Here is a 72,089-nt window from a genome sequence, read left to right as displayed (position 1 = left end):
GTCATTCCCCGACATTAGCCCCCGAGCCTACGTGGGACTCGAATAGCAGTCGAGTCGCGGGGAGGGTCCTGAACGCGATGTTATTGATGTAGATGGTAATGGCGATGTCGATGTAAACCATGGCGTGGCGTGAATGAGAGGCGCGGAGCCACCAGGGCTGATCTCAACCATGCGTAAGGCGGCGAATGCGCACCCGGATGATGGCGGCGAGGCGCAGCCGACGAGGCGGCGAGGGCGCAGCCGGACGAGGCGGCGGGACGAGGCTGAGGCGCAGCCAGACGGTGCGGCGAAGGCGCAGCCGGTCGAGGTGGCGAAGGCGCAGCCGGACGAGGCGGCGAAGGCGCAGCCTTGAAGGCGCAGCTGGGCAAGGCGCGAAGGCGCAGCCGGACGAGGCGGCGAAGGCGCAGCCTGGACGAGGCGGCGAAGGCGCAGCCAGACGAGGCGACGAAGGCGCAGCCGGACGAGGCGCGAAGGCGCAGCCGACGAGGCGGCGAGGGCGCAGCCGACGAGGCGGCGGGACGAGGCTGGCGCAGCCAGGCGGTGCAGCGAAGGCGCAGCCGATGAGGCGACGGTCGCAGCCGGACAAGGCGCAGCCGGCCGAGGCGACGAAGGCGCAGCCGGACGAGACGACGAAGGCGCAGCCGGACGAGGCGCAGCCGGACGAGGCGCGCAAGGCGCAGCGACGAGGCGACGAAGGCACAGCCGGACGAGGCGCAGCCAGGACGAGGCGACGGTCGCAGCGGACAAGGCGCAGCGGACGAGGCGACGGTCGCAGCCGGACAAGGCGCAGCCGGACGAGACGACGAAGGCGCAGCCGACGAGGCGCAGCCGGACGAGGCGGCGAAGACGCAGCAGACGAGGCGACGGTCGCAATCAGACGATGGCCTCGAGGGCCCAGCCGACGAGGCGACGGCAAGTAGCAGCCGGACAAGGCGCAGCCGGACGAGACGGCGAAGGTGCAGCCAAACGATGAGGCGAAAACAGCCGGATAATGCGGCGAAGGCGCAGCCAGCCCGGACGAGGCGGCGGAGGCGCAGCCGACGAGGCGGCGAAGGCGCAGCCAGCCGGACGAGGCGGCGAAGGCGCAGCCAGGCGATAGGCGAAGCCAGCCGGACGATGCGGCGAAAAGCGCAACCAGCCGACGAGGCAGCGGAGGCGCAGCCGGACGAGGCGGCGCAGGCGCAGCCAGCCGACGAGGCGGCGAAGGCGCAGCCGGACGAGGCGGCGGAAGGCGCAGCCGGCGATGCGGCGATAAGCGCAGCCGGGCGACGCGGCAGCGAAAGCGCAGCCAGCCGACGAGGCGAAAACAGCGGACGATGCGGCGAAGGCGCAGCCAGCCGGACGAGGCGGCGGAGGCGCAGCCAGGACGAGGCGACGGTCGCAGCCAGCCGGACGAGGCGGCGAAGGCGCAGCCGGACGATGAGGCGAAGCCAGCCAGGCGATGCGGCGAAGGCGCAGCCAGCCGACGAGGCGGCGGAGGCGCAGCCAGGACGAGGCGGCGAAGGCGCAGCCAGCCGGACGAGGCGGCGAAGGCGCAGCCAGACGATGAGGCGAAGCCAGCCAGACGAGGCGACGACTCCGCAGCCAGCCAGACGAGGCGGCGAAGGCGCAGCCAGGCGATAGGCGAAAGCCAGCCAGGACGATGCGGCGAAAAGCAGCCAGCGACGAGGCGGCGGAGGCGCAGCCGGACGAGGCGGCGAAGGCGCAGCCAGCAGACGAGGCGGCGAAAGCGCAGCCAGGCGATGAGGCGAAGCCAGCCGGACGATGCGGCGAAGGCGCAGCCAGCCGGACGAGGCGGCGGAGGCGCAGCGGACGAGGCGGCGAAGGCGCAGCCAGCCGGACGAGGCGGCGAAGGCGCAGCCGGACGATGAGGCGAAGCCAGCCGGACGATGCGGCGAAAGGCGCAGCCAGCCGGACGAGGCGGCGAAAGCGCAGCAGACGAGGCGGCGGAGGCGCAGCCGGGCGATGCGGCGATGGCGCAGCCGGGCGATGCAGCGAAGGCGCAGCCAGCCGGACGAGGCAGCGAAGGCACGGCCGGACGATGAGGCGAAGCCAGCCGGACGATGCGGCGAAGGCGCAGCCAGCCGGACGAGGCGACGAAGGCGCAGCCGGACGAGGCGGCGGAGGTAGCCGGACGAGGCGGCGATGGCGCAGCCGGGCGAGGCGGCGGAGGCGCAGCCGGACGATGGCGGAAGTGGTCGCTGAGGACCGCCAGCTCAAAGGCTCTGGGCCACTGGCAAGGTGGACGCGGTGTCCGCCGGCTCGTGCTGAGGAGCACCCGAAAGTGGTCGCTGAGGACCGCCAGCTCGAAGGCTCTAGGCCGCTGGCAAGGTGGACGCGGTGTCCGCCGGCTCGTGCTGAAGAGCACCCGGAAGTGGTCGCTGAGGACCGCCAGCTCGAAGGCTCTAGGCCGCTGGCAAGGTGGACGCGGTGTCCGCCGGCTCGTGCTGAAGAGCACCCGGAAGTGGTCGCTGAGGACCGCCAGCTCGAAGGCTCTAGGCCGCTGGCAAGGTGGACGCGGTGTCCGCCGGCTCGTGCTGAAGAGCACGCGGAAGTGTTCGCAGAGGACCGCCGGCTCGAGGGCTCTAGGCCGCCGGCACGGTGGACGCGGTGTCCGCCGGCACGTGCTGAAGAGCACCCGGAAGTGGTCGCCGAGGACCGCCAGCTCGAGGGCTCTAGGCCGCCGGCACGGTGGACGCGGTGTCCGCCGGCTCGACCCGAAGAGCACCCGGAAGTGGTCGCTGAGGACCGCCAGCTCGGGGGCTCTAGGCCGCTGGCAAGGTGGACGCGGTGTCCGCCGGCTCGTGCTGAAGAGCACCCGGAAGTGGTCGCTGAGGACCGCCAGCTCGAGGGCTCTAGGCCGCTGGCAAGGTGGACGCGGTGTCCGCCGGCTCGTGCTGAAGAGCACCCGGAAGTGGTCGCTGAGGACCGCCAGCTCGAAGGCTCTAGGCCGCTGGCAAGGTGGACGCGGTGTCCGCCGGCTCGTGCTGAAGAGCACCCGGAAGTGGTCGCTGAGGACCGCCAGCTCGAGGGCTCTAGGCCGCTGGCAAGGTGGACGCGGTGTCCGCCGGCTCGTGCTGAAGAGCACCCGAAAGTGGTCGCTGAGGACCGCCAGCTTGAAGGCTCTAGGCCGCTGGCAAGGTGGACGCGGTGTCCACCGGCTCGATGGAGTCCATCGGAGATAGTCATATAAGAGACAAAGTTAGTCAGTAAAGACATATAATATATGTAGCCTTAGCAGTGCTAGCTTTATGTAGAGGGATGTTGGCTCGGTTTCGTCCGAGCCCCACAGAGTCATTTTCATGTCCCCCCCGCTCTTTGGCTTTTTCTCTTGCCAGCCATACAGCCGGATTGCGGTCTGTAGCTGGATCAAGAGTGGGCCGCAAAGTGGAGCGCACAGTACTTAGACTTTGAGGGGCGGACTCATTCGAGCTACATCGGCGAAGGCCGGGATGCCCAAGGTGATCTCTCTTTGGACGTTGTTCATGTGAGGCGACCTCCAGCTTTTGCTCTTGCTAGCCATGAAGCCGGGTTGCGGACAACAGCTGAGTCGAAGAGTGGGCCTTTGGTACCGTACACACTACTAAGCCGTCTGTGGGATAGAGCATCGTGGACCAGCCGGCGAGCCCCCGGGACGAGTTGAGTCGGTCCGGGGTTAAGCAGCGAAGTGCTGCGGAAGAGGGGGTAGCCCCCGAGTGTAACTCGGGTTACCCGGCTGAGCAGCGGTGCGGAGAGTTACTCAACGATACTTACATTTTGTTTTCGATGTAGGGTTGATTTCGATAGTGATGACGAGTTGTGGAAGCCGTAGAGGCGAGGGAGTGGCTGGTGGCCTCAGCCGGCTTGGTTCCGGCCGGCCAAGCCATCAAACGCGCTGCGGGTGGCGCTGAGGGGCGCAGCCGGCAGGCGAGTCGGTGCAAGCGCGACCGGAAGAGGGCGAAGGCGCGGCCGGTGGCGGTGAAGGCGCAGCCGGAAGAGGTGCGGAAGCGCAGCCGGTGTGAGAGGGGACAGCCCCCGAGTGTCTCTCGGGGTGGCCGATTCGCGCGCGCGGGGAGGTGTCGATGGCTGATGGCCTCAGCCGGCTTGACTCCAGCCGGCCAAGCTACCAAACGCGCTGCAGATGTACGAGTCGATGCAGATTCCGGCTGCTCAGGTTCAGCCGGACGGGCGACCAAACGCGCTCGGGCTGGTTCAGTCGGTGCAGGCTCCACTCATCCCATTCCCAGCCGGCCTGGACAGGCGGAACCGGTACGAGCGGAGTCGAGCGACCAACCAAACAGACCCAGCCCCAGCCGGGTTAAGGACAGCCCGCCCAGCCGGCACCGGCGCAGCCGGCTCGATCGATCGAACATCGAGCGGATTCAGTAGGCGGCATGTTTCAGCCGGACATAAGTATTTTCAGCCGGAGCATTTTTTTTTTTTTTTCAGCCGGCTAAGTATTTTCAGCCGGAGCTTTTTTTTTTTCAGCCGGCTAAGTATTTTCAGCCGGAGCTTTTTTTTTTTTTTTTTTTTTCAGCCGGCCGGACCACTTCTTTTCAGCCGGCCACTTATTTTCTTTTTCTGTTTTTTCTTTCCCATCTTTTTTCTTTCTTTTTCAGCCGACTGCTATTTGCCAGCCGACAGACTATTTTCTTGTTCTTTTTTCTTTTGCTCCAACCGGCATGCATATCAGCCGGCCCCATTTTTTTTTCTTCATTTTTCTTTTTCTTAGCCGGCAGCCGCACGCTCAGCTGGCCCCACTCGTTTTCCTTTTTCAGCCGGCCACATCATCAAGCGGCAGGGACATCAGCCAGCTTGGGCTTTTTCTTTTTCTTTCGCTGATACTCGCGCGCATGCAAGCTTTGCTGCTGCCAGGGGCGCGCGGCGCCGCCAGCTGATGTGCTGCTTCCAGTTGCGTTCGCCGCACGCACGCGCGTCGCGCGGGACGACGGAGATGGGCGCTGGAGCTGCTGCTTGGGCGCAGGTGACGCGCGCACGCGGCTCGCAGCTTGCTGCTGCCTTCCGCGAGGATGCCACCGCTGCTTCGCGTAGGCTCGCTGCTAGGTGCGGGCGAGAGCGCGTGGCCACGAGGGCGCGCGGAAGGGGATGGAGAAGAGGCGCAGCGTGCAGCCATGAACGATGGCCCGCCCGGCGGAGGCGCTGCTGCCGAGCTCTAAGCCCTCGGGCGTTCTTTGGAGACGTAGGGATGCGGCGGAGGCGAAGCCCGCGGCGGCGTCAACGGGGAAGGTGGCCGCGGCGTTGCCGGCGGCGATGGCGATGATGGTGAAGAAGCCCGCGGCAGCGAGGGCCGGGGCGGAGACGAAGCTCGCGGCGTTGAAGGCCGCGGTGGTGAGGACCTGCCCGAAGAAGGCGGCGATGCCGGCGGCGTTGAAGGCCGCGGCGGTGAAGCCGTGCCCGGAGAGGGCGGCGATGCCGGCGGCGTTGAAGGCCGCGGCGGTGACGATGATGAGGAAGGGTCCCGTCCGGACGAACTCCGGCCGGCGCCACTTCAGGCCCCACGGTGGGCGCCAAATGTCGTGGTATTGTCACGGCATATGCTACGGGGTAGCTAAAGAGAGGTGGTTCCTGTATGGGCGTCGACGGTATCCGGAGGCGGGATTGGTACACAGCACACGGTGATGTACCCAGGTTCAGGGCCCTCGCGGTGGAGGTAAAACCCCTACTCCTGCATGTCTGATGTATATGAGCACATATGAGTGATACAGAGTTGCTCCTTGAGCTGTTTGTCCTGAGGAGGAAGAAGCTACTGTGAGCTAAATGGGAGCCTGACCGGCTTGGAGAGAGCCTGGCCGACTGCTCGTATGTGAGCTGGGAGAGGGAGGCAGCGATGGCCCTCTTGAGAATCTGAGCCTGAAGGGCTCCCCCTGGTGTGCCTTATATAGTGGCACCCAGGGGACAAAGGATGGCCCGCACGCACTGTAGCTGAGTTGACTACGGGGTTCCATCAATCGTACACACGGTGGTACTATCGCACCACGGTGAGTCTAGCACATACGTAGAGCGAGCAGCACGATGCCTTGTCACCGATCGCTATCCTGGCAGGAGGATCCGATGCTGGTTGCCTTGGATCCTGTACGTGGCCTTGATCGATCTCCTGTGTGCATGGTTGAAGCTGGCTCGTACGTGGAAGCCGGCCATGCATACACATGAGCTATCACAAGCTGGCCACGTTCTTGGTCATCACGTGGAGGTGGGTGCATGCATGATATTGATTGGAGCCGGCCAGGTGAATGCATGGGAGCCGGCCATGCATGCTCCTGGAACGATCGAGCGATCGAGCCGGCCGGAGGCTGACCCGGCCGATCGACGGAGCAGGGAGGAGCCGGAAGCTGGCACAGGGAGCGGTCCACCCAGACATGGCCCAGCGCGTGGGAGGCCCTGTCGGCCAGGGGGAGCCGGGCGGCCCAGCTGGGGATATGGCCCAGCCGGCCAGGGGGAAGCCGGCCCCGGGCGGGCTAGGCGGAAGCCGGCCCAGGCGCAGGCGGAGCGGGCCGCGGGAGCCGGAAGTCGGCCCGGTACGCGGTTCCTCTTCTGTTTTCTTCTTTTCTTCATATCTTTTGCATCGTAGCATATTTTCCTGATCCGCGAAGTGCGGCGCGCTCGTAAACTCGAGGACTTTGCCATACCGGGGATCATTCCCCCGACAACATGATTTAATCCCTGCTTCCCTCTGCGAAGGGCCTGTCTTTTACTTTATGTTGAGTCAGTAAACCTATTTCCCTCCATCTCAAGCAAGCATTTGAGTAGTTGTGATCAAACCATTATATTGTGATTTACTTCATCATGTCTTTTACTTTTCCTTGTTTAGTACAAGTTTTATCTGAATAAATATAGCTTTGCAAGTTATCAATGATCATGAGGAGACTATTATGATTGAGTATGCAAGTTGTGCAATATAGATTTTAACATGAGAGCATTGCTCGATAGATAAGTATAACCTGTCAATTGTTCTCTGACCAAGAACGAAGTTTGCCATCACCAACTATGATTTCTTATGCACCTTTATTTGTGATATACCTTATACTTGTTTCAAGTTGAGTTATATGAGGAAGTTGTTTACTAGAATGTCTTGTGTGAATGAATATGATGCTTCTTGTCCGTATTTTATTATCGACTCTTCACTCCATAAACATGTGGTCCTGTTTACCGAGTTCAGTTTCGCTTGGGGACAAGCGAAGTCTAAGCTTGGGGGGAGTTGATACGTCCAAATTGCATCACTATTTTGTATCATAATTTGCTGTTATTCATTGATATATTTCATATTTGGACACAATACTTATGTTATTTCATCTATTTTGCATGTTTCATCATTATTGGAGGATCGAGCACCGGAGCCAGGATTCTCTTTGGAAAAAGCACCGTCAGAACGCAATATTTCGGAAGATCAACTGTGGAAGGAAATTATACCAAAAATCCTATTTTTCCAGATGACGAAGGAAGCCAGAAGGGGGAGCCGAGAGGAGCCAAGGTGGGCCCAGACCACAGGGCGGCGCGGCCCATGGCCTGGCCGCGCCACCTGGTGGTGAGGGGGCCCCACAGACCCTTTCGCCTCCTTTTCTTCGCGAAATCCTTCGTCCCGAAGACCTAAGCCACAGAGGGTACCTCACGAAGAGTTACAGCCGCCTCTGCGGGGCGGAGAACACCAGAGAGAAAAGAGCTCTCCGGCGGCTGAGATCCGCCAGGGAAATTCCCTCCCGGAGGGGGAAATCGACGCCATCGTCACCGTCATCGAGCTGGACATCATCTCCATCACCATCATCATCATCCCCACCATCATCACCGCCGTCTCCACCGCTGGACATCGTCACCGCCGTAGCAATTTGGGTTTGATCTTGATTGTTTGATAGGGGAAACTCTCCCGGTATTGATCTCTACTTGTTATTGATGCTATTGAGCGAAACCATTGAACCAAGGTTTATGTTCAGATTGTTATTCATCATCATATCACCTCTGATCATGTTCCATATGATGTCTCGTGAGTAGTTCGTTTAGTTCTTGAGGACATGGGTGAAGTCTAAATGCTAGTAGTGAACTATGGTTGAATAATATTCAATGTTATGATATTTAAGTTGTGGTGTTATTCTTCTAGTGGTGTCATGTGAACGTCGACTACATGACACTTCACCTTTATGGGCCTAGGGGAATGCATCTTGTACTCATTTGTCAATTGCGGGGTTGCCAGAGTGACAGAAACCTAAACCCCCGTTGGTATATCGATGCAAGAGGGATAGCAGGATCTCAGAGTTTAAGGCCGTGGTTAGATTTATTCTTAATTACTTTCTTGTAGTTGCGGATGCTTGCAAGGGGTATAATCACAAGTATGTATTAGTCCTAGGAAGGGCGGTACATTAGCATAGGTTCACCCACACAACACTTATCATAACAATGAAGATTAATTAGCCGTATGTAGCGAAAGCACTAGACTAAAATCCCGTGTGTCCTCGAGAACGTTTGGTCAATATAAGTAAACAACCCGGCTTGTCCTTTGTGCTAAAAAGGATTGGGCCACTCGCTGCAATTGTTACTCTCGCACTTTACTTACTCGTATTTATTCACCTGTTACATCAAAACCCCCTGAATACTTATCTGTGAGCCTTTATATGAATCCTTCATCGAAACTGCTTATCAACACCTTCTGCTCCTCGTTGGGATCGACATTCTTACTTATCGAAATACTACGATACACCCCCTATACTTGTGGGTCATCAGTGCTCATCCAGGGCCTGAAGCAACCCGGCAACGACATTGATGTGTACCTGAGGCCATTGGTTGAAGAACTTTTAGAGTTGTGGCGTGACGAAGGTGTACCTGTGTGGGATGAGCACGAACAAAAGGAATTTAACCTACGAGCGTTGTTATTTGTAACCATCAATGATTGGCCTGCTCTTGGTAACATTTCAGGGCAGTCAAACAAGGGATACAATGCATGCACACACTGTTTAGGTGAGACTGACAGTAATTATTTGGGAAACAAGAATGTGTACCTGGGGCATCGTCGATTTCTTCCAAAACAACATCACGTAAGAAAGAGAGGAAAGCATTTCGGAGGTGAGGCAGATAACCAAACGAAGCCTACCCGCCCTACTGGGGAAGTTATATATGATATGGTCAAGGATTTAAAAGTGATCTTTGGAAAGGGTCCCGGCGGACAATCTGTTCCGCATGATGTTGACGGACACGTACCCATGTGGAAGAAGAAGTCGATATTTTGGGAGCTACCCTACTGGAAATTCTTAGAGGTTCACTCTGCAATCGACGTGATGCACATGACGAAAAATCTTTGCGTGAACCTGCTAAACTTCTTGGGCGTGTATGGGAAGACAAAAGATACACCGGATGCACGGCAGGACCAGCAAAGTATCCACGAAGGAAACAACTTGAATCCAGAGAAGTATCAAGGTCCTGCCAGCTACACTCTTACCAAAGAGGAGAAGGAGATCTTTTTTGAAGTCCTGAGTAGCATCAAGGTCCCGTCTGGCTTCTCGTCGAATATAAAGGGAATAATAAACATGTCGGAGAAAAAGTTTCAAAACCTAAAGTCTCATGACTGCCACGTGATTATGACACAATTACTTTCGGTTGCATTGAGGGGGCTTCTGCCGGAAAATGTTCGAGTACCCATTGTGAAGCTATGTGCGTTCCTCAATGCAATTTCTCAGAAGGTGATCAATCCACTTACTCTACAAAATTTACAGAAGGATGTGGTCCAATGTCTAGTCAGCTTCGAGTTGGTGTTCCCACCATCCTTCTTCAATATTATGACACATCTCCTAGTTCACCTGGTCGAAGAGATTGGCGTTCTCGGTCCTGTATTTCTACACAACATGTTCCCCTTTGAGAGATTCATGGGAGTCTTAAAGAAGTACGTTCATAACCGTGCTAGGCCAGAAGGAAGCATCTCCAAGGGCTATGGAACAGAGGAGGTCATTGAGTTTTGTGTTGACTTTATTCCTGACCTTAAGCCGATCGGTGTTCCTGAATCGCGCTATGAGGGGAGACTGCGTGGAAAAGGCACGCTAGGAAAGAAATCAGCAACGTGTATGGACGGACATTCTTTCACTCAAGCACACTACACAGTTCTACATAATTCCATCTTGGTGGCTCCGTACAAAGAGGAACACAAGGAGATCTTACGCTCTAAATACCCGGAGCAACGTGAAGATTGGATTGATGGAGAACACATGAAGACTTTCGGCGGTTGGTTGCAAACACGTCTCATGAATGTCACCGATGACGAGCAGCTGTACTTGTTGGCCAAGCAACCATCTTCTACTATATCGACTTTTCAAGGGTACGAGATTAATGGGAACACATTTTACACTTTCGCCCAAGACAAAAAGAGCACCAACCAAAACAGTGGTGTCCGCTTTGATGCAGAAGATGGCAATGGGAACAAGGTCACATATTATGGGTACATAGAGGAGATATGGGAACTTGACTATGGACCTAATTTCAAGGTCCCTTTGTTCCGGTGCAAATGGTTCAACCTGAAAGACGGGGTACGTATAGACCGCGATGCGGAATGACTACAGTGGATTTCAAGAATCTAGGGTACGACACCGAACCATTCGTCCTAGCCAGTGAAGTGGCTCAGGTTTTTTATGTGAAGGATATGTCTAGCAAACCGAAAAAAAGAAAAGAAAGGCAGGAGGACACATCATACGATGAGCCAAAGCGGCACATAGTTCTTTCAGGAAAAAGAAACATCGTGGGAGTAGAGGACAAGACAGACATGTCAGAAGATTATAATAAGTTTGACGATATTCCACCCTTCAAGGTAAAAATTGACCCAAGCATCATCTTAAACAATGAAGATTGTCCATGGTTGCGTCGCAGTAAGAAGAAAGGGAAACGGACGAAGAAAACTCAGAAGACTAGCTAGCTACATATAGGGATCATAACTTGTGTATCTCAATATGGAAATCACTTTTGTGTAATGATGTTACTGTATGTAAGATATTAACAATGGAGATGGTTGGCTTGTTTTACTAGTTAAGTAGCTTTCACGGGCTTGCAGGGAAATTTTTCCGAGGCGGAACTTCCGAATATGCCATATATAGGGCATGTGCACCAAGGGCATATTCGAGAAGTTCCACCACGGGAGATTTCCCAACCCTTTCCGCAACATTGTTAGAGGAGATGGAGTCTTCCACGGGCTTGCAGGAAAAAATTTCCGAGGCGGAACTTCCGAAGATGCCATAGGGCGTGTGCACCAAGGGCATCTTTGACAAGTTCCGCCACGGGAGATTTCCCAACCCTTTCCCCAACATTGTTAGTGGAGATGGAGTCTTCCACGGGCTTGCAGGGAAAAATTTCCGAGGCGGAACTTCCGAAGATGCCATAGGGCGTGTGCACCAAGGGCATCTTCGACAAGTTCCGCCACGGGAGATTTCCCAACCCTTTCCTCCATCCATGGTGATGAAACTCTCCATCCATGTTGGCTTGTTGAGCTGCTTCCCATGGTGTATCGATGCTCCTTTTATAGGCAAAGCGTCCTTATCCTGCCGACAGCTTTAGTACCGGTTGCAGACACCAACCGGTACTAAAGGTTACCCACGCGTCCTTATCCCACCGACAGGGCGTCGTGCGCTACATACTTTATCTCATCGAGCAGGGCGTCCTTATCCTGCCGACAGCTTTAGTACCGGTTGCAGACACCAACCGGTACTAAAGGTTACCCACGCGTCCTTATCCCACCGACAGGGCGTCGTGCGCTACATACTTTATCTCATCGAGCAGTGCGTCCTTATCCTGCCGACAACTTTAGTACCGGTTGCACCCACCAACCGGTACTAAAGGTTACCCACGCGTCCTTATCCCACCGACAGGGCGTCGTGCGCTACATACTTTATCTCATCGAGCAGGGCGTCCTTATCCTGCCGACAGCTTTAGTACCGGTTGCAGACACCAACCGGTACTAAAGGTTACCCACGCGTCCTTATCCCACCGACAGGGCGTCGTGCGCTACATACTTTATCTCATCGAGCAGGGCGTCCTTATCCTGCCGACAGCTTTAGTACCGGTTGCACCCACCAACCGGTACTAAAGGTTTGCCTCTATCTTCCCGCCTATTTTCTTCCCGCGCTTTCCACCGGTTCCCGCCTCTGTCTTCCCGCCATTTTTTCACTATATATATGTAGGCTTGGCCACCATTTACATATCACATCTAGACTCATATCTGCAAACCTCATCATTCTCTCCCATGGCTTCCATCGCATCTCTAACCCCCCGGGAGGCGGAGGCGCTTTGCGCCTCAAACTACCCCTGCCCGCCGGGCTACCGCGTCCCGACCGGCTGGTTGCTAAGCGTCGGAGGCGTACCGGTCCCTCCAGTCCCTCTAGGTGTGGCGCGCGAGATGGCCATCACGAACCACTACTACTTCGAGCTCACGCCAGAGCAGCGAAGGAATCCCCAGTGGCATCCCGACTACAGCCCGACTTGGGAAAGCTTCTTCATCAATCGGCGTGAGAGGGCGCTTGCCAGGCATGAGGAGGGCGGCCCGCCTCCTCCGAACTTCAACGAGGCCGGCCGTCGGCTGTGGTGGCGCGGCCGGACTCTCCAGGGCGTCATGGCCTACCGTGGCCCCCGCCTGCGCTACCCTCAGTCCCAGCCCACGCGTGCTCACCCGCCGACGTTGGAGTACCGCGACCCCGATGCCAGCGACGATGATGACGGCGACTACGACGACTACAGTGGCGACTACTACAGGGCTAGGCACGAGTATGACTGAATGACTCCAACAGTAGAATTTGGCCATGTATCTTTAATTTTTAGTTAAGCTATGTACTTTTAATTTGAGTTCACTCGTAATAAAATTTCTTTCCCGCCTTTTTCCGTCGTACGTGGCGGGAAAGTTTCCCGCGCGGACGGCGTCGTGGCGGGAGTAAAGAATAGAAATAGATAATATATAGAAAAGAAATAGAAAAAAGGATATAGAAAAGAAATAGAAAAGAAATATAAAAAAGGATATAGAAAAGAAATAGAAAAGAAAACAAACGAAAAAAGAAAAAGAAATAGAAAACAAATAGAAAAGAAAAGAAATAGAAAAGAAAAAGAAAAGAAAAGAAACACAAAAGAAAAGAAAAAACAGAAAAGAAAGAAGAAACAGAAAAGAAAAAATAAATAGAAAAGAAATATAAAAGAAAAGAAATAGAAAAGAAAAGAAATAGAAAATGAAAAGAAAAGAAAAAAAATAGAAAATGAAAAGAAAAGAAATAGAAAATGAAAAGAAAAGAAAAGAAAAGAAAAGAAAAGAAAACAGTAAAAGAAAAAAGAAACAGCAAAAGAAAAGAAAACAGTAAAAGAAAAAAAAAACAAAAAAAAACCCTTTAGTACCGGTTGGTACCACCAACCGGTACGAAAGGTCTTTCGTACCGGTTGGTGTTACCAACCGGTACTAAAGGCCCGTCCGCCTCGTTTTAACTTAGCCGTCGCCGAAAAATCCCCAAATCGACGAAGCGGCGAAGCGGCACGAAGCCCGACGCCGCGCGACGCACCCACGCCGGCCGCCGACGCACCCACGCCGCCGCCGACGCAGCCCGCCGCCGCCGACGCAGGTACCTCCTCCTTCTTTCCCTCTCCCTACCGCTGCCCGGCCACTGCCCGCAAGGTGTTCGACGGATGTCGAGCGAGGCCCAGGCGCCCGGCGGAGTTTGCCGTTGCTCACCACCAACCGGAGCCGAGGGGGAATCGGCGGGCGCCGGCGGGATCAACAGGGAGGCCATGGCGCATGCGGCGACGTCCCCGGCGTGCGCACCGGACTTGGTCGACGGTGTCGTCCGCGAGGGCTGGCGGCGGCGGGGACGGGCGTGGAGGTGGTCGACGAGGGACGGCGCGGCCACGGAAGGAGCTCGGGCGCGGGCGTCCTTGACAGAGGCACGGACGTGCCGGAAGAGGTTGGCGGCCATAGGACACGGGCATCCGCGTCTTGGCCGGGAGCAGAGGTCGAGCGGGGGCGGCGCTGCGGCGCTGCTGGCGGCAAGCGCGGAGAGGTGGAGGCGAGCGTGGAGTGGCGGCGTCGGAGACGGAGGGGCATGGCGCGGGCGCTCGTCGCGGGGCTCATGGCGGCGCGCTGCTGCAGGGGGCCAAGGAGACGTGCGCGCTGCTGCAGGGAGGAGGGCGCCGCGCGGCCAGGTGACAGGGAAGCGGCGGCGCGGTCTGCGCGAGGAAGACGGCGAGCCGGAGCCGAGAGGAGAAGGAGGCCAGGGTGAGCTCCAGGTTCAGCTGGTCGCTGTAGTAGCTCATCGCCAGGTGGGTGGGCTGCGGCGGCCACAGCGACGACGACATGCCATGGGCCACAGCGACGGCAACATGCCATGGGCAGGACCTGGAGCTGCCCCCCCCTAGCCGGCCCTGGCGCTGTTGAGCAGCGCCATGAGCTGCGCGGTGGCGGCCTGCGGCGCGGAGGCCCAGGACATGGGTCCCCACGCCCATGCCGAGGCCGAGGGATGGCGCGGTGCCCACACCGAGCACGGACTTGCACGAGGAAGGCTGCGCCTTGGCGACGGGGGCTGGCATGGGGCGAGGCTTGCGGCAGCCGCCGCCGATGGGGACGTTGCGGAGGGCGCCGCCCTTGGTCCAGTAGCGGCGGCAGGTCTTGCAGAAGTGGCGCGGCTGGGTGAGGTTGTAGTTGTTGTAGTAGCAGAACTTGGTGTTGGAGGAGTTGCACCGGGGGCAGCGCAGTGGTGTTGTAGTTGATTTTTTTAGCAAATATATGATGTGTTTTTGCAAATATATGATGTGCTGTTGCAAATATATGATATTTGTCTCTGGTTATAAGTGCTGGTTATAGTTGCAGGGATTGAGTAGCGAGAGGAGGAGGGGGAACGCCGAGTAGTGTTAGGGTCGAGAAGAGCGAGAGGAGGAGGGGGAACGCCGAGTAGTGTTAGGGTCGAGAAGAGCGAGAGGAGGAGGGGGAACGCCGAGTAGTGTTAGGGTCGAGAAGAGCGAGAGGAGGAGGTGGAACGCCGAGTAGTGTTAGGGTCGAGAAGAGCGAGAGGAGGAGGGGGAACGCCGAGTAGTGTTAGGGTCGAGAAGAGCGAGAGGAGGAGGGGGAACGCCGAGTAGTGTTAGGGTCGAGAAGAGCGAGAGGAGGAGGGGGAACGCCGAGTAGTGTTAGGGTCGAGAAGAGCGAGAGGAGGAGCGGGAACGCCGAGTAGTGTTAGGGTCGAGAAGAGCGAGAGGAGGAGGGGGAACACCGAGTAGTGTTAGGGTCGAGAAGAGCGAGAGGAGGAGGGGGAACGCCGAGTAGTGTTAGGGTCGAGAAGAGCGAGAGGAGGAGGGGGAACGCCGAGTAGTGTTAGGGTCGAGAAGAGCGAGAGGAGGAGGGGGAACGCCGAGTCCGTGACCGTGGCGCCGCGACATCGAGTCAATTGTTATCCATCTAGCAATCTGTTATATGATCATTACATGATGAATGAAATATAATTGCTTTCTTCATTTTGCAGTGACATTGAGGTATGGAGGACGGCACCTTCGTCCGAGATGAGGAGGGGGAAGAAGCGGTGCAGAAATTGATCTATGAGAGTGCCCGTGGTCCGGAACCCGACGATGGAGATGACAACGAGTTCCAAGACTTTCTGAATGATTTTGGCGAGGGACTTGAGTCTGAACAAGTTAGAAAAGACAATGAAGTGTCCATCACAAACTCCGGCGAGGTGTATATCTATGTATCAATTAGTCTGTGTTCATCCCTAGATGCATTCATTTATTTGTATTGCACTTATTAACGAATAATTTTTTGTTTTACCCTTCTGGATCATCGAGCAAGTCTGTTAGAACAAAACGAGGCCCGACGCTGGTGCTAAAGGGCGAGAGCAGGTTAGCCCTCACGGCATTCAAGGATAATGGTGAACCAATGCATCCCAAGGAGTTTTGCCGCAAATTTACAAGTCAAGCCGGAGTTATTGTTAGGGACCATGTACCGATCAGCATTCAAGAGTGGCATAAGCCGAAGAACCCGGAGAGTGGTGCTAGTTATGTCAACGACACGCTGAAAAAATTTCTTTGGGACACGCTACTGACAAAGTTCAGCCTACCGGAAGACATGACGGAAGGCCAGAAGAATAAAGTCAAGGAATGGACATTGAAGAAGATGGCCATACAATTCCAGAGCTTCAAGAAAAATTTATGGGACAAATATAAGAATGAAGATCCAGTATTCGATGATAATCTAGTGAAGATAAAAGATGACTGGGCCGCATTTAAGTAGTATAAGAAATCGTCTACTTTTGTGTCCCGATCGAAGAAAAATACCGAAAATGCTTCAAAGAAGAAACTTCCGCATCATTTGGGGTCAGGTGGCTACAAGAGTGCCATTCCGAAGTGGACAGCGTTTGAGAATAAACTGATGGATGATGGAATCACTCCACAGACATGGGACTGGCCCGAACGGTCCAAGTTCTGGTTGTTCGCTCATGGGGCAGGGTTGGATCCAAAGACAGGGCTGATCGTTGCGAAGGGAAAATGGAAGGAAAAAATTGAGGCAATTGTACCGAAGCTTGTAGATGCAATTGAAAAGGTCAGAAAGGGAGAGTACATTCCCGATCGAGAGAATGACGAGCTGACACTCGCTCTGGGGAACCCTGAACATGTTGGACGGTTACGAGCTCGCCCAGGTCTCACCATGAAGGAAGCGTGGCCGGACAGCGCTGACACTTATAGAAGCCGTTCACGAAAGAAGAAGAAGGACGCCGACATTGTAACAGAATTGTTAACTAGGGTGGAGGCTCTTGAGAGAAATCAGAGGGCACCTGATCAGCCGCTGTTTCTACAGGATCCACAAGCCGATGCTGCCCCATCTCAGCGAAGAAGCAGTGTCGGTTCCTCGCATCTTGACGGATGTGGAGGAAGCTACCCCGTGGATTATGTCACGGAGAAGACAGATTGCGAGCTACATATGTTATTCAGGACCGCGTCCGTTAAGGTGGCGGTCGGCTATGTGTACCCAAGTGAAGATGGAGCAATGCGCCATCATATGCCCATTCCACCTGGCTGTGTTCGTGTCGGGGTGGATGAAGTTGTTCCGGGTTTTGAAACAGTGGAGCTTGATATTCCTAGAGGTGAAGATGAGAGGACACTGGCCGATGTCAAGCACGGTTCGCCCTATGGCCGAAGAAGTACGTCGTCCTTTTGCAAAGGCCACCGACTCCTACACATGAGCAGGAAATGCCATCGACTCCTCCTGGTGGCAGTCCTGGTGAGCAGCCAAGTCCACACCTACCTGAGAGGGACCCCAGCGTGAGTCCACCATCTCGAGATCCTCCGCGACGTAAGACAGCGTCCGTTAAGCGGAACGGTACGCCGCCTAGGAAGAAAGCTAGAAAGGAGAAACAACTGCCGCCTACTGAGAAGTTACCTTGGGAAAAACCTCCAGAGGAAAATGCGGAGGCCGTTCAGGCCGAGTTGAAGAAATGGTTTGCACCGAAAGTGCCAGAGATACCTTTCGAGAAGACACTAGATCCGGTGAAACTTGTGCGTACCATTGACAATCTATATGACCCTGTACCATCGCCGCCATCTGACTATGCGCGTTCTATTGAAAGGTCGTATGACAAGATGATCGAGGCGACAAAACCCGTTCAATCGGGTATCAGGGATATAAAAGGGATACACAGTGTCTACCAGCTCGGACAACAACCCGTTCAATCGGTCGCCCCTCTCAAGGTGTTTGACGGGAAGACCGTTCAAAGTTCTCGACAAGACGCAACTGATTACGCCTTCGCTGAACGAGCATATCAGTTTGTTCAAGGGAAAGATTTGGTAGAGAATCTCAGGAAGGTACCAACATGTATGCGTAACTTGCATTCGTGGTACCTTAAGGCCTCAAAGGAAGGGATCGAGACTATAATGGTGTGAGTTAGGGAAGAGCACTACTTCCAGGAGTACTGTGTGAACGTTGACTTCGCCGAACTCTTTCAGTTATACAATCTCCGGGCCCTCGACAAATCAATCATCAGTTGCTATTGTCTGTAAGTGATTTATTTATTTAATTTGAGAAGTCTTTAGCTCAGCTCGTTCATTGTCTGCAGATTATAATCTTTTGTGCGCTATATTATGCAGATCGAAGATGCTCGGATGCAAAAGGGATGTTATCACAGACATTGGGTTCATTGACCCGCACACAATGCATGTTAAAACCATAGAGAATCCCCTCTATAACAAGGATACACCGCAGACTTTGCTAAGGTTTTTGAAGCGACAACGTGACAAAAAGCTAATAATTTGGCCTTACAACTTCAAGTGAGTCTTACTGTCTTATAACACATTATATTTTGCTCACCGTATGTCAAAATTTTAACTAATGACTTATATATATGACACTACATATTGAAACGTGCGTAGGTTTCACTTTATTCTTCTCGTCATCAATATGGAAATTGGAGAAGTTGAAGTCTTTGACTCACTAAGCAAAAATCGGAACTATACGTGTCTTGTTTTTTAATGCTCAGAAGGTAATTTTAATTCTTATCGGTTTGTTTCGTTAATTTCCTGCTTTGAACTAATTGATGACTCTTTTATGCATTTTCTTTTGTCGAGCAGCGTATGGCAAACTTTCATCAAGGAAGATACGTCCCGTGAATGGACACCGAAGCTGCGATGGCGTGCGAAAGTAAGTAGTACTACCTAGGTCCACACACCTTTTAATTATCATACTTGACTATTGTTTTATTGAATTATATTCTTGTAAAGAAATGCCCGCAACAACCACAAGGGACCGATCTCTGTGGATTCTTCGTTTGCGAGTACATCCGCAGAATTGTCAGCGAGAGAACGAATAATGAAAGAAATAAAGAGGTACAAAAACAATCTTCACAAATTTGTTTTCTTATCATAAGTTGTGCTGAGTTTCAGTAATAGTTGTTTCATGTATTCATTTGTATCGTATTATTTTATAGTTGGCAAGAAAGCGGAACAAGCTCTCAATCGATGACCGCTTCATAGCAATAGGCGAGGAATTGGCGGGATTTTTCCTTCGGGACGTCATACCACCATTCGCAGAGTACCACTATGAATGAAGATGTACATGTTACATATATAGTTGACTCGAAGAGTACCACTATGCTACATGTAATAGACATATATAGAGTACGCCTCGGAGAGTACCACTATGCATGAAGATCGATCTTCATGCATAGTGCTACTTAATTTGCGATCTTATGCAATTACATGTGTGTTATATTATATGCACCAACTTGCTATGCATCATCTTGATCTTCATGTACTACCTAAACCAAAACGCGTTTCTGGTGCATCGACGCGATATGAAACAAACCGATATCCCTAAACCCCTCTAAAAACCCTAAAAATCCAATTCTCTGCCGCGGCAGAGATTTGGGCAAATTCTCTGCCGCGGGAGGAACCTTTGGTACTGGTTCGTATTACCAACCGGTACCAAAGCTCCTTGGCCCTGAGCTCTCCTGGTGGCCCACGTGGAGGCCCCTTTTATACCGGTTCGTAAGCAACCGGTACGAAAGGGGGGAGCCTTTAGTGTCGGATAATTTGTACCGGTTGCTCAACCGGTACGAATGCCCCTCTGGAACCGGTACTGATGAGAGATTTTCTACTAGTGCGAGCGATGTGGTTCTCAAGCTTATGCGGAAGGTAGTTGGCGTCGAGCTGGGGGCTGTGGTCGACTTGGGCGGAGGTGAGTTGCAGTCCGAAGACAATCTGGACAGCGGCAAGGCGGGCAGGGGGTCGAGGGTCGAGATGGACGGCGTCGATCTGCTGGCGTAGGAGCTCGGTACAGGTAGCCGGCGGCGAGCGGCGGAGGACGGAAACGACGTCGGGTGTGGAGGCAGCGGCCGCAGGACGTGGGAGGCGACAACGGCGTGAAACCTAGCCTCTTGTCGAGAGAGGAGACGAATACATAAGCAGGAGGCAGGCCATCAGCCCTACCCATTTCGAACACCAAACTTGTGAGTTTTGATACTATATTCCATCGATACAGATTATTTGCCATTTTTACCGAATTATCCAAGGTCCACAAAGAGGATAATCCATGAAAATTAGCTCAACCCTAAATATTTAGACAATATAGTTAGTTCATCGGCTAAAATATATACACTATTACCACACCATTTGCTTTGTTGTACGAACAAGTGTGTACATCTAACTATAGTCTATAATTACAAACATATTTTACATAAAAGAGCATATTTTTATTTTTTATGTGTATATTTTCTTAATAATCCGCTTCCGATCTGAGCCTGGTCGGAATCCGCTCCATATCCGTAATCCGATATAATTCGCATCCGACAATTATCCACTCTGATTCGAATCCGTTACAAAAATATGGTAATAGCAATATCTGATCCGATCCGTTTACATCGTGTAAGGTGGAAAACATCATTTTATTTTATTTTATTTTAAGAAAGAAAACATCTCACGGAAAAATAATAAGGAAGAGGAAGAAATCAAAAGGTACATACACAAAAAAAAACTGTAGGAAGGTAAAGTCTTCGTGGTTGGATGATTGTCGCTTGGGTCGAGCCCATCTCGTCAGAGGCCATTGGTAGCCCCTATTCTTCCTCGTCGGAATCAAGATTGACGATGTTGGCCTCTGTAATCGATTGGATGAAGGCCACGCGACATGTGTTTTCGTTGACGTTCTTTACAGTGCGGTCGTGTTGTGACCAGAACGCGATGGGCTAGAACATGTTTTCCTCCGGTGGTGGGTGCCCACCGGCGAAGTGGTGGAGTGTTGTCTCTCGCTCCACGCGAAATAGCGTGAGCCAGTAGCCGTTATCGGCATTGTACTTTGGCCCGAGCCACATGGCCTTCTTCTGCATGTGGCGGAAGACCTCGTGGCAAAAGTCCTTGCCGACGGGAAGTGGTGGCACGGGCACCCCGTTGAGGCTGATGGCAAAGCCCCTCGACATCATCTCCAGGACGAGTATGACGTAATTGACGCAATCGGTGGCCTCGTGCCAGGACAACCATAACATGTCCATACCGTATAATGAGGCTTAAGCAGGGCTGTAAAATGGCAATTGTGATGGATGCGGGTACCGGCGCCTGTCGCGGCTAGCTTTCAAAAGGACGAATGGTCATTATCAATATCGACGTAGGAGATGAGCATCCGGCTTTGATGCCAGAGAGGACCTGGACCTACCATTATTGGTAAGGTAGAAGTGAAGAGGTCATGCACATGCTGCCAAATGGACTGGGGCAAGTGGCGAGGACACCCCAAATTTAGGCCATGAATGGGTCGCTTGGTTCATTTTTTTCGCCGGGCTGCTGTCCTGTCCACGCGGACCAAAACAAACCGCGTCGGTCAGTTTGCATCATGACTCGGGAGATGCCCCCGAGCGCTCGGATTTGGGGGTTCAATTAGGCGGTGGGGGTGGAGGTAATTCGTAGAAAAGTAGAGTGCCTTTATTGAATTAAGACTCACAAAAGAACAAAATGGGAATGGGAATTTTTTAATTTCTTAATAAAAATACAAATGCACATGGCCAACAAGTTAACACCCAAGAACCAGAAAGATACGAGTAGAAACACGAAATTTTATAAGATACTACTACTTTGAGTGAAATGCATCAGCAATCCTTTAACTTCGTGGCGAGGTTCAAAACTGGTCCCCAAACTCAGAAAATGCAACACTACATATGGTCCATATTCTCGCGAAAGGAGTTCATTCCCTGTATTTTGTTTATTTTTAAGTGACGCATAGTTATAAAGATGGAGCAAACATAGGGGCCTAGGCCGAACGAAAAAAGGAAAATAACATAATTGTGTTGTAATTTCCGCCAGATGTTTAGTACCCACTAGGATCCAGTTCTTGCTCTCCTCCTTAATCTTATGCATGATAGTCATTGGCATGGAGACCTTGTTGTTGAAAGGCCGTGGAGTATGATATAAGCTTCACATCGCGAGAAAGGCTTTGCGGTAGCCCTGTATCAGTCTAGGCTATGTCTGAAGTTAGTGCGTAGAAAATTTGTAGTTCAAGATTGACATAGTTCAATATTCAAGTGCAAACTAGTTCAATATGAAGTCCCAACTTAATAGTTTCCACCATACACCGGTTAAAAATAATGTTCTGAAATAATGGTATTTAATGTGCCAATGAGACTTTGAGGGGAAGCCCAATATAAATTCTGAATTTCTCTTGGCCCATGTGAGTACGGCAAGTGGTGGGAATAAAGTTTGTCCCACGTTGCTAGATGAGAGAGATGTAGAGTGGTTTATAAGGGTGTTGTTCTAGTACTTTTAAGTGAGTGAGAAGAGAGAAAGTCCACGCACATTCCTCCACCGCCTTACCTCGCCTCGTCAAGCACGTCACGGCGCGACGCGCCGAACCGTGCCACGGGTTGCGGAAATCTCTCCGAGTCGAACTTATCTTTGTGTTATTCAGAAAATTAATTTTATTATTAATTACGAGTCATAAAAGCAGTCGTTTCGTTTTGGATTTTCTAGATTGTGCGCCACACGCCCTTCCCGAACCGCACTATATAAATCCAGAAGCAAACTCCGACACCCCGTCGCTCGTATACATGTACGAGTGCGGGGCAATCTGATTTTTTGTGATGGGTTCGTTGCATAGAAAACAAAAAATTTCCTACCGCAAAGACAAATAAATCTAAGATCTAATCTATGGAAAATCCAAGATCTAATCTATGACATCGGAGCAACGAGATAGAGATGAGACTAACCCTCGACGATTCCAAAGTCTACGAGATTAATCTCGTTGTTGGTGTAGACGATCGTCACGGTGCTGCAATCCGGCAGAACTTCCGTACTCGGTCGCGCGTATGGTGTCGATGAAGCCCTTCCTCTCCCCGTTCCAGCGGGAATGGAGGTGTGGTATATCTCCTCCAAGTTCCAGCAGCACGACGGCGTGGTGGTGGTGGTGGAGGAAGAAAAGCTGCAGGGCTTCGCCAAGCCGGAACAGCGTATGGTGGAGGAAGAGAGGAGGCGGCCAGGGTTGTGGTGAAGGGGAAAGTGGTCGGCCACCCCCTACCCTCTTTATATAGGGGGCCAGGTCGGTTGGGGTGGCCCCCCTGCGCCCCAACCCATCTAGGGCCGGCGGCACAAGGGGGTATCTTGCCCCCCCAAGTTGATCCCAACTTGGGTTTGGGGGGGGGGTGGCCGGCCTGGGGCTTGGTGCGCCTGGCCCAATAGGGCTGGGCAGCACCCCCTCGGCTCAGGTGGGCCCCCTAGGTCGTGGGCCCCATGGTGGACGCCTCCGGAACCTTCTAGAACCTTCCAGTCTTCCACCGGAAAAATCCCGAACTTTTCTGAAACCAAGAAGTCGACTTCCGTTATATGAATCTTATTCTCCGGACCATTCCGGACCTCCTCGTGATGACCTGGATCCCATCCGATACTCCGAAAAAACTTCGGTCTCCATCTCATATTCCGAATCTACTTATGCGACATCGAACCTTGAGCGCGTCACCCTACGGTTCGAGAACTATGCAGACATTGTCGAGACTCCTCTCCGAGCAATAACCAGTAGCGGGATCTGGAGATCCATAATGGCTCCCACATATTCAACGATAACTTAGCGATCGATTGAACCATTTACATATGATACCAATTCCCTTTGTCACGCGATACTTTACTTGTCCGAGGTTCGATCATCGGTGTCTCCATACCTTGTTCAACCTCGTCTCCGACAAGTACTCTTTACTCGTACCGTGGTATGTCATCTCTTGTGATCTAATCACATGCTTGCAAGCTAATCAGACGATGTTCCATCGAGAGGGCCCAGAGTATATCTATCCGTCATCGGGATGGACAAATTCCACTCTTGATCCATATGCCTCAACCTTACACTTTCCGAACACTTAATCCCATCTTTATAACCACTCATTTACGCAATGGCATTTGATGTAATCAAAGCATCCTTCCGATGTAAGTGATTTACATGATCTCATGGTCGAAGGACTTAGGTAACTATGTATCGAAAGCTAATAGCAAGTTGACCTTAATGACTTGATCTTATGCTACGCTTATTTGGGTGTGTGTCCATTATATCATTCATCCAATGACATAACATTGTTATTAATAACATCCAATTTTCATGATCACGAAACCATGATCATCTATTAATCAACAAGCTAGTTATACAAGAGGCTTACTAGGGACTCTTGTTGTTTACATAACACACATGTATCAATGTTTCAGTTAATACAATTATAGCATGGTATGCAAACATTTATCATAAACACAAAGATACATTATAATAACCACTTTATTATTGCCTCTTGGGCATATCTCCAACAGTCTCCCACTTGCACTAGAGTCAATAATCTAGATTACATGGTAAGGTACCTAACACCCATTGCATTCTGGATTTGGTCATGATTTGCCCTAGGGAGAGCTTTAGTCAACGGATCTGCCACATTCAGATCTGTGTGTACTTTGCAAATCTCTACTGCACCATCTTCGATGTACTCGCGAATCGAATGAAAACGCAGCTTGATATGCTTCAGCTTCTTGTGTGAACTTGGTTCTTGTGCATTGGCGATGGCACCCGTGTTGTCACAATAGATGACTAACGGGTCCAATGCACTAGGAACCACACCAAGCTCAACAATGAACTTCTTCATCCATACCTGTTGACTGCCAAAACCCACCGGCGGGCAGCGACTGTCAACACGGTAGAGCCGGGAAGAGCCTAGAGCTGCGGCTGGCTGAGACCCCTCCGAGCGATGGCCCGCAATGCTCTTCTGGTCACACGTCCGATGCGAAGTGCAAGGGCGTGCCACCTGACCTATACCTGGTCAGGAAAGTGGATGGGGATGCCTCGCTTAGTTTCCTGCATGGCATACACGTAAACATTAAATCCGAGCCTCGATCGGCTCTCAGGTTATCCTGTGAATCGGCTCAAAGAGCCGATCCACCCATGATTCGTACGGGGTGCACGAATATATGGTGATCCTGCTTGATCAAGATAAAGCTAATTAGATCTACGACGATTTAGGGTTTTCACCGCATAATCGGATCATCCTATTCCAGGTTGGGCCTCGCGGCCACGCACGGTGATCGTAAGCCGATCCTAAACAAGGCCTAAAAACCAACATGAAGTTGATCCTCGGAACATCCTGTTTAGGGCTTGCGAACGCCACCCTACGTGCCGCTGGATCCTCCACCCCTTTGTAAGGCCTAACTATTGCAGATATTAAACTAATCCTTGCAGAACAAGGAGCAATCGTAACGGATCAGATCTACTAAATAAAGATCAAGCGGGGTGCCGCCCCCACACCTGAGATAGGTGTGAGGGCGGCTAGACATGCAAGGGTTGCACTACGTAAGCATGTTATACGAAGAACTATGCTAACCCTAACACATCTATGATAACTACGTTGCTCGCCATCAAAGACGCTTCAGTACGAGCAACGCATGAACAACGTGGGGCTTGTGCTGCCTAGATCGCAAGATGCGATCTAGGCAGCATGTCGCTTACCTGATAGAAACCCTCGAGACGAAGGAGTTGGCGATGCGCCGAGATTGGTTTGTTTTGGGTTGAACGTGAGTTGTTGTGTATTCCATAAACCCTAGATACATATTTATAGTCCAGGGGACTTTCTAATTCGGACGTGCACCTAACCGTGCACGAGTAAAAACTTTTAATCTAAGATGCGATCTACTATATTACAGATACATGGGCAATTCAGCCCAACTTCGTGTATAAGGCCAATTCTTATTCTTCCTTCCATGTATATCTTCAAGTCTATCTCAATCGTGGCCCACCTCTGACTCGGTCAAATTCTGGTGATAACACATGCCCCCCTGGTTTTGGAATTGGTAATTCCAAAATCACTCTGTTTTCCTTTGTCGGGTCATGTCGTGGCAGAACCGTTGCAGTATCCTTCATCATGATGCCCTGCCTTCTCAACTTCTCCGCGTGAACTGGCAGTTTTTTTTTTCTTTAGGCACCACTTCCTCGGAAACTGCTGTGGCATTGAATTTCCACTATATCCCCTTTTATTTAACCGCTGCGAACAGTTCTCCTCTGCATCTCCTTCGCATTAGCACTCCAAAAGCCCTCCTGCCACCATGTCTTCTTCTTCCTCTGCTCCATCGGATCCTTCCAGCCAGTCCTCCACATCCCGTGAGCCGACGCCGGAGTACAAGCCGGCAGAGGTCCACGCGGCGAACATCCGCCGCGCCATTGCGGCCGGGGAGGAGTCAGACCATGACTTCTCCATCTGGTCCGAGGACGATCAGTCCTCGACGGACGGGGAGAGCGACCTCCGCTTCCTCGCCAACGGGGAATCGGAGGAGGGGAGCGATGACGATCGCTTCCCCTGGGATGACTTCACTTCCTCCGAGGGGGTGGAGGAGGAGGAAGAGGAGGAGGAGGACGACGACGACAGCTCCTCTGACGAGCCGCCGGCCAAGCGGTTCTGCCCTTGGCCGGGCAATCTTAGCGACTTCGACAGCGACGAGGACGACGCTGACGAAGAAGATGAAGACAACGAAGGCCCGGTCGGCGGCCATTGGAGCGACGACGAGCCCGCCGGGAGCAGCGCCGACAGCGGCGACGACGGCGACGACGAGGGCAGTGATGGCCCGTAGATAGGACCTCTAGAATAGGGCCAGCAGTAGTAGATGGGGCAATGTATCCCCTAGTATTTCCTTTTGAGAGCAATTAGCTCTTTATGTAAGAAATCTCGCCTATCAATGAAGAACTTTTCCCCAATTTGATTCTGCCGATTTCTTCTGAGTTTAATTGAGCCGATTCCCTCTTCTACTGACCTTGCCGATTCGTCCCCTTTGCCAATGCGTATTGAACCGATAGCACCGCATCGGTTCTTTGAAATTCACCTTTCCCTTTTTCAACTGATGATTTTCTAAATCTGGTGGAAAATGCAGGATCTTCAGGGAAACCTTTGAACTTTTCCAACCAAATACAATAATCCTCTTCAGTACTCATCATTGTGAAGAAGGTTGCAATGAAGGAGCAGCCGATAGTATCCCCATCGGCTCTTTAAACAGAGTAAAACAGAGCATCCACCAGGCCTGCTGCCCCCCGAGCCCTACTCGAGCCTGCTGCCCCCCGAGCCTTACTCGAGGCGAGAATGTCAGAGAGAATGCGCCAAAACCGATCCTCTTTCTTCCTCAGACAGCCGATAATCTTCCGTTTCAGCTGAACTAGCCCCAGAGATTGGAAATCCTCGACAAAAAAAAGGTTCAGAAACCCGGATCGGCTCGAAGCCGCTGAAGAAATTCCCATTGTTTTATTCCCTCGAAGCAACAGAAGGCACCACCGTTGGCCTGGATTTGGTGGAGACTCGATAAACATCGCATGATTCCACTAGAGTCGATGGCTGCGCATCGGCTGTTTCTCAATTCTAAAGTCGATGCCCTTGCATCGGCTGTAAAAATTTTTTTTTTTTACCGGCCGATTTTCTCCTATCGGCCCCCAGTATTTCATTGCACACATGTACCCCTGCATCTGTTCCCATGTTTAGGTGCCCCCCGAGCCGAAGCTGTCAAAGAATGGCAGATATCGGCTCTGTAATTCGCACGTCGGCTCCTGATAGGGTCAAGGGCGAACACAAGCAGAACATGTGGTGAGGATAATTTTGGCCGATTGCTGGGATCGGCCTCCATAATGATTGGAGCGCTGACTGAAGGTTCTGTAATGTCCCTTCATAGACCTTTGGGGCCGATCACAAGGATCAGCCTCGCCAAGTTGCACATCGCTTCGCTTCAACTACATGGTCAGGCCAGTGGATAAAACCAGCTTAACCCTTCCCTTTGTCACATCGATGCGCTCGCAGTCGTCCAAGTTGATGCCTGAGAGGGGTTCTTGGCCTGCTGCTTCCCATGCGTTCATGCCAGCCGTTGAAATTTCGGCTGAGTCATCGGCCTGGACGACCTCTACCTCATCTCCATCCCACTGTATTATGCATTGGTGCATCGTGGAGGGAATACAGCAGTTGGCGTGGATCCAATCTCTTCCTCAAAGAAGACAAAGATAATCGCTCGTGCTATCAACGATGAAGAACATTGTAGGGATAGTTTTCCTTCCTACGGTCAGATCCACGTTCAGAACTCCTTGTGCCTCAGACGCTTGGCCGTTGAAATCGCTCAATGTTACGTTGGTCTTGATTAGATCCGAGCTAGAGCGTCCCAGCCGACGTAGCATAGAGTACGGCATGATGTTAACTGCCGCTCCGGTGTCCACCAGCATCTTATTTATAGGCCTCCCATCGATATATCCTCGCAAGTACAGGGCCTTCAGATGCCTGTAGCTCCTTTCTCGTGGCTTCTCAAAGATAACCGGCCGTGGGCCGCAGTCAAGTTGTGCCACGGATGTCTCATCTAACCCTGGAGCACTGAACTCTGAAGGGAGGATGAACACCATGTTCGTGCCAGCCGATGTTTCATCATCGGCTCTCCTTTGTTTGGGGCGCCACTCCATTTTCCGTGGACAACCCTCTTCATCCAGGGCTCGCTGAACCTTTGCAGCCAGATCAGGCCGTGCCTTCCTTAGCGTATGCAGGTACAACCTTTCGGCTTCCTCCAGGCCGCGCAATCGCTGAACCCTGCGCTTCTGGGAACGGCTGAGTCCGTCAGGGCACCACCTTGGACGGTGGTACCTGTCTTCATCATCTCCTAGTCCCTCGTCTTCGGAATCCTCAAGATCTGCCCAACGAGGTGACTCAGCGCGTTTGCTTTGTGGCGGGAGTGGCCCTAAGCGCTTGAACACAGACACGTTGGCTGCCTCCTTCTTCTTCTGGTTGCATTACGGCGCTGCCGATTGTGGGCAATCGGCTCATTCCTGAATCCCGCGAGTTGTCTGAAGAAAGGGCAGTCCCAGTGTCTGGCGTTGTCATCTTGCTCCCTTGATGTGTCCGTGGCACGGCGCTCGTGCTCTTCCTCATCGCGATCCTGCCGACGATGTCTTCTGGCCTCTCTAGCCAGACGATCTCCTTCATCATCACAGTTGGACTGTCGGCGTTGGTCATACTGACTCACATATTTGTTGAGGAGGTGATCAGAGAGAGGCCGTTGATATCTTATATTCTTCACCTCTCCCTCTGTGACGTAGCGCTTGCCATCATGATGGAGCCGATCGCGTGGAGCGGCCTCCTTTGTGTCCTTGCTATGAGAGCAGCTGCCCTCATCTCCATCCTTGCCAGAGTGGTTTCCAGGTCCTACCATGTTGATACTGAACGAGGGACCTGGCTGGCAACCCTCAGGGTAGGTGACTTCCACCATGTTAACGGCGGGGAAGGGTTGGGTGTCGACCTTCATGGCGTACTGGTTGAAAATTAAACGCCCCTTCTCTATCGCCGCTTGGATGTGCTGACGCCACACCCTGCAGTCGTTGGTGGCATGGGAGAGCGAGTTGTGGAATTTGCAGTACGGCTTTCCGTTTAGCTCTTGCGCCGTGGGGAACTTGAGACCTTCAGGAATCGTCAACTGTTTCTCCTTGAGCAGGAGGTCGAAGATTTGTTCAGTCTTGGTCACGTCAAAATCAAATCCCCTGGGCGGCCCTCGTGGCTTTACCCATTTGCAGGACACGGGGGCTCCTCCCCGAGTCCACTCAGCCACTGCTACTTCTTGGTCTCCCGCAGGAACTTCGTCTTCCTCTGCATCGACCAGGACTACTGCACGCTTGAACTTGTCTTGGTACAGGTCCGGGTGGCGCTGTTCATATGCTGATAGTTTCTGAACCATGTGCGCCAGCGAGGGATAATCTGCTTGGGAGGCCATGTCCTTGAGCTGTGTTGCAAGGCCAGCTACGCCAACTCGATCGCTTCCTTTTCAGTTATACGAACCGAATAACATCGGTTCCTAAGATTCTGAAGCGCTGGATGTACTCTGTCACCGTTTCTCCGCGCTTCGACGTAGTTGTGCTAGATCGGCAATGCTAGACTCGGAAGCTTCTGAATGGTATTGCGTATGGAATTGTTCTTCCAATTGCTTCCAAGACTGGATGGAGTTTGCTGGCAAAGAGGTGTACCATCCAAAAGCCGATCCCGTGAGGGACTGTGAAAAGAGCCTCACGCGTAGCTGATCCGACACTGAAGCCGGTCCTAGTTGCGCCAAATATCGGCCGACGTGCTCGATGGAGCTGGAGCCATCTGATCCACTGAATTTGGAGAAGTCAGGGAGCCGATATTTAGGTGGCAGCGGGATCATCTCGTACTCGTCGGGGTACGGCTTGGAATAGCCGATTGCCCTTCTTTTCGGCACCATGCCGAACTGGTCTCTCGCATGGTACGATCCGATCCGCCGTGGCCGGCCGTAGGAGTTGCACTACGAAGATCCGCCGGGGTGGCATACTTAGCCAGCCATGTTTGCTTTTCCAGCTACGAGCCAACTGCAGAGCTGGGCTCTGAGTTTCGTCGGGGTGGCATACTTAGTTAGCCACGTCGCTTCTCAAGCTCGTCGGCGACGTTCCTCCTGTCTTCGCCGGAGTCCCTGATGTTGTGGCCTGGTTTGAGAGTGCCCAGTTGCCACAATCTGGCACATACGTGCACGCGTATCCTTGAGGGATCTCCTTAGGCGCCTCAGCCAAGAACTGGTAGTCACTAGGGTCACCACCGATCTTGTAGACGACGAATGCCGGTGTAGCCGGCACTTCCGCTGGTGCTGCCAACGCATATGGCAGCGGTGGACGGGACTGGAGTGGCAACTCTCCTTGATGCGTCCCGAGAGCTGGTCCTGACGGCGAGTACTGGTGGCTCATGATCTCCTGGATCACGCGTAGAGCGAGGCGCTCCAACATGTTGACCAAGTTTTCAGAGTGGCGGTGTAGCGAGTGAGCCACCAAGTAGTTGATCTCCTGCCGCAGGCCCCTGGTGCGTTCCTCCGACGAGGCAGAGAGGTCTATCCCATCGAGTGCACCTTGCGGTGAGAATCCCTTCCATCTGATGCCATGGGAACGGGTTCTCTGAAAAGAGCCGATGAGGTCGGCTTCGAGGGTGACCTTGATCTCGTCGTATCTCTTCTTGAGCTCGTCAGGCAGCTCCTCGTAGGTGACTGGCGTGCCGTCCGCCATCTCAGATGTAGATGGCGATGTGGTTGATGTAGACGATTGTCCCACCGGGCGTGCCAGAATGTGTTGACTGCCAAAACCCACCGGCGGGCAGCGACTGTCAACACGGTAGAGCCGGGAAGAGCCTAGAGCTGCGGCTGGCTGAGACCCCTCCGAGCGACGGCCCGCAATGCTCTTCTGGTCACACGTTCGATGCAAAGTGCAAGGGCGTGCCACCTGACCTATACCTGGTCAGGAAAGTGGATGGGGATGCCTCGCTTAGTTTCCTGCATGGCATACACGTAAACATTAAATCCGAGCCTCGATCGGCTCTCAGGTTATCCTGTGAATCGGCTCAAAGAGCCGATCCACCCATGATTCGTACGGGGTGCACGAATATATGGTGATCCTGCTTGATCAAGATAAAGCTAATTAGATCTACGACGATTTAGGGTTTTCACCGCATAATCGGATCATCCTATTCCAGGTTGGGCCTCGCGGCCACGCACGGTGATCGTAAGCCGATCCTAAACAAGGCCTAAAAACCAACATGAAGTTGATCCTCGGAACATCCTGTTTAGGGCTTGCGAACGCCACCCTACGTGCCGCTGGATCCTCCACCCCTTTGTAAGGCCTAACTATTGCAGATATTAAACTAATCCTTGCAGAACAAGGAGCAATCGTAACGGATCAGATCTACTAAATAAAGATCAAGCGGGGTGCCGCCCCCACACCTGAGATAGGTGTGAGGGCGGCTAGACATGCAAGGGTTGCACTACGTAAGCATGTTATACGAAGAACTATGCTAACCCTAACACATCTATGATAACTACGTTGCTCGCCATCAAAGACGCTTCAGTACGAGCAACGCATGAACAACGTGGGGCTTGTGCTGCCTAGATCGCAAGATGCGATCTAGGCAGCATGTCGCTTACCTGATAGAAACCCTCGAGACGAAGGAGTTGGCGATGCGCCGAGATTGGTTTGTTTTGGGTTGAACGTGAGTTGTTGTGTATTCCATAAACCCTAGATACATATTTATAGTCCAGGGGACTTTCTAATTCGGACGTGCACCTAACCGTGCACGAGTAAAACTCTAACTTTTAATCTAAGATGCGATCTACTATATTACAGATACATGGGCAATTCAGCCCAACTTCGTGTATAAGGCCAATTCTTGTTCTTCCTTCCATGTATATCTTCAAGTCTATCTCAATCGTGGCCCACCTCTGACTCGGTCAAATTCTGGTGATAACAATACCGCTTCCGATGAAGCCTCCGAAGCTGCTATGTATTCAGACTCAGTTGAAGATTTCGCCACCGTGCACTGCTTGGAACTACTCCAGCTCACTGCAGCACCATTCAGTATAAACACATACCCAGACTGAGACTTAGAGTCATCAGGATCAGTGTTCCAACTTACATCGGTGTAACTGGTTACAACGAGCTCTTGGTCACCGCCATAACAAAGAAACATATCCTTAGTCCTTTTCAAGTACTTCAGGATATTCTTGACCGTTGTCCAGTGTTCCATTCCTGGATCACTCTGATATCTGCTGGTCAAACTAACAGCATGTGCGATATCCGGTCTAGTACACATCATGGCATACAGGATAGAGCTTACTGCTGAGGCATAGGGGATCTTGTTCATCCTCTCTCTTTCTTCTGCCGTAGCCGGACCTTGAGTCTTACTCAAGACCTTACATGGGAACATAGGCAAGAACCCTTTCTTGCTTGCATCCACTCTAAACTTCTTTAGAATCGTGTCCAGGTATGTACTCTGTGACAGCCCTATTAGGCGTCTTGATCTATCTTTCTAAATCTTGATGCCTAAAATGTACGCGGCTTCACCAAGGTCCTTCATTGAAAAACACTTATTCAAATAACCTTTGATACTGCTTAACAATTCTATATCATTCCCAATCAATAATATGTCATCTACATATAATATCAGGAATGCTACATAACTCCCACTCACTTTCTTGTAAATACAGGCCTCACCATGAGTCTGTATAAACCCGAAGTTTTTGATCACCTTATCAAAGCGTCGGTTCCAACTCCGGGATGCTTGCTTCAGTCCATAAATGGAACACTGAAGTTTGCATACCTTGTCAGCATTTTTAGGATCGACAAAACCTTTGGGTTGTACCATATACAACTCTTCCTCAATGTCACCATTAAGGAACGCCGTTTTAAAATCCATCTGCCAAATCTCATAATCGAAAAATGCAGCTATTTCTAACAAAATCCTCACAGACTTTCGCTTCGCTACGGGTGTGAAATTCTCATCGTAGTCAACTCCTTGAATTTTTCGGAAACCCTTTGCGACGAGTCGAGCTTTATAGATAGTAGTATTACCATCAGCATCTGTTTTTTTTGAAGATACATTTATTCTCGACAGCCTTGCGGCTATCAGGTAAGTCTACCAAAGTCCATACTTGGTTATCATACATGGATCCCATTTCGGATTTCATGGCTTCTTGCCATTTGTTAGAATCTGGGCTCATCATTGCTTCTTCATACGTCGGAGGGTCTTCATCATTGTTGTCCACAATCATGACATTTAGACAGGGATCATACCAATCAGGAGTGGTACGTTCCCTCGTTCGAAGGTTAGAACATAACGATAACCACCGTGCGATGCTACACTCGTTGGTCCGCACACATCGGTATGTATGATTTCCAACAAGTCTGTAGCTCGCTCCATAGTACCAAAAAATGGAGTCTTAGTCATTTTTCCCATTAGACATGCTTCGCATCTGTCAAGTAAATCAAGAAGTCCATCGGAATGGAGTTTCTTCATGCGCTTCACTCCAATATGACCAAGATGACAGTGCCACATATAAGTAGAATTATCATGCAATTTAATTTGCTTAGCATCGATGTTATGAACATGTGTATCACTACTATCGAGATTTAACAAGAATAAACCATTCATCTCAGGCACATGACCATAAAAGATATTCATATAAATAGAACAACCATTATTCTCTGATTTAAACGAATAACCGTCTTGCATTAAACAAGATCCAGATATAATGTTCATGCTCAACCAGGCACCAAATAACAATTATTGACGTTTAAAACTAATCCCGAAGGTAGATGTAGAGGGAGCATGCCGACGGCGATCACATAGACCTTGGATCCATTTCCAACGCGCATCGTCACCTCGTCCCTCGCTAGGCTTCGTCTATTCCGCAGTTCCTGTTTCGAGTTACAAATGTGAGCAACCGAACTAGTATTAAATACCCAGGCACTACTACGAGAACCAGTAAGATAGACATCTATAACATGTATATCAAATATAACTTTCTTTTTCTTGATAAGGCCGCTCTTCAGACCAGCCAAGTATTTGGAGCAATTACGCTTCCAGTGCCCCTCCTCCTTGCAGTAATAGCACACAATATCAGGCTGAGGGCCGGCCTTGGGCTTCTTAGGAGGCGCAGCAACTTTCTTGCCGCCCTTCTTGAAGTTTCCCTTGTTGTTAGGCTTGCCCCGCTTCTTGAAACTGGTGGTCTTGTTGACCATCAACACTTGGTGTTCTTTCTGTATCTCAACTTTAGCAGATTTCAGCATGGAGAAGAGTTCAGGTAACTCTTTGTTCATGTATAGCATGCTGTAGTTCATCACGAAGTTCTTGTAACTAGGTGGCAGTTATTCGAGGACACGATGAATACCCAGCTGGTTAGGAATCACAATTCCCAAGTCACTAAGATTCTTCGCGTGCCCAGACATCTTGAGCACGTGCTCGCTAATGGAGCTACCCTCTTCCATCATGCAGCCAAAGAAGTGTTTCGAGGCCTCATAGCTTTCCACGGTCACATGAGTTTCAAAGATAGCTTTTAGCTCATGGACCAGCTCATAAGGGTCGTGATGCTCAAACCTCTTTTGGAGATCCGCCTCTAGGCTGCAGAGGATGGCACACTGAACTTGAGAGTACCGAATCACCCGAGTCTCGTAAACATTCTTTACGTCCTCAGATACCATAGGGAGTGGTGGGGGACCTAGCGGTGCTTCGAGCACATATTGCAGATTTCCACCATTGAGGAAAATCCTCACATGACGGAACCAGTCGGTGAAGTTGCTACCGTTACTCTTAAGCTTTTCTTTCTCTAGGAACTGGTTAAAACTGATGGTGGGGGACGCCATGATCTACAACATATTTGCAAAGAGTTTAGACTAAGAGTATGATGAATTGAGTTCAAATTTTAATTCTTAAATTAACTAGGTGAACTCCCACTCAAAACAACATCCCTCGCATTGTCTTAGTGATCACACGAACCAAATCCACTACACCAAGTCCGATCTTCACGAGAAAACATGTAGCTTCAAAGGAGAACACTCAAAGTGTTCATCATATCATTCATATGACTCATGCTCTACCTTTCGGTATCCCGTGTTCCGAGACCATGTCTGTACATGCTAGGCTCGTCAAGGCAACCTTAGTATCCGCGTGTGCACAACTGGCTTGCACCCGTTGTATGCACATGTAGAATCTATCACACCCGATCATCATGTGATGCTTCGAAACGACAAGTCTTAGCAACGGTGCATACTAAGGATGAACACTTTATTATCTTGATATTTTAGTGAGAGGGATCATCTTATAATGCTACCATCGCGATCTAAGCAAAATAAGATGCATAAAGGATTAACATCACATGAATTCATAATGTGTGATATGATATGGCCTTTCTTCTTGTGCTTTTGATCTCCATCTCCAAAGAACGTACATGATCTCCATCATCACCAGCATGGCGTCAAGGTCAGTGGCGCCGCTTCATGGTTGTCCATCACTTATAGCTACTATAACAACTACTTGAAATAAAGCTATTACATGATGAATAGGCACGCATGTCTTTAACAAAATTAAAGACAACCATTAGGTTCGTGCCGGTTGCCATGATACAATAATGAACATCTCATATATCAAATATAATCATCATCACATGGCCATATCACATCACCAAACCCTGCAAAAACAAGTTAGACGCCTCTAATTTGGTTTGCATATTTTACGTGGTTTAGGGTTTTTGAGTAAGATCCAATCTAGCTACGAACTTGAACCACAATGGTGATACTAGTGTATTCAATAGAAAGAGTGGATTGAATCTTCACTATGGTGGGAGAGATAGACACCCGCAAAGCCACTTATGCAATACAAGTTGCATGTCAAGCGTGGAGCAAATCTCATGAACGCGGTCATGTAAAGTTAGCCCGAGCCGCTTCATCCCACCATCCCGCAAGATGCAAAGTACACTAACTAAGAACAAGAAAAAGCATCAACGCCCACAAACCATTGTGTTCTACTCGTGCAACAGATCTATGCATAGACACGGCTCTGATACCACTGATGGGTTCGTTGCATAGAAAACAAAAAAAAATCCTACCGCAAAGACGAATAAATCCAAGATCTAATCTATGGAAAAGCCGAGATCTAATCTATGAGATCGGAGTAACGAGATAGAGATGATACTAACCCTCGAACATTCCAAAGCCTACGAGATTAATCTCGTTGTTGGTGTAGACGATCGTCCCGGTGCTGCAATCCGGTAGCACTTCCGTACTCGGTCGCGCGTACGGTGTCGATGAAGCCCTTCCTCTCCCCGTTCCAGCGGGCAGCGGAGGTTTGGTAGATCTCCTCCAAGTTCCAGCAGCACGACGGCATGGTGGTGGTGGTGGAGGAAGAAAAGCTGCACGACTTCGCCAAGCCGGAACAACGTATGGTGGAGGAAGAGAGGAGACGGCCAGGGTTGTGGTGAAGGGGCAAGTGGCTGGCCACCCCCTCCCCTCTTTATATAGGGGGACAGGTTGGTTGGGGTGGCCCCCCTGCGCCCCAACCCATCTAGGGCCGGCGGCACAAGGGGGAAGGGGGTATCTTGCCCCCCAAGTTGATCCCCCCTTTAGGGTTTGGGGGGTGGCCGGCCTGGGCCTCTGGGGCTTGGTGCACCTGGCCCAATAGGGCTAGGCAGCACCCCCTCAGCTCAGGTGGGCCTCCTAGGTCGTGGGCCCCATGGTGGACCCCTCCGGAACCTTCTAGAACCTTCCGGTCTTCCACCGGAAAAATCCCGAACTTTTCCGAAACCTAGAAATCAACTTCCCTTATATGAATCTTATTCTCCGGACCATTCCGGACCTCCTCATGATGTCCTGGATCCCATACGAGACTCCGAACAAACTTCGGTCTCCATCTCATATTCCGAATCTACTTATGCGACATCGAACCTTAAGCGCGTCACCCTACAGTTCACGAACTATGCAGACATGGTTGAGACTCCTCTCCGAGCAATAACCAATAGCGGGATCTGGAGATCCATAATGGCTCCCACATATTCAACGATAACTTAGTAATCGATTGAACCATTTACATACGATACCAATTCCCTTTGTCACGCGATACTTTACTTGTCCGAGGTTCGATCATCGGTATCTCCATACCTTGTTCAACCTCGTCTCCGAAAAGTACTCTTTACTCGTAATGTGGTACGTCATCTCTTGTGATCTAATCACATGCTTTCAAGCTAATCAGACAATGTTCCACCGAGAGGGCCCAGAGTATATCTATCCGTCATCGGGATGGACAAATTTCACTCTTGATCCATATGCCTCAACCTTACACTTTCCGAACACTTAATCGCATCTTTATAACCACCCATTTACGCAATGGCGTTTGATGTAATCAAAGCATGCATTCTTCCGATGTAAGTGATTTACATGATCTCATGGTCGAAGGACTTAGGTAACTATGTATCGAAAGCTAATAGCAAGTTGAACTTAATGACTTGATCTTATGCTACGCTTATTTGGGTGTGTGTCCATTATATCATTCATCCAATGACATAACATTGTTATTAATAGCATCCAATGTTCATGATCAAGAAACCATGATCATCTATTAATCAACAAGCTAGTTATACACGAGGCTTACTAGGGACTCCTTGTTGTTTACATAGCACACATGTATCAATGTTTCGGTTAATACAATTATAGCATGGTATGCAAACATTTATCATAAACACAAAGATATATTATAATAACCACTTTATTATTGCCTCTTGGGAATATCTCCAACATTTTGGGGGCGTTTGCGTGCGACTATTGGCAACATGATGTCATACGACGATGAGTTTCCCGACAACGACTTCTTCCCGGGCGTCAACGAACTCTTTGCCAACCTCAACATGGTAGACGTACAACGCCGACGATGTTGCTACCGTTGCCAAAGGTGCTGACGTTGCTGTTGCGGTCAATGATGGACCGTATGTGCTTCTATCCTTCTTCTTTCAGATCTTGAGAGTTTCTAGTTCTGCTATTTGAAGTAGATGCGATAGGTTTATCTTATTTAGATGCTATCCGTGCATCTACTCTGTTAGTTTGCGTGATTAGTTCTATTACTATCTATTTGATCACGCTATGTCAATTACTAGTTCGGATTAAATCATATAATGATCTATATCTCTTATAAATAAAAACTCCACTAAGGGATTATTTAATTTGTCTATCTTAACATGCAGCCTAGCCACATCATCAAGAAATCACACAACAAATCACAGCCCTCTAATTCTCATCTCTATCCGTCCACTGGAACAATTGTAACATTCACACACGTTGTACTTGCTAAGCAGTCTCCACTCCTGCAGGTAGATAATCATTTTGAAGATACAATCAGCCGGATGCGAGATGAACTTTTTTTCAATAGTCATCTTATTTCTAATGTTCCAAAGCGCCCATCACATCGCGGAAACAAAAATCCACACTATTCTGCGCGTCCTGCCCGACAAGTTTTGAGCAATTGCTGTAAGGTCCCCTGCCCAAACAGGATTCCAGGCACAACCCAGCAAGTCCCTCACACATGCCCACATGAATTTGGCAAGTGCGCACTGAAAGAAGATGTGATTGGAGTCCTCCCATTCTCCACACAACACACATGCACCATCAGACGTGCCATGTCTCTTCCAGATCTGGTCGCTGGAGGGTAATCTACCCCTAATTAACTGCCAAAGAAAGATTTTGATCTAGGTATTTTAGCTCGCCATACCTCCTTAAAGTAGACCGAGGTCCCACCATTACAGAGATCCTAGTACATGGAGTTGGTTGAAAAGCACCCCGATGCCTCCAACTTCCAGGAGATGACATCACGTTCTCCATTAAGTCTAACAAAGCCAATCTCCCTAGATAAGTTTTCCCAGTCTATCGCCTCATCGACCCTGAAACTTCTTCGGAGACTCAGCTCCCAGCTAGACTCCCCCCTTGCCTGGTGTACAAGGATGTTCGGATTATAAGCAATGGCGAATAGATTGGGGTATCTCTCACTTAAAGGACCCCGGCCAAGCCAGGCATCCAGCCAAAACCTCGTAGCCTTCCCATTATTAACAAGGTGTCTGGCCCCTAGTTTGAAAGATGCTTGATCTTCTGAATATTATTCTAGACCTTGGAGCCTTTAGTGTGGGAAGCTGTGAAAATATCGTAGTCCCGGAGGTACTTAGCCTGAACAAGCTAAGCACAGAGTCCCTGTTCGTCATGATGGAGTTTACAAACTCGTTTCAACAAAAGGGCGATGTTCATGAGCTTAGTGTTAAGAATCCCAAGACCACCCTGGTCTTTGGGCTTGCATACCGTCACCCAGTTGACCATACGGTAGGCTAGTAAGGCAGGCATTTGTCAACTCAAACAGGAACTTGCCTTGCCATGGGTCAACCTGATGACGGGACGCCTAGTCCTTGAGACTCAGGCGTTTATCACTGACTGGCAAGCCAAGTACGTAATATGGAACGCCCCTAACTTGGAGTTGAGCAAGTTGGCAATCCTCTATTGTTCGGTATGGTCGACCCCTAAGACGACTACCTCGCTCTCATGAAATTGATCCTAAGACCAGACATATTCTTGAAGCACAATAGGAGGAACTTGAGATTCGCAATTCCGACATCATCCGGCTTCATTATAATCATGGTGTTGTCGCCGGTTTGGAGAAACGCTTGCTGCTTTAATCGATCTGGGTGTGTATCCACAAATTATTTTCCGTCGGTTAGAGAAGGTCCTGCTTTAGACGGTTGCTGGAGTCTACGGCGATTGGGAGGGTTGTCGGAGACAGGTGCACCGCTTCAGCGCCAACATCTACAATGACTGGAGGGTTCCTGAAGTCTACGACGACTGGGAGGACTGTCGGAGACAGATGCACCGCTTCAGCGGCAACAGCTACAAGGGATACCCCACCAGGGTGGAGGCGGAAGGAAGATACGCGCGTTATCTAGCGGGAGAGATGACAGACATGAGGAGGAACCGGATGAAGACCATGGCCTTCGTGATGATGCTCATCATGACCATGGCCATGTTTTATGTGACTGTAGTTTAGGTTAGTAGCTACATTGTGAGGTGTATGATGATACTTGTGACGACTATGTACCGAGATTTCTAACTTTATGAAACTTCATCGTTCGGTGTTGCATGTGTGTTGTATGAATCAATTTCGAAACGAGACTTGCCTATTTGTGTATTGATACGGAAATGAGACTTGGCTCTCTATGTGCTTTTCATATTGCATGTACTGCTATATAAATATGTACTATATTGGATGATATATGTACTATTATATAAATATATATTGTTGTATAAATATGCATTATAATACACTGAAAAAAGCTGAAAAAACTGGATTTTCGAACGGTACCACCGGCGCACCTCCATGCCCTACCGCCGGCGCACATCACATACGCCACTGCTGGCAGCCGTACTGCCGGCGCAGCACCACGTGCGCCAGCGGTAAATAGCTATTGCCGTCGAAACTGCCTCGGTGCACCGGCAGTAAATGAACTACCGCCGACGCGGTGCACCGACAGTAGCCAGTTATCACCGACGCTTTCGCACCGGTGGGCTCTAGTGCGCCGACAGTAGCCCAAAACGTACGGTACGCCAGCAGTAGTGCTTTTAGTAGTGTCGGTACGACGCCAGCATGCGCTGCTCGCCATGCTGCGCTGTGCTTACATCACTACACTGGTCAGTAGTCTGCTTCACCCATCTAATTGAGCTTATGCTTCCCATGGTTCCGTCGGATTCTAAATTACTGAACCAACTAATCAAGCGCGACTTGGCACGAATAACCCAGTTCCTCGGTTGCTATTGTGCGTTGATTGCACCCTCGTCTCCCGTGATCTCTCGAGCATTTGCGACAGATGTATCGGTTTCGCACAAGGAGAGGACGGACGAGGAGTAAAGGTACTCTGGTCAGGTCAATCACTTTCACAATTACCAGTAATTTCCGGCAGAAACGTGAAGTGACGTTCAGAGATAACATCGCCGCGACGATAGACCCTGAAGTTTCCGTGCTCCTCTGGCGACATCATTAAGTGCCCAGCTTCTAGATGTAGCTTAGCACCTTCGGTTAAAGGATAGACACAGCCACACAGGGAACTGAAGACTCTACTGCAGCTGCGCGTGTTGGCAGCTCGTAGGCAGGACAAATTAACCAGCCAAACTATCCGACACCTGAAATATTAGGAGATGAGAATCCGTTGTTGTTACATGAGACCATGAAATTTCGACTCACTTTAGCCAAAGGTCATCACCTCCCCTGTGCTGAATTTCTTTCAAACTAGTAGTCTATTTTGTTCTCTCAATTCCCTATCGAGTTAAATTTGTCCCGAAGCCAAGAAGTCTTATGCTTACTATTGTGAGCAATTTAAGAGTCGGGCTTTTAGAATACAAGAATAGAAAAATTGCAGAATTAATGTTATGTACAATTGAATCTTACATGATTTGAAATACATACATGATATTTCTTTAAGTAATGTTTAACTCACAGGAAAAATAAAGAAATTGTAACACGATGTTTGAGTGAATGAATTTTTTCTCCGAAACATACTACATTGTAATTCTATAGGAAAAAGTTATATGCACTTCAGAGGATTCCAATCCTATTAATCAAACAATGTACATAGGAAAATTTTTAAAGAATGAAAATCCTACAATTTTTTTATGACATAATACAACTCACTTTCGATCCAGATTTAGATCCGAGGGGCCACACGCGAGGGAGAGAGTTAGAATACATTAACACCCCTTTCCAACATCTCAAACTGATTGGTGCTTGCAATCCTTACAAACTTGAAAACAAGACAAACGTTTTATAGCTTTTTGGGAAATATGGAACAAAAGAAACTTGAGAATCTTCCACAATGAGCATGCTCCGCCAATCATCACCCTTGCCAAAATAAAGACGGAAACGCTTCTTTGGGTCACCGAGGTCGCCAAGCGTTTGAATGAAATTATGTCGGGAGAGTAAGCATGTAATAAGTTTTTTCCTTTTAATTTTATCACATCATTTTGATACAATTTATTTTTAGTTAATAGTTTGCGGATAAGCTTTTGTCTCCATTTAAAAAATTAAACGAGAAAAATTTACAACGTGGATTTGGTAGACATTGGTGCATTTGGACCCTTTATGAATAGAAAACTCAGAAAAAAAATACAAACTACATCGCATAAATCATACTTGTAGAAAATATTTACAGGTATGTACATGTCAAGTTCGAAACTAAAAGACAAAGGTATGCTACTTCTGCAAAATAGACAAAGTGTCCCAGTAATAATACCGTGCAAATAAATAAAAGTTTAATTTTCTCTTCTTGTCTAGGCCACATACATCGTATGTTTCTTGAAAATTTCCATGAGTAAGTATCAAGGTACTATGTATGTGCATGATTTATTTCATTTTTGGAACTCTAAGATACCATTTTAAAGAATTTTTGAAAAACAGATCTACCTAGACCCATGTTCTCCAAGCTATTTTCTAATAAATTTACCCATAAATTTCAGATCGACCCTCACGTCCATTTAAAGTTCTTTGAGTGATGACGAAGTAGTGATTTCACACACCGGTATTAGGGATACTAAAATTGAAAAAAATGCGTATAATAAACCGGAAGATGCTTGTGTGAATGTAGAAAACGTTAGCCGATTCGTGAGGAGAAAACTGCATTTTCTTAGATATAAGGAAAAGCCTGCTTTGCTTGTTGCCAATTTGCCACTTGCCCCAAGCCAACAGAAAAGAAGCAAAATACATGGAGAGGGTGTGCCTGAATGAAAAGGAGAGGCGATAAAAAAGACAAACAAGGGGGCTAAAAGGGAAAACGAGAGGAAGAAACTTGACCAATATTGCTGCTGGTCAAACCAAATCAACACCGCACTGCCTATAAATCATCGCCACTTCCTCAACCGTCACAAAGGCACCAGTTCAGGACGCTAGCCTCCTATCCAATTGTCAGATCTCCAGGCTCAGGAGCTCCGAAGCCTCTCCAATGGCGGTCAAGGTCTATGTCGTGTAAGCATCCGCCCCACCATCTTCTTCTACCTAGGCTCCGCATCCTAAATTACTTGTTTTCTTGGTTGGTCTGCTGCAATAACTGGTATCGAATTTTCTTTCTATGTATTAACATATTTCGACAATACAAAAAACCCTTTCTGAGATTACGCATTGGGGATAATTCTCGAGTCGAGATTAAATATCACTTTTAGTCCGCTAGATGCCGCATGACTCCCCTTTTTTATCGCTTTGTTCGTATGTAAGATCAAAAGATTGGCAGATATGATTTCGTCAATACGCGCAGGTGATTTGATCGCGAGAGAAGTAAATGATCGGAGAAAAAAATTGGACTTCAATAATTCTACAGTGTTGATTTCGGCTCACAGGGTCTCAAGTCATGCCTGTAGGTTTCAGTCCCTAATGGAATTGATTCGTCAAGGGGTGGGCTCCGGCTCTAATTGTGTTGCCCTCCTTTTCTTGCTTTTTAATGCGCACCCGGCGATTCTGCCTCAGTTTTTCAGCCCCGCTGATTGGTCCGCAAATGAAATCATGTTCTTTATCATTCGTGCAGCTCTTTACATATTTTAATTCTGGATTGAGATGTTGAAAGAAGAGTTTTTGTGCGATGTCTATATCAACTTTGGCCATTCTTAAAGATGGCTTATGTATGTACTAGAAGTAGGACTGTGGGAGTCATGGTGTCCGTTCACTTTCTAGTTCTCACACACTTGGCTGCGGCGCATAGGTTGAATTGGTGTACACCAATTATTAAGATAATTTTTGTATACATGTTTGTAATACAATTACGGAAATCTATCCTTTTTTTCAATAAAGTATGGAAATCTATTTATTACACTATTCTATACATTCATACCCTTTTTTTATGAACTCGTAGAATGGAAAGTGGAGTTTGTAAGTTGTGAAATGTTTACGGTGTCATCAGGAGATTGCTTACTTTTTTTTCATCTTACCCATTGTGAAATTTTCTATACCTTTTAGGATTTTCGCTATCCAGCGCGCTTCTCACATGGTTATGAGGAGTATATATTATCGGGTTATAAACTTTGTATGTCATTCTCATTGTGTTGATCTGTAACATTTTATTCTTTTACGTCCAGGGAAATTTGTTTTGTCAGGGAAATTTTGGTTCTATTTATGTGGCTATTTATATTTTTCTGGTATGGGTTTCCTATGAAAATCTACTTGTTTATCACGTAGTGCATCCATGTATGCTACCATGTTTTCCTATGAAAATCTACTTGTTTATCACTTTCCTGGGCTTTATTAGAGTCTTGCACTTTTGTGGGTCGACTACATGCATGTTATGCCAATGTTTTCTTGAACGAAAGAAAGTGAAAAGATATGCTCCAATTATGTTCTGATACCCGTCATCAGCTCTGGTCAGATAAATAACAGTGTCGAATCGAACAAGAATATTATGCATTTCTTCTTCCATAGAGCAAAAGTGGTAAATACGCTGTTGATTTGTCCACAGGTATTACTCCATGTATGGACATGTTGCTAAACTAGCTGACGAGATCAAGAAAGGTGCCTCGTCAGTTGAAGGTGTAGAGGCCAAAATATGGCAGGTTGGCACCTATCTTCTCTGTCGTACAAATTTTTTTTTCAATAACACGCATGAGACTGGTGTGTCTTCTATATTAAGATAGAGGAAAACAGCTTACAAGGTTTGAAACCTGGAGCATCAACCACAAGCAATTGAGCCCCACTCCGTACTAGCCAAGCCAAATCTACTCTATCTCTCCTTTCAACCCACACAACACAGCTCGCTTCCAAAGTTCGAACTCTACCTTAATTTCAAGGCATACCTCCAGTGGCATTGTAGAGATCTTATAAAAGATCATACTATTCCTCTCCAGCCAAATACATCTGGTGTCAAGCACAACCAACGCATTCAGCTCTTTGTGATCTCTCCTCGGCACAGCGGCAGCCATACTGCTCCACCATTCAGCAATATCTGCATTTGCATCTAGCGTGAACTGGTGCAGCCTGTAGGGTAGTAGGAGCGTGTACCAAATCTCTCCGGACAAAGAACACTGAATAGTGATGTGATTTTCTGTTTCCGGCTCTTGGCAACATAGATCACAGAATGGTATGTTGCAGTCCCCTCCTCTGCAACCTGTCAGCCGTCGACAAACGATTTTGCATCGCGAACCACGCAGGTGCAGTTTGTGGACAAGAGGTTCCCTGGCTGTCCAGAGTTCAGTTGCTGCCGGCGCTCGCGTCCGTCCCGTGAAGAAAGCATTGTATACAGACTTCGCCGTGTACATGCCAGCAATGGTTAGTTTCCACGTGATCTTGTCGCCTCCTTCGCCCAGACTGACATCTCCCAACAAGTCCCACAGGTCAAAGAATTCAGTGATAGCCTGGACAGAAGGGGCTCCTCTGATTTCAGCTATCCATCTATTCCCAAGCAATGCATTGGCCATTCTAAGATATCTCGCTGCAGGTCGCACAAACGTCATCAGGCTTGGCGCGATTTGCTCCACAATTTTCCCGTCTAGCCATCTGTCAGACCTGAACCTCCTCTGCTTCCTCTGCATGAAAGGAAAACCTCCTCTGCTTCCTCTGCAATAGTGCACTTCAGGTCCTGCCACGCCTTTTTCGTTTCAGTCATCTCCATCCAGCGCCAAAGCATGCGGAGAGTGTGGTTTAACAGCTTCAGATTCTTGACCTCAAGGCCACCCAGATCTTTGGGAGTGCACACTTTGTCCCATGCGACCACATGGTGCCCTTTTCTTGCCTCAGCCGCAGCAGACCAGAAGAAACCTCAGAAGAGTTTATTGATTGTGTTGAAGAACCAAGGAGGGAGGTCCAAAGAGAGAATATGATAAATCGGAGAGGCTGCAAGCATGGAGTTCATGTACACTAACCTGCCACTTCTTTTGAGCAGTGATGCTTTCCAAGTTGGCAGACTCCCAGCTACCTTATCCACTAGTTGCTCGAGCTCTGCCTTTGAAAAACCTGGTCAGAGACATCCTAGCACATCCAAAATTGGCTGCATATCCACCTTGTTGTGTCTGATGGGGGACACTGAACTGTTCGCAAGATTACAGTGAAATCCAGAAGCATTTCCAAAGATGTGCAACAAATCCACCGCTGCCTTCGCCTGCTCCACTGAAGGTTTGACCAGGAGTACCACGTCGTCTGCAAAGAAGGATAAGCGATGCCGAATACTATAGTTTCCCAAAGGAGCGAAAACCCCTGCCTCCTCCGCTAGCCTGAAGACAGCATTCAGGATATTGAAAACGAGCACAAAAAAATTCAAAAAAGTATTTAGGCTCCCACAGATACTATTCAGGCTACGTGCGTTCATGACTAGTTTAGGCAACTAGGTTTCTTAAGTTGTTAGAATTCTTATAATGTAGAAAATTAATAATGATCATACATGTCTCTTCGGACCATCTGAAAGGTCCCTGAAACTCTCCCCGAGGATGTACTTGGAAAGATGGGCGCACCTCCTAAGCTTGATGCCCCAGTCATAACACCACAAGAACTTGCGGAGGCAGATGGGATTCTCTTTGGATTTCCTACAAGGTTTGGCATGATGGCTGCGCAAATGAAGGCATTCTTTGACGCAACTGGTGGCTTGTGGAGGGAGCAGAGCCTTGCAGGCAAACCTGCTGGCATCTTCTTCAGTACTGGAACTCAGGGTGGTGGTCAGGAGACTACAGCGTAAGTGCCAATCCGCACCGTCCTGTTGACCAAACCTCAAATTAAAATACCACCAGAAATCATCCTTGTCAGTACAATTTAAATTTTGGGCTGCTCTTCTCAGGTTGACCACTGTGACCCAGTTGACTCATCATGGCATGGTATTTGTGCCTGTCGGATACACCTTTGGTGCCAAGCTGTTTGACATGGAGAAAGTTCAGGGCGGCAGCCCCTACGGCGCGGGCACATTTGCGGCCGACGGTTCTAGGTGGCCATCTGAGATGGAGCTGGAGCACGCCTTCCACCAAGGCCAGTACTTTGCGGGCATCGCGAAGAAGCTCAAGGGCTCTGCTTGATCTTGTCGTCCTATCGGCCTGCGTTGGCCTCTCCTGTCTGCACATACCGTAGATAAACATTTACAGCTCCACGGTATCGTGAATAGCTTGGTCTGTTCTTTTGTGGTGTTCAGAAATTGGTGTATTGATTTGTGGAACTTCTGATGCCGTTTGCGTGATATGTGTGCAGTGATGAATTTATTGCATGTAGGACTTGGATTGTGTATCTCTTAAATATACTAGCTCAATGCCCGCGCGTTGCTGCTAAAAATAAGAACATTTGTATTGACCAGGGTTCAGAAATCTTCTCTTATATCTTACTCCAAACAATTATTTCTCCACCCTTTTTCTGATACAATCATATTTTTTTTTGCTAATGAGTAACTATGTTTTGACAAAAAAAACACAAACAGTCATTGCGTGGCAATTTATTGGCTACATATAAATCAATTCCCCCCGAAAGATTGACCACCGTCATTTTCACACGTATATTTTGTACTTAGATAAACTATATGTGCAAAAGAATACTATTAGTGTGGTCCTGTCAGCTTGTGTGGTGTGTCGTAAAAATAAATCTCTCGGCCAGGGGTGGCCGCTCCTGTCTAGACTGGATATTCGGTTTTAGATCCGTCAAAAAAAGAAAACTATTCGGTTTTAGTTTTTCTGTCTTTTTTAAGATCGGTCTCCAAAATATGTTAATCGAATTTTCCTGGATTTTTTTGCTAACCGAAAATTTGTGAATCGAGACTCCTTTTATCCATGATTAAAGCATTGTATGTGCAACAAGTACAGGCTATTGCGGCCCCAGTACAACACGGAGCTGGATTATGCTTCCCGCCCAGCTGAATGCCTAGCCTAACTGCATCATGTTTGTGGTGCTCGACACCGAGAAGCCATGTCCCTATTCCCACAACGGCGACACAGGTAATATAGTGGACGTGCATCCACCAGACATAATCGGGAGCATTGAGCGTGTCGATGTAGAGGAGATCTTCCACGGCAGGTAAGTTGCAACCTCGACAGCTAGCATGCGAGCTTCGTAGCACAAACTAACATGAGATCAACTGGATAAATAAATAGAAGACACACTATTTTATTTGAGAGATGGTCGGTACGGTAACCACATAAGATACGTTTAATTTTGTACAATGAACTCGGGATAGAGGAAGTGTGCACAAGTCCAATACGTAATGGAAAACGCTCACGATCACCCAGGGGCTCGCGTATGGCACTTCCTCCGCCTTCTGCGTTCGACGCGTTGGTCGCGGACCCATCTCTCACACACCCATCTCTCACACACGTTTTCTCTCCCATTTCCCCCATCTCTCACCTACAAGCGAGCTCAGATCTCCGTCCACCTCCGCACCAGCGACCTCCTCGTACCTCTTGCACCGCTCGGTGCCCTAAATCTCCGGCGAAGTCATGCGCTCTCCGTCACCTTGGACTCCGGCCGCCGCCATCGACCCCCGCTCGTAGGTGTGCCCCGGCTGCCTTGCGTGCCACCTCGACGCACCGGCGCATATAGTGCGCGTCCATGTTGCCCCCCTGCGGTTGTCAGCAGACGCCAGCCGCGAGCCCACGCGCGCCACCGCAGAACGCGAGGTTGGCGCTGCAAGGAGAGGCTGCATCAGATGTAGGCAAGGGCGAGGCGTCCATGTCACCCCTGCGTCTGCAACTGCATGCCGGCCACGAGGCTGACACATGGCGGGCGCGCGCTGCTGCAATCAGGCATATAGCTGCCCCAAGGTACGAAGAGCTTGGAGGTTTGCTAGACACGGCGCCAGGGTCTGCTACATATGGCGGCCAGGGGTCCTACCGAGGATGGCAGGGTCTGCTACCGACGGCGTTGGGGTCTGCTACACACGGCGGCATGGTCTGCTGCCGACGGCGCTGGGTCTGCTGCACACGGCAGCAGGGTCTGCTACTGACGGTGGCCGGGTGAGCTACACATGGCGACCGGCGTTGCTTCTTACGACCGCCAACGATGCTACCGGGCGATGCTCTAACGGCAATGCTGCGAGCCGCCACCGTCGTTGCCCCGACCCACCACCGTCAGTGCTGCGAGCGGGAGTGGAAGCTCCGGCGACGTCTTCTCCGGCGAAGGGAGGGCTCACGGAGGAGTGACGGGGGTGGCGCTCCACAGCTGCAAGGAGAAAATGGTAAGGGCGACCGCGTTGCTGGGAGCGGGCATCGAAGCTCCGGCCATGTCTTCTCCGACGACCGGCGGGGCTCATTGAGGAGCGACATGACGTGCTGCTAGACTGCTGCAAGCACATGGTGGCGAGCCCACGCCGCAATGGAATAGGGTCGCGCCTGACTTTTCCTATGGAGGATGGGGTGCTGCGACGGACATATTCTCCGGCAACGAGCGTTGTCCCGTCGATTTCTCATGGCGGAGCTACGCTGGCGCCCTGAGTTCTCCTGGCAGAGCAAGGCCGGCGGTCAGACTTTTGACACGCGCTGTTCAGGGAGAGATGACGTGGGGGATATTTATTTCTGATGCTATGCTACCGGTTTCACTTTGACCAGGCAAGCGCGATCAAGGGTAGAGAGCGGCCTCATCACTTTGGTGGTTTCATCGTCCCGGGGACACTCAGCAGTCCCTATACATAATACTGTACAGTACATTTAATCGTTACAAACCACAAAGCCAGAAAAAAAAAACAAATTCGATCAGCTCACGAACTCGTAACTGGTCTATTCTTTATGGTATTTTGTGTATCCTAATTTAATCACTATTTTGAATTAGATCGGATTGGAAGATTGGGCCCAAATAAAAATCAGGCCCAAATGTAACACCAGGCAGTCACCTATTGCAATTTAATAGTAAAGATTGAACTGTCACAGCTAGCACAGCAGTAGACTTCCACCTAATCAAATTTCGGTTAGCATTCTGCCGGATGTCATAGATCTGCATCCCAGAAATCCACACGATTCCACCGAAACACTACACTGCTGGCTTAAACCTGCTAGTCTCTTCAGGGTTTATGATTGCAATTTTTTAGGTCGTAAAGAGAAGATCATGGTTAAACAGCGTTTAGAAAGAAATAGAATAAACAAAATCATGTTATTCTGCAAGTCATAAGATTACCAAAATGAAACAATAGATAAAATTCAAGATTGCACCGCTGAGTCTTCTTCTTGTCTCAAATTCGCAGTATCATTAAGACAAAGAAACGGCAAAAGCTCAGACTACATCATTCGTATGGTCTTAAATGGATAATTGATTCTACAGTAAAAATACCATACACATGTTTAAACGATCTATATATAGCAAGCCTACAAATTCAACAACCTGCATAGAAAATGTACTCCCTCCATACCGGTTTACAAGGCATTTACGTATTTCGAAAAAAAGCTTTGACTACTAATTTAACTAGTTGATACCCTGGCGCGTTACGGCGGGAATAAAATATGATTTTCCTCTATGCAAAAATTAAGATGAATTGGGTTGCATGCACTTTGGCATGAAATAAACCTCGTGCATGCATGGTCATGCAGATGTGAGAGTGCCTGGTTGATGACAGTGGACACTTTGCATGTGCAATTTTCACACATTATGGTTGCGTGTACTTTGCCAGAAAAAAAGTCGTGCATGCATGATAATGTGAATGATAGAGGCTCTTGCACATGACGCGGAACTTGACATGTGCAATTTGCAAACGTTATATGAAGATCGTGTGGAGTAACTGTATAGATATTAGATAATACCTTGTGTGTTGCCGCAGAACATGAGAATGAATTTTGGTTTATTTGACATGATCATAAACTGTTTACATTAAAATTTCGAAGTAATGGTTTGAAACTTGTGACCAAATAATTGACCCAGAGTCATTTTGTGTGTATGTGTTTTGTATGCTTATCAAACTCATAATGATCTAACAAATTTGGACTCAAATTTGCACAATATAAAAAAAAAACTTGCAAGAATAATTACTCAAGTCATCTAGATACATCATCAAGTAACTATGTAAATTATCAGCCATTACATAGTTCAAGAAATTGAGGAAATATAATTATTAGATACGAGACAATAGTTATGTTAAAAGGTCCACCTTTTTTTTCTTGAAATCATAAATGCCAACAAAATCAGGGCACTGACTATCTGCCGAGAAAACCCAATAAAAATATTGCTTTTTCTTGAAATTCAGCCTCGCCCAATTACTAAGGAAACCACAAGTCCACTAAAATATTGGTATTGTTACTTAGCTTGAGAGAGAAAACATGATCTGAAAAGCAAAAAAAGAATAAGTGCTCTAAAAACATGAAACGTATAAAAATTCAACCTCAGCCAATTACTAAGGAAACCACAAGTCCACAAAAATATTGGTATTGTTACTTAGCTTGAGAGAGAAAACATTATCAAAAAAGTAAAAAAGAATAAGTGATCTGAAAACATGAAACGTATAAGTTAGTAGCCAAGTTCTAGTAGTACGAAAAAGCATGGTCGACGATGCATCAACATAATAACTTCAGTAGAAACGAAGCTCTCCATGTTTAGAATCTAGCATGCTTTAGTGCATCAGTGCGTGTATGTAGATGTACTAAAATATGCTAGTTTCTATTTTCCCTTTTGACACGGAAATACTCTCGTTTCTAATTATTAATGGAGGTGATGAAGTGTGCAATGTGAAGATCAGAACGACTAACAATTCTTTACCTGCGAGTTTGGGACATTCCATCGAATAGTTGATAGGGGACCGAATACCAAGTATCATATGCTGCACAGTACCATCATGCAATGAGGCCATGGATCTTTTTTATACGAAGAAAATAAAGAATACCAGATTAATCATGAGGGAGATGCCCATTTGTGCCGTTACATGCTGTCAGCCATTTGCGCAGTCTAGAAGAATGAAGGGATGGGGATGAGCCATGTACAGGAGCGACAGTGAGGTGCTAATTAAGAGCCTCTCCAGTGCGCAGCCAGCCAGCCACTCGCGATTAAGCAACCATGATGATTCTTAGACTGCAATTAGTGCGGTGAAATTGGCAGTCGAGGATGTGTTGCCCAGGACATCATGGTCAGGAGACGGATCGAAATAGAAGAGGAAGAAGATGGAACTCGTGAGTGGAGAAAGCCACAAGGGAGGAGCTAAATACATGTAGAGACGTGTACTCCAAGAGTGATAATAACTACCAGGAAGAGGAGAGGTCTTGAATACGTGGAGCTTCGGTTACTTAATTGGTGAAACGGAAGGGAAACAAACAACTCAGAATCGCTCCTCTTTGCAGCGGACAATGAGAGGGCGAGCTGGGTCAGATGGAAACGCTTCGGTTTTGTTTTTTCCTTTTTAGGGAGAAAGACCTGGATTGTATGGAGGGAGTGGCCGGCGCTAGGATAGATAACTCATGGCCATGTATCTGAAATCCAACGGATACAAAGAATTGAGGTGATGTGGCTGCACCAGTTTTGAGCTTGCAAACATTAAATGCAACTTAGTGGGGATGAACTTTATAGATATTATAGATTTGGTCCACAAAATATAAGATATACTCCCTCCGTTTTGAAATAGTCTACATTCTAGCGGGAAATACAGATTGGCTCTCTGGTGCCACACACCCCTATACTTTGAAAAATTAAAAAAAAAATATTAAACAAAGTTCAAAAAAATTCAAACTTTTTTGGGAATCAAAGATGATCAGGTATTGTACTTGAAACAAAATATTTCCCTAGGAATTTTTTTTTGTATTCTAGGTTAAAAAACAAACTCAAAACGCCTCATGATCAGGTACTATTCACTTTATATTCGTCATAATTTTGTCTTTTTTGCCTTGGACACCATGGGAATAATTTCGTTTCCAAACATATTTTTTTACGAGTACAAATTTGATCATCCTTGGTTTTTAGGAAGATTCAAAAAATTTTGACTTTTTTAAATTACTATAAATTTTTTAGTCTATGGGGTTGCGTTGCACCCGAGAGCCAAAAGTCCGCTTCCACATTCTAGCCCCAAAATTTGTTCTGAAATACTCTACATTCTAGCTTTTAGTCAACAACAACACTGAAATGATGTGGTTTTTCTCGCTTTATTGGATATTGTTATTTTATATGTAGATTGGATTGGCTCACATATCTAAGTACTACTAATAAATGAATACTAGTTTGTCTCATTTTTCATAAAATGTAGATTAAATCAGAATGGAGGGAGTATATCATAAAAAATATATTATTGGAAACTTTTTTTGAATATGAATCCAATGGTATAATTTTTGTGATATTTATTTTATATTTTGTTGATCAAATTATAGTCAATTTTTTCCTCGAAATGTGTAATTGGCTTGTAAACCGGTACGGAGGGAGTAATTAATACTACACGAGTGGCTTACCTGAAATTATTGTACTTTTTTAAAGATTGGACAACAACATTTATTATTATTTAGCCGCACTATCAAATGCCCAAATGAAATTAAGTACTCCATCCGTCCCATTTTACAGGCCCTACGCCTATTTCAAAATCGTAAATTTAACTAATATAATATAAAATTTATACTATAAAAATTGGGAGTGGTGTTTTGGCACATGGGAACATATGATCCCTCTATGTTGAAATGCATGTTAAACATATTTTAATTTTTTTTAAATGAAACGTAAAATTCGGACGTACATCTTCACGTGTTACACGCTCACAAAGTTGTTTCATGAAAAATCGATTTGTCGTGTGGTGTGTGTAAAAAGACAAAATTCAATGTTAAGAATAAGACTTTTTAGAAGATAAATTTTCTCTTTTTTACATAGACCACACAAAAAATATTGGTTCCTCGTGAAACTTAACGAACCCACATATATTGTGAAGATGTACATGTAGAATTTTTCACAAAATTTTTCGATATTTCAAAATATATTTGTTGGTAGAGGAAGCATATGCATCTGGGAGCCGAATGGAATTTTTGATATAAATTATACTATTAAAAAATACAACATCTAAACTTTCTATTGACATATATTTTGTAGTATATATTTTATATTATGTTGATTAAATTAGTGATCTAGGAATATACGTACGACCTTTAAACCGGGATGGATGTAGTATAAGATGCATCGTGGGGAGAACCGAACTAGCTTTTACACAATTTATTTCAGCATCCTTCCTTCGCTAAATGGTGCGCTGCCTCATAACGGATTCCGGTTCTTGAGGAAGGCAAGCACCCCTTTAAGCGAATGGAGTAAGCCTTTTATCAAAGTAGATACTCCTTCTATCTCAGCTTACTAGACATGCACGTGTATCTAGGTCATTAATTTGGTATATGTATATATATAAATTATATAACACAAAAATTGTACCATTAGAAAATATAAAATCTGAATTTTTTAATGGTATATTTTTTTGTAGTATACATCTTAGATTAAGTTGGTCAAATTGATGACCTAGGGATACGCGTAGGACTAGTAGACTGAAACAGAGGAACTGCAATTTTTGTAGAGATTTACACACTATGCTGAACAAACTTTATTCTTCCTCCATTTCTAAATATAAGTCATATAGCTTTTTGAGAAAAAAATCATAATATAAGGTTTATTACCTTGACCCATTTATATGGACAATAATTTTAGTTCTTTGATTATGCTTCCTTAGCTTATGCAAAGTCCTCTATTAGCTCACGTTAATTTCCTGTGGTTAATCCCAGCCAGACATGATGTATTTTTTCTTAAACGTGTGTTTCTTAATTTCCGTGCCAAAATCTATATGGCTTATATTTAGAAACGGAGGGGGTACCCCCTCCGAAGCACCTCTTTCAGCGCCTTCATACTGTCTAGCCGTCTTCAAAAACACCACATCATTCATCAGTAAACAATAGGTCTATCACTATCGGTCCATTCCACCAAAACTCACTCTAGCCATCTGCCGATCCACCTTTACTCCATACAGCAATGGTGAAAACCCTCAATACAAAAGATGAACAAGCATAGCGACAAGGCCCCCCTCGCCCCTGCCATAGCCCCCTTGATAACAAGAACAAATAAGATATGCATCCATTTAGTTTGACTGAATAATGGACATACCTAAAACATCACATCACAAATGTTTATCCATGCTTGCAAAAAACCCATCTTCACCATCATAGCTTTTAGGAATGCCCTTTCATCATATCGAACTTGACTGCACATATTGGCTTCTTTATTTCCATGTCCTTATAAAATGAACATACTAGTGAGCAATAAAGATGTTATCTTTTATAACGATGGATGGAACAAAAGCGCTATGCTACTATGATATAAAGATTGGCTAGATTGTATTGGGTGTGCTTAAATAAATGCTTAGGTTTAGGTATTATTTCCAATAAGTCAGTAGCTCGCTCCATTGTGGCAGAGAAATGAGATTTAGTCATTTTTTCCATAATACATGGTTCACATCTTTCAAATTATTCAAAGTCAAGTGATTCAAGAAGCAGTCCATCAGAATGAAGCTTCTTCATGTGTTTCACGCCAATGTGACCAAGATGACAATGCAACAAATAAGTAGAAATATCATCATTCATTTATATTCATTTAGCAACTATGTTATGAACATTTGTATCACTACTATCGAGACTCAATAAGAATAAACCATTTATCTCAGGTGTGTGATCATAAAAGATATTACTCATAAAAATCGAACAATCATTATTCCCAAACAGGAATGAATAACCGTCTTGCAATAAACAAGATCTAAAAATAATGTTCATGCTCAAAGCATGCACTAAATAACAATCATTTAAATTTAAAACTAATCCCGTGGGTAGCCGGAGAGGGAGCATGCCAAGCGAACACATTGATATTGGATCCATTTCCATCGCGCAGCGTCACCTCGTCTCTTCAGTCCTCGCTTATTCCGCAGTTCCTGTTTCGAGTTACAAATATGAGCGACCGAACCAATATCAAATACCCATGCACTACTACGATTACTAGTAAGGTACACATCAATAACATGTATATAAAATATAGCTTTCTTCCTTATGTTACCGGTCTTGAGATATGGCATGTACTTGGGGCAACTAAGCTTCCGGTGCCCATCACTGTTGCAATAAAAATACTCAGTGTTCGGCTTAAGGCTGGCCTTAGGCTTCTTCGTAGGCGCAACAACTTTCTTGGCACTCTTTTTGAAGTCATCATTGTTCTTAGGTTTGCCCTGCTTCTTGAAACTAGTTGTCTTGTTGACCATCAACACTTGGTGCTGCTTCTTGATTTCTACTTCAGAAGGTTTAAGCATTGAGAAGAGCTCAGGCAGTGTCTTCTTCATGCATTGCATGTTGTAGTTCATCATAAAGTTCCTGTAACTAGGTGGAAATAATTGGAGAACACGATGAATGCCCAACTCATTAGGAATTGTTAGTCCCAGCTGTTGGAGCTTTTTCGCGTGCCATGCATTTTGAGCACGTGCTCACTAACAGAGATATTCTCTTCCGTCTTACAGTTAAAGAACTTCTCGTATGCTTCGTAGCTTTCCACGGTCGCGTCAGTCTCAAATATCATTTTGAGCTCTTGCATGATCTCATACTGGGCATGGTTCTCGAAACGCTTCTGAGGCTCTTGAAAGGACACATATGTCGCCTAAAGGGGGGTTGAATAGGAGGTTTAAAACTTTTACGATATGGACTACGAAATGGGGAATAAAACTAGCGTTTACTTTGTCAAGCCCAAAAACCATATACTATGGTTCAACTATGTGCACCAATAACTTATGCTAACCCATACAAGCAACTATGTGATAGAAATATATATAACTTCAAGCACAAAGTTATCACAAATTAAAGTGCATAAGTCAAGAGCTCGGGTATAGAGATAACCGAGGCACGCGGAGATGATGATTCATCCCGAAGTTCACACTCTTGTTAGTGCTAATCTCTATTGGAGAGGTGCGATGGCTTAGTGCTTCCCGAGAACCACAAGAGCCTCACCTTGAGGTGTGGTTGCTCGATGCACACCAAGGCCACAAAGGCCTCACCCAATATCGGTAGAACACCACACATTGAATGCCAACAAGGCTTTACCTTATTCTCCGGTGACCCTCGCCACAAAGGCCTAGGTCACGGTTCCACTAAGGGATTTTTCTTCGAGGCGGAAACCGAGCCTTACACAAAGCTTAGCGCACACTTCCACTACTTAATTGGAGTCTCCCAAGAAATCGCCATGAAAGCCTCAAAACCATCTAGGGTTCAAAGAAACTAAGAGTAACAAGCTCCTCACTTTCGCTTCCACAAATCTTCGTGAAACGCTGAAATCGATGCACCAAATGCAATGACAAATCCTTCACTCCCAAATTTGACCAAATCTAGAAAAACTATGGAAGGCATAAGAGAGGAAGAACAAATTGGAAATTCACAAAGAACTCCAAGATCTAGATCTAGTATGTTCCCCTCACTTAGAGACAATATTGGTTGGCGGAAATGTAGATCTAGATCTTCTCTCAGTTTTCCCTAAAAAAGATTCAAGAAGCATATGAGGAATAGAGATTTAGGGAAAGCTCGGAAGGTCAACAATGGTGGAGAGCAAAGGGGAAGAAGAAACAAACCCAAGGAGGAAGAAGGGGCCTCACATACTCCCTCCCAATGAAATATGGCCGTTGGGGACCTCCTAGGCAGGATTATCCGCCCCTGGTGATTTTTCGGAGCTCCCAAACCCCCCAGACGCACATATTTGGCTCCCAGGCCGGATAATCCACCCCCACCCCCCGATATTTGGGGCGCAAAATTGGCTGGGAGGGCTAGATATTTGGCTCCTAGGCCGGATAATCACTACCCCCTCTAAAAATATGCCTTCCTGGCATAATAGCTGTTTGCGGCAGTTTGACCACCTTGTGTGCTAGCTCCATCGCTCGATTTTTTCCTATCTTAGTAAATATCTTGAAGCTCACATTGACTAGACAAATATGTCGAAATTGTGGATTTGAATTGTATTTTATTTCTTGGTAATAAAATAATGGTTCCCAAGTTAAGATGGAATAATGGTAATTCACCATTTTGAAAACCTTCAAACATTCTCATGAATTAAACTTTTATCAAATTTCAAAATGTTTGATAAAATTCATCCATGAAACCATCTAATCTCGACGCTTTATTCTACTCCATTTGCATAATCGCATCATACACCTCTTGCTCAGTGAAATAAGCAGTGAGAACCTCAACATAAAGTTGAGGTATATCAGCCTTATCTGACTGCCTTAAAGAAAAATGATTTAGGATCGGCAGCACAAATAAACTTTAGTAATATTCAGTGATATTGACCTTTAAGTTATTCTGCCCAACAATAGTTCCCTCGTCTTGTTCTGGCTAAAATATTTTTTTCATCTATGTTTACCATTAGCTATAATTAAGATGAAAATATTTTGTGTTATCACCTCCCTCGTGAATATGATTTACCTTTGCTCTCTGAGCCTGTTTGGACTTATCGTCGCATCTTAGTTTAGCTCACCCATAATTTGCATTTTTCAGTTGACCATGCCCAGATTCATTGAGGCATTGATTCAACTTTTTTTTTATCAAGCATATCAAATAATGTAAACGATCTCTCTTTTTATAAAAACTACTCAAGTTCTTCGCCCAACGTCTAAGAAAACTTCTAAGGTGATGAATTTTATGCTGCCATATCTCCACATCACTATTCCCATGTGTTATGGAATTCCGTTTTCTTTTTATAATATCCACACACCCCTCAAGGCGCAACCATGATAGCTCAAAAGAAAACTAGGCTTTGTTCCCTAGATGAGCTTGTTCATCAAAATCAAGAATAAGTGGATTATGATCGGATTGAGCTCTTGCGAGAGCTCTAACATTAACGAGAGGAAACTTCTGATCCCATTCATTACTTGCCAATACTCTATCCAGTTTTTCTTATATGGGTGTATCTCTGCGATTAGCCCATGTATATTATCTCCCAGAGAGCGCAATTTCCCGTAGATTAAGATTCTCAATAATTGCGTTAAAAACAAAAGGCCATCGAGTATTGAAATTCACATTATTTTTATCCTCTTATCTATGCATTATATTAAAATACCGCCGATCATGGTTTTTATACGTAAGAAAACTTTCTGAATTAATATGACTATGTTACCAACCAAGCAAGAAAATCTTGAGTTGATAGGAATCTGAGAGCATGTTGATTCCATTAGTCCAAAGGTTTATATTTGAAGTTTCTATGATACTACTATATATATTTCTTGAAATGCTTCTGTTAAACTTTCTATCATCCATAGATCTCCCTTTGTCACCCCGAAAAATATTATAACCCGTCCTTTGTAAAAATTTGCCACCAGCCCAAAACATTAGTTCTACACAGACATAGACTTGTTCATACAACACTACCAGTAGCATTATACCTTTGCAATTGGTTGTGTATATAATAGTATGATTAAATTCCACTTTTTACCCTATATATAGTTGCGCATTTGTGACATATATTACCCCATTTAGTGCAACTTTTATAAAAATATCTCATATAGGAGTTTATAAACATGGTTTTAACTCAGTTTAGCATTTTGTTTGTTTTTGTTGGATAGGACCGACGTATTTCATCGATGTGGTGCGACAAAATTTATAAATATCGGGGGCCATCATCTATGATTATATAAAAACTTCTTTTATCCAATTGTTCCATTTCTCGTCCCAGTATTGATATTTTTGAAAGTGGGTAATCACCTCACAACTTTCCTAATGAATACACACCAGAAATCGAGGGTCCAAATATTCTAAAATGCATAATCTAGATGATTGTTTATTCAACGGGGCAATTAGTGTCACAAATGCTTTTCTACGGAGTAAAAAGTGGAATTCACTCTAATAGTATAGATTCTCCATAGTCGACAGCCTCAAATCATTCTCTTTTGCACCTGCCCTACATTTGTATATTCATGTTAACCTGTCTTTGAAGGCTCAGCCTCTATTATCTCCCCCTTTTCCCTTACCAAGTATCTTTTGATTGCTTGGATGATTATCCCTTGCGTTTCTTCACAGACTGGCTCTACTAAAAATTATGTTCAATGGTCGTTTACATACATTTCTTAATTAGTATTCTAGGAACACGTGGCTTTGCTTTGCTTTACCCTCAGTGCTGAGTTTGTTTGTAATCTCGACATGTACAAATTGCTTAGCACGTGTACACGCCGAAAGCTAATCAAAACTACCTACATCTCTACCTAAACGTGCCTCCAAATGTAGGGTACCAGAATTCCGGCACCGTCTCGCTCGCAATTGTGTACGTCGTTGCTACCGGCACAAGGCACAGGCCTCGGCTTCGGAGATCCTTCTTCGGCTCGCCACTGTCGTTTTTTGCATTCTCAGAACCCTACAGTCCAAGAAATGCCATGAACAAATGCAACCACACGGTAACGGAAACATAAGATGCATGGATAAATTAGTGGAAAATTAAATTTGTTACCTTTGGCTGGAATTGTTGCAGTGGGTTCGCCTTCTTCAAATACGGATAGGTGAGAGACTGTAAGAAGTTCAGTGGCTTGTATATTAGCGACGTTTGTGAATGAGCAAAAAAATGTTGATCGATTGCTGCAGCAAAAGGCAAGCGTGTAACTTTGGACACTCACCGCAACTTGGTCATGGAGGAACTTGATGTATTCGTTGGCCTCGTGAAGAACCGATGCGGTATCGGTCTGATGTGCGAGGATACCAACGATAAGTTAGGTCATTATCGATCTCAGACGAGTTTAGTACAAGAGCACTTGTTCTCTCCGATAATTGGAACGGTGCGGAAATATAGGAAGTTGATTCAGAGCAGAAAGAACTAATACCTTTCCAAAAGGCGAGACTAGTTGCTGGAGCGCAGTGATTCTGTCCCCTAGCTTCTCTTTCCTCACCTACAGCGCGCAAAAACACAAAAGAAAATTTTATGCAATCCAAAAGTCATCGTCCATCGATGCTCACAAAAGAAGAACACCAGCCATCAATGGAAGCAACAAAAAGAGCTCCTGAAGTGCAGAAGGGTCAAAAGAAAATAGATTACCTTAAACGTGGGCAACGGCGATGGCGCCTCGATCCGTGGCCTTTTCGCTGCCGCCGGGCTGTCGGATTCGATTTTCCTCCCCGCCGGTGAGCAGGCGTGCTCGGCAGACTGCAGGAGAAACTAAGGTTATGCACATCTTGACGAAACCCTAGCTACATATGGCTAGTGGTTCATGCTCTTACCTTGGCCATGAGATTACTGGAGTTCGAGCTGTAGCTGGTTTTGGGTTGTAGGGCTTGCAAGAGAAGATGCGACGATAGAGCGGCACCACCGAAAGGCATGTAGCTGCCGGACCCGGACAAGTACTGCAGTTGGGCGCCACCGCTTTGCATCTGCATCCCCGCCGAACTGGCGTCGTAGCTCGCCGTGGACTGGCACTCCCCGAACATCGGAACGTTATGCCCCGCCGCCACCGGCGCGGCCGCGTTGTCGAACATGCCTTCCATCGGGGCCGTGCTATACGGAGAGGACGCTGCAGGAACCTGGTCGAGCAAGCCGAAGCCGTGGCCCATGTCCCTGAATGGGTTATTCATCACGGTCTCGATGGCCGACGGCTGATGAGCTCGAAATAAGGACCTCGTCGTCGTTGACGCCGCCATGTCGTCTTGAAGCATGGCTTGGAAGCCAGCGTCGCTTCTCCCGTTCCTAAACAAGATCATGCAAGGCAGGACGTTTTAGCCATCCGATCCGCACCGGCGGTTAGAACAAATATAGCTGCTACAAGGCTAGAACACAGACGGCCGAGTATGCGATGCATGTGGAAGACGAAAGGGAACTTACAAGAAGGCCTGCGTCCAGTCCATGCGTGGATCGGCAAGGGAGGAAACGGCATCAGCTAAAGGCTGGTGAGAGGTGTTGCTGCTCCGGCGAGGGTCCTGGAAGGTTATTGAGCTCGTGGACTCCGCAGCGGGGGACGTCCAGCCGCATGCAGCTGCATGACCGGTGTCCATGAGTGGCGCGGCGGAGCACGCCGACGTGCCGTGGCTTCTCTGAGAAGGACTCCACCACTCGTCGGCCATGGAGATGAAGGGGTCGATCTCGGTGTCTCTTCGTGATGCTGTACTGCTGTTTCGCTTGAGGTGTAGAAGTAGGTTGATAATGGATGGGACGAGGGGAAAGAGGAAGGGGAATCTGGGTATATATGAGGGTTACACTCCGGTATGGGCTGTAGCATCAAAACTAGTGGACTTGCTGGGGCTGGCTGACCATAGGAAGGGGACAAAAGAGGGTCGCTAAGAGTCACCAGGGTCTTACTTTTTCTTCTTATATTCCTTTCCTTGCATCTTGAGAAGAATTTCGTCAATTTCTTATATTCTTTTCGTGAAACACAACGTTGGTAGCTAGACGCACACATGCACATCAATACAAGCACACATCACCGGTTCATTCATGGAACTGTAAGAAATGCCGCCTCCATTCAAGAATATAAATGTTGACTCCACATAAATAATATTCCGTTTAATGAGACGCATACGCCAAGGAATTTTGTGAGCAATGAAAGACTTCGTTAGGCACCGTGTTTCGTTGCTAAAACTTTTGCTAACTTTTACATTTCGGACGACCTCAATCTAGGTTGAATCTTTTAGTTAAAAGGGTAAGTGCGAAGTGAATAAACCCTCCTTTTTTCGAAATGGGGAGCAAAGCCCCGGCCTCTGCATCGAAAATATATTAAAAGTGAATAAACCCTCATGAGACGCTCATCTTGTTTATATATTAGCGAAATTGGCAATTACGGATTACATGCACTGTAACATATTCAAATGATGACTTGAACCTCGTGTTTTATCTATAGGGCGGTTCAAAGTTAATCTATGCACGTGTCACTAAGACAGACAAAAAATATCTCAATCAAAATTAGTATATGTTATAGGAGTAAATTTCGATCTTATGTCTCTTGAAGGCAGTATACATTCCCATTCTAAAAAAATATCGATAGCTAGAGTTGTACAGGTTTGAGGCATTTTTCAAATATCCTTTTTCTGAAAGAACATATACATCATGCAAGATTCCTTTTATCTTTGTCTTTCATGCATTTCCAATTGAAATGCCCCCCCCCCCCCCCCCCCGCCATGGATATCTTCACGGACAAGTGATAGGCGGGCATATTGGCCTTATTGTCGTTCTTGTGTCCTAGCTATCTTGATGACTTGACACATAATTCTTCCATGTTCTTGTAAAAAATCATGTATCCTAGCCTCTGCATCATGTGATGCATATATGTGGCAAATATCGTAACATAGTGCCAACATCAACATATGAGTCATGTATGTATTCCTAAATCCTTACGATGATAGACATACTATGAGCTATCCTGACAGGTACAACTCCAAAACAAGTAAACAGATTGTTTTGCCGTGATGTGCCCATAGAGCATTCCCTCTATCTATTGTGATTGGTTATCTTGTACAACACGGTTACGTAGGATCAAATCACAATTCAATCCCTGCAAATCAGCTACGGTCTCCTATACTAGGCAACTTCCGATACACAATAATTATAGAATCAGTACAATATAACTGTAACGATATACACGCGATATGATATTAGCATTATCACTAACATTCCCCCTCAATCTCAACGGAGGTATACCAAGTTGAGACTGCCTTTTAATCACTCTAGCATCATATTCTTGCGGGTTTGATGAAGGTGTATGCTCTTGATCTTCTAAAGACATGAACCTAACGTCGAGTGCTCCTTGAGCCACCTTTTCCCCAACCAACTGATATTCGACTGATATGTGATTTGTTCTTGCGTGGAACACTGGATTGAAGGTGAGGTAGTAGCGCCAAGGTAGTCACACCACAAAACAGGTGGTCGAGAATGATCAAGACTAGATCATGGTGTCTATTGTGCCATTTCGTTAGAGCCTTGTATTCAACTTCGGTTGACGAGCAAGACATTATGGTTTCTATTCAAACCTGCACCATCCGTAACCTAGACATGATCCTTGCTAGAGAATAGCGATCGTCGACGTGGAGACGGTCGATCTCGCTTCTCAGGTGTGGTTCATCGCTTCTGCGTCCGTGTACCAAGGTGAGGCTAACGGTTCCAATAGAAAGCGATGTCTTTGATTACTTAATGCACAATGGCAAAACGGGATGAAGAATGTGCAAATCTGAGTGGGTGGGGGGGGGGGGGGTGGTGGACATAATAGGGGCTTTGTTTCATCATAGGGGTGATCCATAGAGCACCAGTCTCAACTCTCAATAACCAAACTAGGAGTTGATGAGTGACTTTCTTCTTATTTGTTCCTTCTTACTGGACTCGACGGATTCCTTTCTCTAAACTGAGTTAATGGAGTCATCCAGGTTGGAGCTTACATGTAGTTCCACTTAATCTGGTTGTAGTTGTTGTAGTTACGGGAGCTGGAATCGTGGAATTCATTACTTGACCACTCTACTAGTTCACCCATTGGGCGGGGAAAATCATTCTGGTCCTGGGGGGGGGGGGGGGGGGGTTGACGATTCCATAGCTTCTCGAATGGTGATATTCCGCTTTAGAGGCATCAGAAGAAAATACGGCTAGGGAAGTGGTGCCATGTCTTAGAGGTTGGGATTCACGGTGTAGACGCCTCCTTCGGTGTTGGCGGTTTGCTTGCGGTGCTCCTCTGGATGGTAGGAGTGGTTGAAGCGGTTGAGGAAGCTAAGTGTGTCATGGCCTTACTTGAGGCACACCTGGCAGGTGCCACACCTGGTAGGTGCGCTTGCCACCACCCCCGTTTCCCATTCTGTTGCCGCATCCTAAAACCCTTGCCACCCCTTGAACCACCATCTTGTTCTCCATGATGTTGACTGCCACGGCTGCCGCCACGGTGTCCACCCTGATAGGGAAAACACATCGCTGGCACATGAGCACACCGACAACGCTGCCAACACCCAAGAAGGCATCTCCACTATAGATCCTAATTGGTACACGGATTCGGGAGGACAGGCAACCTGACAAGCAACCTCGACTATATCCATGTCCACGGGTGCTACTTTGGCAAGGATCATGTCGAGGTTGTGAATGGTGCAGGTTTGGGAACCCACAGTGTCTCCCTCATCTGCTCAAGCTGAATACAATGCTCTATAGAATGGCATACAAGATAGGCCATGTGGTTTCAGTCACATCTTCTCGAGAGTTCCTGATTGATCAGCCTTGGCCTCCTATTTCGTGCTATGACAACATTGGCACTACTTACTTCACCGCCAATCCTATGTTCCACGTGCGAACAAAGCACATAGAAGTCGATTTTCACTTTATCGGTAAAAAGGTGGCTCAAGGAGCACTCAACGTCAAGTTTGTATGTTCAAAAGATCAAGTGGCTGACGCCTTCTCCAAACACGCAACAAAGCTGGTCCTAGAGAGATTAAAAGCTAGTATCAACTTGGTATCCCTCCACAAAGATTGAGAGACAATGTTAGGATAAGATTGTATCACGTGTATATATGTGTAGTTATTGTGTACCGATTTTGTAATTATTGAATATCAGTAGTTTCCTAGTATTGGAGATCCTAGATGATTTGTACTGATTGGAGTATGATCTGATCCTATGTAACCGTGTTGTACAAGTTGATCAATCACTATAAATAGAGGAACGGCCCTCTAGGCATATCACGGCAAAAAAATCTACTCCTCAGTTATCGCGTCCTCCAGCGTTGCATTGGGTAAAACCCTGGCCACCGCTTGAACCGCCGCCTTGGCCTCCACGATGTTGCTATTGACTACTGCCACCACGACCTCCACCCTAATATCAAGACACATCAATGGCCGAGGAGTAGATCTCCTCGGATGTAGCGTTCTTCCACAACGCCGAGCTCTGTTTTGAGCCAAACGCTACATCTGAGGTGATCAACTCCTCGGCCAACCTGTGTCAACAACATCTTGTAGGCCAAGGCGGCAGTTAAAGCGGTGACCAGGGTTTTACCCAGGGCAACCATGGAGGATGCGGCAACGACATGCAATAGGGGCGGTGGCAAGCATCTCCATCGAGATTGATGGGGAATGGGATCTGGTTAGACGCCAAGTGAAATATATTGTTTTGCCGTGATATGTCCATAGGGCCTTCCCTCTATTTTTAGTGATTGATCATCTTGTACAACACGGAATCAGCCAGGATCTTCTGTACTAGGAAACTACCGCTACATAACAATTACAGAAAGGGTAGAAAATAACTACATCGATATACACGCGATACGATCTTGCCGTTATCGCTAACAAAAACTCAAGAACATGTGTATGTCTCCAACTCCGAAAACATAGTCAAAAGTATGGATTTGGTTACCGATTAAATTACAATGGTTACCAGATTTCTCCCGAGCCACCCTACTAAATGGGCATCTCGGTCTGGTTTGAATTTGGGATGAGCCCAGGCGTTCAACCCCACTTTTCTTGATCACACTCCATCACTCTGCCCCAACTCAGTCATCCACCCACCTCGAGAAACTAACCTAGGTAGTGGCGGTGGTGTCGATTCTCTCCTCCACAACTTCGGTCAGCAGTCTCATAATTCGAATTCAGAATTTGTTTGCAAATCTCGGCTGGTACCTTGTCCGGTAACCATGGTCCCGGCCTCCCGGGCAATCCCAGTCCCAGAGAGAAAATGAGAACCGGTAGCCAAATCCTTGGACAAAAGCGAATGTATCAATTGTGTGTGATGTGTTACACATATGGTTATTCACTTGGAGAGAATTATCATCTGGACTCATTGACCCTAGCTAGCTAGCTAGCGCGCGAGGTTGATTGATGCATATTTGCTTGGGTACAAAGAGACATGATATCGCTGCTTTAATTACTACTTTGAGGCGACGTTCCCGTCGACAGCGAGGCGCCAGTGGTGACTTCGTCAATTTCAAGATTTCCGCCGGCTCAGTCTTTCGGAGGTGCTCATAGGGGTAGGGTGTGCATGTGTGCGTTCATAGGGGTGAGTGTATGCGCGTGTATGTGAGCGTCTGCGTTGTACTGTGTTTCTCAAAAAAAAAAAGTACGAATGGGATGGTTAACTCACTCATGTCCTCATTTCGTGTTTACCACAAACCATCGGAAATTCTACAATTTTCTCTCCGAGCGCGTTCATTCGTCCCGCACACGTCGTGGAATGGGCCGGCCGGTACGAACTTCATGCAGAACGTTCTTGCTTGAGATGCATCGTCGTGAGGTATATAAAGTATTGTTTTTGAAGCATTTTAACATATCTTCCACGTACGTTGCTGCACGATAGCGCTTTCTGCATGCTGGTCTTTTACAAGATGTGGTAGCGAAAAATGATCCGTTCCGTGTCAGGTCGACCAGGAGAACGGATGGACCGTTCGGTGTCGTGTCAAAATGTTGCATGCGGGCGGTCGACTGACTAGGTTAGTATCGCTTAGGCGGAAAGCTCAGAATGCGCCATGTGTAGTGGAAGGAGCACATTGGATCGAGATGTGTGTAAAGGACAGAGAGATGACTTGAGCCGACATGTAAATATTATACTCCGCAAATGAAAAAAAAAACATGTGGTACATATATGTACGTGCCTTGGAAGATTTCAGAACTACATATATAAGTAAAAAATATAAAATCACTACATGTAAATATAGCCATCTGCGTAATTCATTAGAACTTGATTTTGTTTAATTTGTTGAGGTCCCTCAATATATTCCCCAGGTATTGCTTCATCAAGAGGCCACCTCCATTGGACCACAACTAGCTAGGAAAAAGAGGGGACCCTTAACACATCATGGCATGTTAGCTCCAAAAAATGGAGATCTAGATCGATTGCTAGCTGCATACAAAAAACATTCTTCACATGCGCGAAGAGTAGCAACCCTTAAAATATACCGGCGCTACTATGAGGTTGTCTTGGTTGATTCGTATTTCAAGATTCGTGTCGCATATGAAACCTCTGCAAAACACTAACTTTTAAGATCTGCTACACATACCTTGTATGAAATCCCAAAGAATCTACCACGGATAAGCTCAACTAGGTAAGGATCGAGGTAACATGCCATTCCTCGAAAAAGAAGAACCTCCATTCGGGGTTCGCTCTTGCTTAGGAACACCAAATACAACGTAGATGCACACACCTACACACACACGCCACCACAACACACACTCACACCACGTCTACGGTGGACCGGGTCCTGCAGCTTCAAGATTAATGGTATCACCACTGGAGCCCGCCCACAGGTGGGGGAGGGGCGGAGGGGGGGGGGTAGGGGGTGTTTCCTTCCATTGAAATACAAATCTATGTTAATGAGACACATATTGTTCCAAACTTAGGCTTTGGTCCCTTCTAGGGTGTACAACCAGCCATCCATATATTGTATCTCACTCTAGCTTCAAACTTTCACCCAAATATAGTCATTATGGAAAATAGAAGTACACCATTGTTATTATAAGGATGGTTATGTAGGCAATATTAAAATAAATTATTCAACCATCGGAAACGTGATAGTTGCACATTTGAAAATTGTGTGCAACAACATTAAAAGTATCCAACTACAAGTTTGCACAATTTATAACAATAGATGGCACAAACTTGGTATGATATCCCTAGTTTCCTTTGGTCTAGCATGAGTTCATATAGCATCTAGAACTAAGGCCCCGTTTTGAGCAATGGAAACATGTAGGAATTTTGGAGGATATGATTTCTATAGGAAAAATTCATATGGCGATATGAATCTCATATTCCTTTGAAATTCCTACCCAATAGGCTATTCCAAAGAAATTTTGTAGAAAAAATATCATAAGGTCACACCTCATGTTTTTCGTCCACTTGCTTTTATAATTCCTATATTTTACATGTGTACGTACATCCAACCGACATTTCTCAAGCTTTCATGTCGTTTTGGTTCCTATCTGAATTTAGGATACATGGCATCTCAAATCCACCATTTTCCCTATTACTACGTTTTGACTTACTTCATTCCAAAAAGGGTCTAAGTGATTCAATATATCTCTAATGTTCCTTGTAAAAGGAAAAATTGTTCAAAGAAAAAAATCTATATTAGTAATGTGTATCTTGCATTCTTGCATGTTCATTTCATGGAAAACAAGTAGGGAAGACCCCTACTATCTCATTTGTTTATAAATAAGACATATCTACATGCATAGTGTTCCCAAGAACAGTTTACAAAGTGTCCATCCATTGTTGCATACCCTCCTTCAAACCAGGCTTAGCCCTATGCATGATTAAACTAAATTCCTCTTTGAAAAATCTTAAACGTTCTAGATTATCTTGTCCATAAAAAATATCCTGGTTTCAATGATTCCACATAGCCCAACAACCTATAATGAGGCTTTCTTTTTTTGTTTGTTTTTTATCTTATATGTCCTTATGCCATGCATGAGTAGACATGTAATATCCATATCAATATTCCATGCCATTGTAGGTTCCACCAGAAGCACACATCTCAAGAAAAGGTGCATGAATCATTCATTGATATTATTCTAACATAGCACACAACTGTTAATTTCAACATGACATTTTCCCTAGATCTCAGGTATTCAATATGTCTTGCAGAAGTAGCCAGAAGGAAAATGTGTGCTTTGGTTCAACGCGTGATCTCCAAATCCATATCATGTGACCTGCTACTTTATTATCAGAAGAACCTAAGACTGCATATACCTTTTGTTGGAATAGTAAGTTTCCTGGGAACCACCATTTATTTGTATCATTGTTATGTGATATATATGGACTGAATGATATCATGTATCATTGTTTCCTATCAAATGAAAATGATCATACATGTCATTGCTAGCAACATCACATAATTCCTTGATGGTTATATACAGTTCTTCGAGAAAGGAAACAATTGAGGAATTTTTTCCTTGGGCATGGTATCGATCCACTTATCTTTCCATATCATGGTAGTATTAAATGTGTTCCAGGGACGCATGTAGTCATGTTCCAAAAAATATTCCACAAATATAAACAATCTTTCCACCTAAAATGATCCCACCGGTGCATTATTGTGTGGTTTGCAATTGGGGGGGGGGGGGGGTGTAATGTGCATACCAGACCAACTTCACCCATGGAATATCCTACCGATTAATGAATTTAAATATTTTTGCATGAGTAGAGATGCATTTTTTGGCATTATGTCAAGCACCCCTAGTCCTCCATCATTCTTTGATTTACATACATTTTCCCATTTAACAAGGCATTTACCTCTCTTCTATATTTCCTTGTCAACCCATTAAAATTGTATAGAAGAACTAACGATTAATAATACTAAAAGGAAATTTAAGTGTGCACATTGTAAAACCGAGCATAGCTGTAAACATAGATTTGACAACCATCAAACTTCCATCGTCTGATAAATTTAATGCAATTCAAGAAAATCTTCTTAAATTCTCTCTATTATATTAATGAAGTTATCAATTTCTGGCTTAGTGTACCACATGGGTGAGCCAAGATATGTATATGGCGATCTTTTGGATTCACATATAAATGATTTAGCTAGTTCATTACATCTTTTCAGAGTGATATTTATGTGGATCATGGAAGTTTTTCTATATTTCACTTTCATTCCAGTACATACCGAGAATTGATTTAGTAAATCCTTGAGTGCAAGAAGTTCTAGCATTATATATTGAGGGTGTCATCTGCATAGTGAACAATACGATAAGCAAGAGCAAAGAAACAATCTTTCGCTAAATTATTCAGTCCTCTGTGCCAAGCATCATTGCCAATATATTACAAGAGTTCATATGCAATGACAAATTATATAGCGGGTCACCTTGTCTCACATCTGTGCCAAGCATCAAGGTCTTTTCAAAGTATTTTTTAATATGACTATTTTCATCTTTTATTTAAGATATAAGTGAGTGCTCGAAATAAAAAGCTACACAATCATAATTGTCTTATTTTAATGAAATCATACTGGTTTTTGTGGATAGTTGGGATGATGATTTTTTTTTGCAACCTGTTGGCAAGCAGTTTTATCAAGAACTTTAGAGGAATACTGACCAATGATATAGGTCTATAGTCGGATGTGGTTTCTGGATTTGCATTTTTTTGGGTAAAGTGATGAAGGCAAAGATTATACTGTGAAGATCCAACTTATTGTTGAAAAAAATGATAACAAAATTTATTAAACTACTCATGTAATGCCTGTAACTTTTCATGAAGGCACCATTTAATCCATCAGGCCTAGGTGCCTTATCAAAAGGCATATGTTTGACAATGTCATCAATCTCTTTTCTAAAAAAGGTTCCTCTAATGAGCTGTAATCAATAGAGTTGAGTGCACTGATGAAGTTGTCAAGATTAAATAATATTTTTTTGGTTATCAGAGCAATCAACAATATAATCAATGTCTTCTTGCCTAATACCCCTTCCTAGTTAAATAGCTTGAGTGACATGACCAAACAATATTGATTACATTCAATTGAAACGTGATAGTGGCACGTTTGAAAATGGTGTGCAACAACATGTTTAGAAGTATCCAAATACACGTTTGCACAATTTATAACACTGTATGCCGCAAATTTGGTATGATATCCCTAGTTTCCTTGAGTCTAGCATTAGTCCATATAATATCCAGAACTAAGCAGTTATTCGATATAGCTCTAATATTTCTAAGATTCCCTGTAAAAGAAAAAAATTCTGCAGCAGAAAATTTAGGCATTTTATACTCCACTTCATCATGTGAAAAAGAAAACATACTATCAGTATTCGTACATGTGGATCTCACATTCTTGCCTGTTGCCCTTTCTATACGATTATTGTCGATTCGATCCCTTCCTAATTAGATTAAACAGATTGAGTGAAATAACGAAACAATGTGTTCAATAAGATTGTCTAATAAGCTAGGGATAACACCTTTGAGCAACAAGGAAAGAAGGACGTACTTCTTTTTGTATCCACTATCAGCTCTTCCCTATCTTAATTTAAAGCAAGCATAACTGCCCATATTTCTATGAGTATAAAGCGAGCTGAATC

At 46.9% G+C, this 72,089-nt stretch overlaps 2 protein-coding genes across 2 annotated transcripts; one reads left to right on the top strand and one right to left on the bottom strand.

Moving 5' to 3' along the window:
* Positions 1–43,106: 43,106 nt before the first annotated feature.
* LOC127344061 (NAD(P)H dehydrogenase (quinone) FQR1) lies at positions 43,107–47,461 on the top strand. The gene is made up of 4 exons (XM_051370281.2): positions 43,107–43,259; positions 44,737–44,830; positions 46,675–46,937; positions 47,041–47,461. The coding sequence occupies exons 1-4, from the start codon at positions 43,237–43,239 to the stop codon at positions 47,270–47,272; spliced, it is 612 nt and encodes a 203-aa protein (XP_051226241.1). The 5' UTR covers positions 43,107–43,236; the 3' UTR covers positions 47,273–47,461.
* Positions 47,462–59,974: 12,513 nt separating this feature from the next.
* Positions 59,975–62,304, bottom strand: LOC127344062 (uncharacterized). Its single transcript, XM_051370282.1, has 7 exons — positions 61,965–62,304; positions 61,367–61,829; positions 61,185–61,292; positions 60,973–61,038; positions 60,769–60,834; positions 60,606–60,662; positions 59,975–60,512 (listed from the first exon to the last, which is right to left on the bottom strand). Exons 1-7 carry the CDS (start codon positions 62,201–62,203, stop codon positions 60,360–60,362), a joined length of 1,152 nt encoding a protein of 383 aa, XP_051226242.1. The 5' UTR covers positions 62,204–62,304; the 3' UTR covers positions 59,975–60,359.
* Positions 62,305–72,089: the final 9,785 nt, after the last annotated feature.

This window comes from Lolium perenne, chromosome 3, assembly GCF_019359855.2.
Source record: "Lolium perenne isolate Kyuss_39 chromosome 3, Kyuss_2.0, whole genome shotgun sequence".
In the NCBI taxonomy this organism is placed as follows: domain Eukaryota; kingdom Viridiplantae; phylum Streptophyta; class Magnoliopsida; order Poales; family Poaceae; genus Lolium; species Lolium perenne.
Note: the sequence above shows the minus strand (reverse complement) of the source record. Positions and strands in the feature narration are given on the sequence as shown.

Coding starts and splice junctions, on each gene's coding strand:
- LOC127344061 (XM_051370281.2), top strand. CDS start 43,237: ATGGCGGTCAAGGTCTATGTCGT. Junction 44,831..46,674: donor TAGAGGCCAAAATATGGCAG/GTTGGCACCTAT, acceptor ACCATCTGAAAG/GTCCCTGAAACTCTCCCCGA. Junction 46,938..47,040: donor GGTGGTCAGGAGACTACAGC/GTAAGTGCCAAT, acceptor TGCTCTTCTCAG/GTTGACCACTGTGACCCAGT.
- LOC127344062 (XM_051370282.1), bottom strand. CDS start 62,203: ATGGCCGACGAGTGGTGGAGTCCTTCTCAGAGAAGCCACGGCACGTCG. Junction 60,835..60,972: donor TAGTCTCGCCTTTTGGAAAG/GTATTAGTTCTT, acceptor CTCGCACATCAG/ACCGATACCGCATCGGTTCT. Junction 60,663..60,768: donor TCCTCCATGACCAAGTTGCG/GTGAGTGTCCAA, acceptor AACTTCTTACAG/TCTCTCACCTATCCGTATTT.